The 72,089-nt window shown below is 41.9% G+C and overlaps 2 protein-coding genes across 2 annotated transcripts; one reads left to right on the forward strand and one right to left on the reverse strand.

Moving 5' to 3' along the window:
- Positions 1-376: 376 nt before the first annotated feature.
- Positions 377-43,166, reverse strand: arhgap17a (Rho GTPase activating protein 17a). Its single transcript, XM_052478069.1, is given in 21 exon segments — positions 377-2,207; positions 3,691-4,080; positions 4,083-4,235; positions 4,791-4,954; positions 5,678-5,944; positions 8,285-8,426; positions 8,636-8,727; positions 8,825-8,938; positions 9,067-9,147; positions 9,299-9,380; positions 9,493-9,604; positions 10,788-10,915; positions 14,727-14,808; positions 14,955-15,023; positions 16,283-16,400; positions 16,679-16,755; positions 16,928-17,039; positions 19,954-20,030; positions 22,075-22,179; positions 33,340-33,379; positions 42,624-43,166. Coding segments are annotated over 21 exon segments (2,601 nt in total). The 5' UTR covers positions 42,677-43,166; the 3' UTR covers positions 377-2,064.
- A 6,567-nt stretch (positions 43,167-49,733) lies between these two features.
- On the forward strand, positions 49,734-55,563 carry lcmt1 (leucine carboxyl methyltransferase 1). The gene is made up of 11 exons (XM_035801356.2): positions 49,734-50,172; positions 50,492-50,583; positions 50,684-50,805; positions 50,909-50,985; positions 51,220-51,281; positions 51,392-51,494; positions 52,260-52,380; positions 52,489-52,590; positions 53,054-53,145; positions 54,617-54,714; positions 54,846-55,563. Exons 1-11 carry the CDS (start codon positions 50,087-50,089, stop codon positions 54,866-54,868), a joined length of 978 nt encoding a protein of 325 aa, XP_035657249.1. The 5' UTR covers positions 49,734-50,086; the 3' UTR covers positions 54,869-55,563.
- The last annotated feature ends 16,526 nt before the right edge of the window (positions 55,564-72,089 follow it).

A 72,089-nucleotide genomic window follows, 5' to 3' on the forward strand; every position in this document is an offset into this window, starting at 1 on the left:
TAGCTGTTCAGTGTGTGTTGTGCTATAGGTAAGCTGTTCAGTGCGTGTTGTGCTATAGGTAAGCTGTTCAGTGTATGCGTGTGTTACAGGGTAGCAGTTCAGGCCAGGATGCTCAGGAGCCAGCTTTACTGTTAGAGGATACAGTAATCTACACCTTAGTCTTGAATCAGAAGTGTTTTAAACAATTATTCGGTTTTTAGAAATTCGGTTTTTAGAAATTGTTTGTCCGACACACCAGACTTCACTGGTAGCCGGAGATTGAAGAAATGATTACTAGACAATCATACTCCATCAATAAGACCAAATGAATCATTTTCTTACTCATGTTGTGTGTTCATGTGTGAGCATGTGAGTGATAAAGCCATGACTCACAACCTTTTCACATTTTTCTTCATATACTTTATTCAGAAAGGGAGTATAACCAAGCAGTCATTTTACATTTGATTTATTTCTTGTTTCAGCTCAGTCTGCATACAAAACTAGCTGAGCTCAAAACGCAGCTTTAACATTTGTAGTTTAATGGCATTTGTTCATCTTTCAGAGCCCCGAAACAAGGTACTCTTTCTGCAGAAGGATAAGGCAGCAAGTTAAAGGAAAATATGAGATAGAGGGGAATCTCAGCAAGACTACATGGATGATGGTCTCTGAAAAGCAGTACAAATACTGAACATGTTTTCAGTGCAACTAAAGCATCCAGAAATGTGCCCTTTAGTTGATACCATTCAGGGTCTCTTCTCTAGGAGCACAACCCTGCATTATACTCAAGGAAAAAGCAACGTGTATAAAAATAAAAGATAATTAAGCTTTTCTGGTCTAGTGTATCCAACACCACCTCACTACTAGGTTGTTACATTGGTTTGTGTGTAAAACCCAGCTCAGTGGGAAAGGTAGAGCAGAATGATCTTCCATATAGAAACATGTTCACTGGAAAGCAAGCGCTTGTGAGGTTTAGACTTGGTTCAATATCAGCTGTTGAAGTGATTCACTAGTCAGATGACAAGGTAGCTACAGTATAAGCGCTTTAAAACAGTCCTTTCCTATATTCACTTATACAGGAACTGTCACTTTAATGCCCCAGCAACATTGACGTAAACACAGAAGATTAGGAAGGCACCTACAAGCCAAGAGGATCAGCATGTACACTGAAAGTATATAGACCTATCCCTGCTACGAGTTATGGAACCAGTAAGGCCTGCTTCAGAAAACTGCATGATTATTACCTCAAGCTACAGGGAATGTGTTTTAGGAAATAAATACAGAGAGCAAAGGATGGGTTTCATACAAAAACAGGGATAAAAAAAAGGTATAATTGTGAGATAGACTGGAAACCTGCTACACTTCAGCAACAGTTATTATTTTGGCGGGATTCTACTTTTACCCACGTTTACTGTGCTTCACATTTACAAATAGTATTTTTCATTTCTTGAACTAAGGCCATCATCAAGAACAACACACCAATATCAAAGAAGTCTGTCGGTCCACTGTTAACAACCCACTCTACTAGCAGTTCCTTAAGCATCCTTAAGCATCATAAAACAATTCCGTATGTTAGCTTAGAAACCCAGCCCCGGGCCCTTAAAACTCATTAAGGTGCAACATCCCATGCAAATGCATACCGTTTTCATTCCAAACCTCATCATCCCCCCAAAATCTACAAAGCTTTATCGAAGCTTCATCAGTGCTACAGTTACGATTTCCTGGTGGGGAGGGGCCAGGGGAGGCCTGTTCTGTAGTTCCACTGGGGTGGTTGAGTTGACTGTATGGAGTTGGAGTTGTAACAGGCCTGCAGTAGAGCAAACCAAGGGGGTGGTGAAGGGAAAGTTAGTGTGTGGAGGACACCGGGAGTTGGAGTTGAGAGAGAGCAGCAGATGTGTGGTGATCTGAAGGGAGCTTGAGGTAGAAGTTGACAGTAACCACAAGTCTAGGACCAGATCACCCTACCCCTAGACCTAAAGTTAACCATTAGGGGATGACACTAATATCTGACCCTGGACCTGTGGTTAGGGTCAACTTCTAACCACACCTGGAGAGGAGATGGAGAGGGGACAAGGCCAGTCCTCTTCCTTATAGAACGGTACTCTCTGTGTCCAGGTCTGAGTCTTTGGGCTGGGGCACGGACGTCATGGAGGGGGCGGTCACTGGCTGCTGGTCCACAGCAAACTCAGGGATAAAGGCTCGGGTCAAGCCTTTGAGAGACAGGGCTGGGTCTGGACAGGACAGAGACAGTGAAATGTTAGTGCTGCAGCTGACTGAAGAGTTCATGTTAAAAGTCTGCTAAGCTGTTGTTTGTTAAGAGACTGTATAAAATCACTCACTTATTTTTAGCTAAATATTGTGGATTAACTAAGTAAAAAATACTAAGAATTCAATAAATAAAAATGCCTAAAGGAGAAAACAAAAGTGGATTTTAAAATCAAATGTTGACTTGTGTTCAATGTTAGTTTGTTTTGGCAAGGATGGTTGACATGCTTAAAAAAGACAAGCATAATGCAAATTGAACCTGCAGTACAGACAATCACTCCCCCCATGCTACTACCTTCAGGGTCATCATCTGAAGGATCTGACATCAAAACAGTGGTTTCAACCGATGCAATCTATGACCATTTTCCATTGGCTTAAATATAAAAATAGCAGTGCACCAATCAAGTAGCGTTAAATGCCAGCCACACTATGTAGCATATCAGAGATGATGCTGAGACAGATTTATTCTTAAACAGAGTCATGCTAATGCTATCCACATTCCATCATAAAGGCAAATAATGTAGCCCTCTTTATTGAAAACCACATCACAGCCATCATCAGCACAGAGTTAAAGAGAGCTTCAAAATGCATCCAAGGCTTGCACCTTAAGTACAATCCTGTTCCATGCATACCAGAACACTAAAACCTGATGCGGTTGGGTTGCCAAACTAAAACACACCTAAGTCAAGTTAGGCATTAGGCATGCAATGTGTTAAGCTAAAGTGAATATGTATGAAAGGCTATGATCATATGCTTAATATTCGGATGTACAATAGTATAGGCCAAAACAAGGAGCAGGCCATTATGGGGACAAGTCTTCCAATCAAGATGACAACGTCTTAACAAAAAACATTTCCAGAGGGCGAAAAATGCAATTTAAGGCTTTGCAAAAGACATCCTGACACAATCTATCAAATTCAAAAAGTGTATATTCTGCCAATTCCATGAATCAAATAGTTTTTTTAGTTTCCGGTATGCTTTCATCATTTACAGACCAACCATTAGAGATGTCCTTTGCAAATTCCACATCAAAATGTTACTGATATTTAAATGGTTTAATAATGAAGGTTGAAAGTCATGATGATTCACAACCAATGGGAACAATTGTAAAAGCAGGCACAAGTGGCATGTTTCTAAAAGTATGATGTGGTAATGGAGTAATGCCAAAACGGATGGAGTGCAGGAGCTGCAAAATGCAAGTATCACCTGACAAACCTTTCATAAATGCTCCTGAACCTGTGGACACAGGACTTTTAGATAAAACATTGTCAATATACTGTCAACACTAGAGGAAAAGAAGGTACTGAATACTGAACCAATACTATAAACTGAAAGAATGTCGTGATGTTGTGATGTCTGTTTATAGACTGTTGTGAATATATGTATGTGGCGTGTTGCCAAATGAATCTCCCTTCATGGGACAATAACACGTCATTTGACTGGACTTACCCATGATTTTGTAGGCTGTGCTGCAGATCCCGTTGGTATCGTTTCCCTGTGTGGGGGGCTGAGGGGGCGGAGGGATGTTGGGCCTGTTTCTGGGTTTGGGGACGGGGCGCGGCCGGGGGAGGGAGCCTGACTGAAAGGGAGGGGGGCCAGGATGGGCACCGGGTATGTCCAGGAGGGTGGTGGAGGGTGGAGGGGTGTCAGGCGGGGTGGGGGTGTCTGGAGGAGACTGGTCTGCCCCCGGGTAGTCTCCTGCGGGCTGGCTGAGGGCCCTAGGGTGGGGCGGGGGACTGACCTGTGAGGGTGTGGGGGGCTGTGGGGGCGGGTGGTTGGGGGCCTGGATGGGGGGCTGGTTGCTGGATTGGCGGCGGGGGGTGGTAGAGGGCTGGGAGATGGGGAGGTAGGGGAGTGGCTTGAGGAGGAGAGGGGTCTGGGAGAGGGGCTGAGGGACTGGCCCTGGCCTGAAGGGTGGTGGTTGGTTGGGTTACTGGACTGGCCTGAAGGGGGATTGAGCGGCTTGGGAGGGGCAGGGGCCGGCTTCTTTGTACCTGGATAGTGGAGAGGGGTGGGCTTCAGAAAGAATCTTATGTCTACATATACTTTATTTTAGGCTACTTGAAATTGTAGGTCTACGTCTAACAGGGGAGCTACACTGGGGAGTCACAAAAACAGTGGGTTTTCAGCTGCTACACTGGACTGGTTAACTATAGCCAGGCTGAGCAGAGCCCAAGCCACTTTCTGTAGTGTTCTCTGGCATGAGGCGCGCGTTCAATTGCTACAAATAGAACCAGAGCGCCATTTTACACTAAGCAGCACAGGCTCTAAAAGATCTGCGTTGCTTACACAGGTTTCATTGAAATGAATAGGAGTGTCTTACACTCTGCAACAGTTACACATCCAGTGTAGCATGCTTGTAAATCTATGTCAAATGTAACAATATAACTGCTAGTGGAAATTACCTTGTAATAAGAGGCTTACTAATGAAAAAGAAAATAATAGGTTCTTGATAAAAATGTCCTCATGATACCATTATGCATATAGCTCCAAATAAATGTCAAACAACCTAATAAAGCTAAGCTGAATTGCTTTAAAGAGTGTCTCACCTCTGCGCATCATGTGTGGACTGGGCCCCATGGATCCAGCCCCAGGGCCTCCCACTCCCAGCTGTCCCCCAGCTCCCCCTCCTCCGGCTGTGCCCGGGTGGCCCCCACCGGAACCGTTCCTCTGGTGGAGGGTCGGGGTGGAACTGGGTTCACGCTTTGGGTTGCTTAACAGACAGACAGAGGTCCTAATTTTAAGTACAAGACTCAGAATTTAGCGTAGTGCTATGAAAATGTCCATCAAATTGAAGGCCTGTTCTGTGAGCTTTTTGTCCTTAACTGCACTGGCCGGTGTCTTCGGTTTACCTTCTATATTCTGTCCAATGGATCAATAGAACAGTCAAAATGAGATTGAATGGAAACCTTTCATAAACGGATTCAAACTCATCCTTCAAAAACTACATAAGCTCAATGAGAAACGGAAATGGACCTAATGGTCAAACAACATCTCTGCTGATTCATGTGTTCTAGCCTGAGAGCAGAGGCATGGGGAGGGCCCTCTGAGGACAGCTGGCTCACACCAACCATTGTTGTAGAGCCAGTGGTCTGAACTGAGATGTACCCACAGTGTTATTATAATGATTACTTGTTAATTGTTTGAGGAAAATGCAGTTAGACAGCGAGAGGAAAAACTCTAGGAAAATAATACATAAGAAACCCATGCGATCACTTCAACATTTTCTATGCTCTGTAGTCATTTTCCATTCAAAAATGATTCAAATTACCATGAAACATTTATATTTGTAGAAGAGCAGTGACATCACCATAAACAGTGCACACATACTTATCAGCAAATGATCATCAAAAGGTTGCAGGCAAAAGGGTATTTCCTTCCCATGCAGTGGAGTGGCATGCGTGTCTGCGCTCCCCAGTGCACCACACACCCTTACCTGAGTTCCTCAGCGGTAGTAGCGAGAAGCTGCTGCGCTGCCACCAGGGCAGCCATACTCAGTGCCAGGCTAGGCTGGCAGCCCTCCAACGCCATGGCCCCCGGTGGGGCCTGGAGCTCAGCCACGCACCCTGTGAACTGCCCAGGCCCTGGGGCCTCTACCGGGGGTAAGGGGGGCTGGAAGGCGGGTGAAGCATGCTGCTTTCTACCTAAGGTGTTGCTGCCTCTACGGGGGACGGTGTTATGGTCCGACAGTTTGTTAGCAAAACTACAGAGAGGAGAGAGGACAGACAGACGGCAGAGCCACGTTGAGAAAGAAACCCGGGCGACAGGACAGAATCACCAAGTCCCAGAGTAGAGAGCGTGAGAGAGTGGAGAGAAAGAGAGCGAGAGATACTCCACACCAAATAGTCAAAGGGATGTTATGTAGATTTGTATTCTAAAGTCACAAAGATAAACTAGAAGCAACTAGAAGCCTATAGCACTTAAGACATCCAAAAATACACTTCAAAAAGACCCCCATGTAAGTATGATCATCAGAGCTACCAATCAAACCAAACATTCAAAGTGTAATTTAATATATTATTGGTTGATTTATACAAGTGAAAATCCTTTAGATTTAAATAGCATATCGTCAGCTCAGAGCACTGGCAGGTATAGGATCAGTCTTTGACCTTTCACCCCATGGCAGTTCAAAGTAGAGGGATGGAGCTAGTTAATTGACCATTAATTAACACATTTAGCATCTCCTGGCTTCCACACACAGCCTACAAGCCACTGATGCAGACCTGTGGAACATCTACATTTTAAAAAGTCTAATGAATCCATGTGATATAGTCTAAACTTCACAATAAATCCATTATTTATTTTAGACCGGTCTAAAGAAACATGATATGAACAAAATGTAGTCTATTTCAGTACAAGAGAATAGCATACTCGGAGTTGTCCTTATGTTAGGTCCTGATCTGGCATTATTTTATAGTGTGAAGAATACAATGGAATAAAATATAAATTATAGTTTCTCCAAACGATCTGAGGGAGTGCGTTGAGCAGTTAAAGAAACAGGTACTCCAATATGCTTAATTTAGAGTTATTCATGTAACTTTTGTTGTGACACAAACGTTGGGCTATACATTTATACATTCCAAGGCTGCATGACACGACTAATGATGATTTGAAAAGTTGCATGAAAGGCATGAGCTCTGCTGCGTTTTTTGCGCAGGTTGTATACACTTCATCAGTCTCTCATTCCCAATTTGACAAGCACTTGATAATGCCTCGAATTGTCCGGCAGCATCCCCTTTGTGTGGTCGTAATGCCCCCTAAAAATATCCACGTCTTTTGTGGCCAGTGGCAGTTGTGCCCTTGGGCTGAATATAACAACTATAATTCACTTTCCCCTGCGTGCTGTTTACTCCAAATCACCTCACTCACACGGCTCTCCGTCACGTGATCGGCTCTTTCTCACAGGCTACAAGTGAAGACGGACATCGGGGACGCAACTGCGGGCGTTCTTATCCAATTCTGAGCTGCATATTGAAGATATTGGAAGAGGAAGAACTGTCCACATTTACTTTTTCAGCTAACAAGATGAGTAGGCCTAACAAACAGAAAAAGCACTAACCTACATCAATCTACTATCCCCCATAGTACAAAAGTTGACCTATTCTGTGAGAGAAATAAATATTCCTAACAGTCTGGGACAGTTGTGGGATGCGATAGATCCCTAATTAATACAACCACTACCAATCAAAACAAACATAACCAATGAGGCTGATGCAACAGATCAGAACATTTAGCTTAAAATATTGATAGATAAGGCTATTTCATCACAGAAGCGCAGCAATGCTCACACGGCAGGAGGTTATAAGTGTGAATGTTCCATTAACAGGAAAACACCATTATCAAAAGTGACCAGAAATGGGATTATGCATGTAATGCTATTATTTTTTTTGAAAGGTGCATTTATGGTGAAAATTAACTTACCCAACTTGAAATATGTATGCCAGCTGCAACGTGCTGCATATGTATGCCAGTTAGGCTCTTACAATCCTTATAATGCGGATAATGATAAATAAATATAGTAGCCTATAGAAAGCTGATGGGTTCCTCCTCTTTTAAGAGACCATCACTGTTTTCTCAAGCAATTGTATGGCCTATTGAAATGTTGCGCAACATGAGCTCTCATGAAGTGTTTGATTAGATTTTCAAAGACATTTGTATTGATGTCAGAGTGACTAGAGGGACAATAGAGTACCAGGCAGTTAGCCAGTTTGGTAGACTACTAATGAGCATAAAAATAAAAAATAAATTATTTAACAAGGCAAGTCAGTTAAGAACAAATTCTTATTTTCAATGACGGCCTAGGAACAGTGGCAGAAGGACAGATTTGTACCTTGTCAGCTCGGGGATTTGAACTTACAACCTTCCAGTTACTAGTCCAACGCTCTAACCACTAGGCTACCCCCATCAGCATCATCAGAGCTCGGAGAAGCCTAACTACCGTGACTAAACGGTCACGTTGAATTTGACTGCCTTCGTGACTCGTGACCGCTGGTGTGGCGGTAATACAGTCACCGTAACAGCCCTAGTTACTGTTGGTGGTTACCTGTCCTTGCGTGGGTTATCGTTCTCTGGCCCCACCATGCTACCAGGCCTCTTCCTCTCGATGGTGGAACAGTCGTACTCCATCGAGTGGTTGGAAGGAGGGGTGGGCATGGCGAACATCCCCGATACATTAAACTCCACATCTATGCAAAGGCGGAGAACAGGCAAGTAGAATTCCTTTAGGCACCATTTAAAAACAAACAGATCTATCTTTTTGAGTAGCCTGGGAATCAGATTTATACCACTGAAAGAGTAATCTGATGACATTCCCGTTTCCATTGTTCATGATCCTGTACACAGGAGACTAAGTACCTCCCTCCTGAGGACCCGGTCAAAGGTTACATATACATACCCTCAGGGAAGAACCAGTCAGCGTGCTGTATGATAGGTTCTATGATGGTCACCACATGAACAGAGGTAGCAGCAGCCATCTCAGCTAGAGTCCTGCAGGCATACAGAGGACAGCAGACATGTTATAAACAAACACTAACAAACATTTGTTTTTTTAGTTTGAAAAGTAAGTAACTCCCCCCTTTCTCACCCCTCTGTTTTGGCCCACAGCATGTTTGGTCCCAGTACAATGGCGATGTTGCTAGGGGTCATCTTGTTGACCTCACTGTCCTGAGCCAGCTTGGACAGGAACTTCACCAGATACCTACGACACAGAGACAGGCACAGGTAAGGCAAAACATTAGATGTTAAGAAATAGGGTAACATATCTTCATAATACACACATCTTTGTTGTGAAGCAAAGTTGTGTGAACCAGTCCATCTGTTACCCACCGTAGGTTGGCTTTGTTGTTCTTCGGTAGTTGATCACACACAACCCATAGGGCCTGCAGACGCTTGTCTGGCTCTGAAACGCTGGGCAGAGAGACAGAGGGACAATCACAGACCCGTTTCATGGTTGCTATAATTTCACTCCTTTTTACATTTGATTTCTCATACTTTTATTACTGCTCTACTTGGTGACACTTCCTTTCACAGCTATACGAGACGGTGTGTGGTGGCTTACTTAGACGCCTGAATCCACTCGTCATAAAGCTGGAAGCTCATCAGAGGTTCTGGCAGTTCTCTCAGGTAAGACTTCAGGGCTCCTGGAATGAAAGGACAGTTATGTGAGGAATGGTCTGACAGTCATTTCAGTTATATTACTTGAAAACTCTTGCCGAAACATGTATAAAACGTGAGTAGGGCTTAGCACCGTACCAGCGACAGCGTGGGGGTCTGAGTAAAACTCCTCCAGCTGTGAGGTGGAACAGTCCAGAGCAGCCTTGAGCTTCTTCAGTTTAGAGGCCCCTGCTGCGATCCTAAACAGGCCCTGATACAACAACACAGACACACAATCCGCAAACAATGCTTAAAATGATACATTTCCTTTTGTCATAGAAGGGTCCAGACACTTTTTTGGTAATTTCACTTGATTAAAATCAATCAATCAATCAAACAATCATCCTCGCTGTGCAGTACGGGGGCTCTGAAAGAACATGAACAAAAACACACAAATACGTCCTTTTAGAAACCGAATCACTTTCAGTATAGTGATGCAGGTCTTTAGATGTTGTACACGTGAAATTGTGTCATTTCGAACTTTATCCGCAACGTTACATTCCATTTTGTACGACTCGAGCAGTTTACCCTATACAGCTGTTCCATGGTGTAGCCTGCTGCTAGAATGGACGGAACGGTGTTGTTGAAGTCGCCAAAACATAATGTAATATAACGTTGCGGATACATTTCAGAATTACACAATTTCACGTGTACAACTAAACACTATACCCTATTGTTCATGTATTTTTCCCGAGCCCCCAAACTGACAAAGAGGATGAGGAAGTGAAATCGCTGGTTGGGTAAATAAAATAAAAATGAGTGAAATCGCAAAAACATAACATTAACTCCAAAATAGAGATTTGGTTGTAAAAGAGCTAAATTCTCCTTTAATCACTACACAGACACCCAACCCTGTATTCATTCATTCACACACACCTCCACTCTCTCTCTCCCAAACAAACAGTCCCTCTCTTCTCACCACACTGACTGTGTTGTGTTCACCCATAGAATGAACGGGAAGACAAACAATGTGTTGAGAACTAAAGACTGGGAGTAAACACACAGCTGATTTATTATGACCAACAAGATACTTTGTTGTATTCTAAAACAGCGCAAACACAAACATAGCGTCCTAATAAATCGCAATTACAGAATAATTGCTGACATTTCTAAGTGAAAAGAACTTCGAACATTGCAACAGATTTCAATGTTTTTGTCCCGTCTCTCCTCATGTTCATTTTGGTAAACATTTCAAATTGATGGGTTCAATTATTTCTAGGACCAGTTTAAGTGCATTTTGTGTTTCGTATTTGGGTCCACTTGAGAAAAAAATGTTCAATCCATTTCCTCCATCCTATTATTCCACCCATCCATAATTACATTTCATTCCTCATCTTACTATGATCCCCTCATTTCTCCCCCCCTCCAGCCAATGCTTCCCTCCATCTCCCTACCTCCTCCTTCATGCCAGTCTCCAGCAGCATCATGACGCAGGCCTCTAAGGGCAGAGCGATCTCTCTGCTACTCCTCTTCAGATGCTCCTCCAGCCCCGTCCCAAACGCTGGCTTCTCCGTCCACGAGTCTGAAGGGAGAGCGAGAGCGTGTTAGAGAGAGAATGGTAGCACTAAGCATAGTGGTAACAACACTACAGTTGTTACGGGTCTGCAGCGAGAGAGGTAGGTAGTCACCCCAGGAAGGGCAGTGTGTGGATGAGAGGTTAGGAGGCCTGGGAATGGTAGATTTCTAGGTCAACACTGTCCCCTCTTGTCAACCATCAGTCACTCCCTCCTCTAATAAAGCCAGCTGTAACGAATAACCAGTCTCCATCCATGGTATGTGTTCCCACTCTGTGGAAAGGAAAGCCCAGGTAGGTCTGACGTGAGCTGTAAATAGTGTTGGACTTTGAGTCATCATAACCTACATGCTGAGAGCAAGGCTGTCTGATTTAGACCAAATGTGTTGGGTTTACGAGATAAAAACAAGCGAACAGGACACAGCTTCACCACCACAGAGAGGGAGAAGAGGGAGGGAGGATGCCCATACTAAAAACAGAGTGGAGGCACCAACATAAAATGTCTTCCCTGTAATCCTTTTCAGTCCTACAGAAACAATAAGCACTTCTCTATATTTGACAGAGCCTGCCAGTTGCATTCAGCCATCATTGAGAATAATAAGCAATTACTTTGACTGAGAGATGGTTGATGTGGCATTTTACTTTACGTATAAGTGATTGAAATGGTCTAACAAATAACCAAGATGCTAACAGCTGTAGACAAGCCGGCAGGGGGAAATAAAGGAGACATTAAAGGAAAGACACACCAATTTTGAACGTTATATAGTTTTTGGGCATCTCTAAACAATGTTCTATCGATTCTGGGGGTCATTCCGTTTTCATGTGTATCTGAGCTCTTGCCGTTCACGCAGGCAGAAATATAGCCGGTATGGCATAGCATTTGTTTTATTTTTTATTAACTTATTTAAATCAGGGAAGACCAATTGAGACCAGGACCTCATTTTCAATGGTGTCCTGAGACCATAAAGTAAAATGCAAAAAAATATATAACAAGACACAATAAAAAAAGTACATTAGAACATCAGCCATCATAAACAAGTTATTCAAATCAATCAAAACAATTGCACAACCTCGTTGAACTCATTTATCGTCAAGGTTGTAAACTGCCTTAGTGGAACCAGGGAATCCAAATGTCATTCTTTTTGTAACTGATTCCAAACTTTTGGAGCGTGAAAACTAAAAGTGGATTTACCTAATTCCATGGAGACCCGAAGAATCTGAAGAGTTAACCAACCCTTTGAACGGCTTTGGCATGTCATTCTTTAATAAGTTCCGATTCCTTTTAGACCGCGAAAATGTATATCACACATGTCAAATTTCAATACTGGCCAATGTCAAAACCCGGGATGTTGCTCTCTCTTGAATGAGCCATTGATCATATTTTTTTGCGATATTCCTACCTCGAGAAATGTATAATTTAACAGAGGGTCCACCACATTTCTGCTATTTTTCTGCTTCTTCAGTCCAGGGTGCACAGGCATGCTGCTGTTGCGGACCACTCCACTCGGCGAGGCACACGATCTGTGGTTGAACATGGTGAGATTGTAGACCCCTAAATTGATAGTGCAGTTTGCTTAAGCGATTTTACAGACAACTAGCTACTTCATATGCTGATATTGACTTTAAAAATATTATTGTGTGTAGCTACATTTGCTAGCTAGCCAGCCAGCCCATAGAGAGAGCATTGTACTGTGGGTTTTGTAGTCGACTTGACCTGCAAAAGACATCAACATTTCACGTTGCTACCAACCTTATAACAAAATGTTCTCGCGTAGTGTTATTTTTAACACTGCAAATTATAAAGAATTGGTGCTTTTGGGTGGATGTTTCCTTTAAGACTTCAGCCTAATTTAACAATAACACCATAATATACTGGACAGAGTTCCTGTATCACGCTCAGTTAAACCTTTATGAGCCTGAAGTAGAAAAAAAGAGCCTGTGGCTCGAGGGGGGTGGGTTGGAGAGAGAAAGTGTTTTTTTGGAGGATGTGAGGATTGGTCTGTACAGTGCATTCGGAAAGTATTCTGACCCCTTTACTTTTTCCACATTTTGTTACATTGCAGCCTTATTCTAAAAAAATAGTTTTTTTCCCTCATCAATCTACACACAATACCTCATAATGACAAAGCGAAAACAGGTTAAGAAATATCTGCAAATGTATTAAAAATAAAAAACTGAAATATATTTTTTATGTACGCATTCAGACCCTTTGCTATGAGACTCAAAATTGAGCTCAGGTGCGTCCCGTTTCCATTGATCATCCTTGAGATGTTTCTACAACTTGGAGTCCACCTGTGGTAAATTCAATTGATTGGACATGATTTGGAATGGCACACCTGTTTATATAAAGTCCCACAGTTGACAGTGCAAGGCAGAGCATGTCAGAGCAAAAACCAAGCCATGAGGTCAAAGGAACTGACCGTGCCAAGACAGGATTGTGTCGATCTGGAGAAGGGTACCAAAACATTTCTGTAACATTGAAGGTCCCCAAGAACACAGTGGCATCCTTCATTCTTACATGGAAGAAGTTTGGAACCACCAAAACTCTTCCTAGAAATGGCCGCTCGGCCGAACTGAGCAATCGGGGGAGAAGGGCCTTCGTCAGGGACATGACCAAGAACCCGATGGTCACTGACAGAGCTCCAGAGTTCCTCTGTGGAGATGGGAGAACCTTCCAGAAGGACAATCATCTTTGCAGCACTCCACCAATCAGGCCTTTATGGTAGAGTCGCCAGACGGAAGCCACTCCTCAGTAAAAGGCACATGACAGGATTCTCAGACCATGAGAAACAATATTTTCTGGTCTGATGAAACCAAGATTAAACTCTTTGGCCTGAATGCCAAGCGTCACGTCTGGAGGAAACCTGGAACCATCCCTACAGTGAAGCATGGTGGTGGCAGCATCATGCTGTGGGGATGTTTTTCAGCAGCAGGGACTGGGAGACTAGTCATGATTGAGGGAAAGATAAATGGAGCAAAGTACAGAGAGATCCTTGATGAAAACCTGCTCAGGACCTCAGAGTGGGGTGAATGTTCACCTTCCAACAGGACAGCGACCCTAAGCACACAGCCAAGACAACACAGGAATGGCTTCGGGAGAAGTCTCTGAATGTCATTGAGTGGACCAGCCAGAGCCCGGACTTGAACCCGATCGAACATCTCTGAAGAGACCTGAAAATAGCTGTGCTGCAATGCTCCCAATCCATCCTGAAAGAGCTTGAGAGGATCTGCAGAGAGGAATGGGAGAAACTTCCCAAATACAGGTATGCCAAGCTTATAGCATCCTACCCAAGAAGACTCGAGGCTGTAATAACTGCCAAAGGTGCTTCAACAAAAGTACTGAGTAAAAGGTGTGAATATTGTGTAAATGTGATATCAGTTTGACATTTTTAATACAGCTGCAAAAAAGAAACGTTTTTTTGCTTTGTCATTATGGGGTATTGTCTGTAGATTGAGGGGGGGAAAACAATGTAATCCATTTTAGAATAAGTCGAGGGGTCTGAATACTTCCCAAATGCACTGTACAGACCAATCCTCACATCCTTCCAAAAAAATCTATAACCTCTCCACCCCACCCCCCTCTAGCCACAGTTCTGAATACTTTTCCGAATGGACTGTATCTTGCTGCGAGAGGTTTTGGGGGGAGTACAATGAAGTTGTCTCTAGACAAATTTGACGTAGTACTGCATTTCCTTCCATCATGGTTAAGGCTAGGATTGGAGGAAGATAACTTCTGGGCATGTTCAACCAGCACGGTGAGAGGAAGACTGTGTTGTACTGCACCTGGCTGTCGGAGGGTTTTGGGGGGGCAGGAGTGTACCTTGCTGTGCTTGGATGGTTGGCAGGACACTCTCCAGCACAGTCAGAGATTTTCTATGATAATCAGCTTGGGCCTCTAAGAGCTGGGAACACAACAGAACATTGGGGGGGGTCGAGAGAGATGGTAGAGGGAGAGTGTTAATCATCAACAATGAGGACTTAAAAATGAACTGCTCACCCAGTCAATCTACAGCTGTGAACATTCCCACACATGCACACAAACACCCACCATTACATAGTAGCGGGCATAGTCCCCTTCCTTTGAGAAGAAACTGTACATGTCTGCAGCCAGTTGGTCCTGAGAGAGGAGCAGACAATAGATCATTACAACCAGATAACAGAGGAACCAGCTCTCAGAACTTACATTTCACTTAAAACACATCCATTAATGACAAAACATCACATCAACAGTAATTGCCCTATGCCCGTTTTATTATTGACCTAAGTGGTGAGTGGCGAAGGGGTCTAAGGCACTGCATCTCAATGCAAGAGGCGTCACTACAGTCCCTGGTTCCAATCCAGGCTGCATCACATCCGGCCGTGGTTGTGAGTCCCATCGGGCGGCGCACAATTGGCCCAGCGTCGTCCGGGTTTGGCCATCATTGTATATAAGAATTTGTTCTACACTGACTTGCCTATTTAAATAAAAGGTAAAATATATATATATTTTATCCACCTCTCTGGTCTCCATTATATCAACATCCAATCAATGTATTTCAGGTGGCAGCTCTGTTAGTGTTAGCGGTGGGTATGGCCATTGGGCCTTCCACCGTCAATCAAATCTGTCTGCTGTTAACAGGGCCTGGGTAGAGCTGTAGGGTTCGTAGGGCTAAACAGGCATGGAGAGTAGAGGAAGGAAAACACACAGGCATGTCGTTTCCTGGACAGATGAACTGACACACACCACTCCATACAAACGCAATACACTGAGTCAGCAACATACACAGAGGGGCCACATGTGCACACAAACAGCTGACTGGGAATTCTTCCTAAAGCAAGCAGCCACGACGTCACTGAGGTTGGAATGTCCACTTCTGCTCTCATGTACAGTACCAGTCAGAAGTTTGGACACATCTTACTCATTCTAGGGTTTTTCTTTATTTTTTTTACTATGTTCTACATTGTAGAATAATAGTGAAGACAACAAAACTATGAAAAACACACATATGGAATCATGTAGTAACCAAAAGTGTTACTATGTGTTAGTGTTACTAATGCAATGTATTTTTGAGATTCTTCAAAGTAGCCACCCTTTGAGTGTACAAAGCTGTCATCAATATGAAATATATTCTGACTTGTTCAACACTTTTTTTGGTTACCAGATGATTCCATAGGTGTTATTTAATAGATTTGATGTCTTCACTATTATTCTACAATGTAGAAAATTGTCAAATAAAAACCCTTGAATGAGTAGCTGTGCCCAAACTATTGATTTGACAGAAAAACTGTACCAATCATTCCATATTCCAACTTCCTCTTCTGCAAGCAGTTAACATTCTGGACTGGGGTCTGTGATTTATCCTAATTCATACAGCGGACTGGACGTCCGACACTTACCTTGCAGAGTTCCATTTTGTTCATAGCTTCATCCACCTCTTCTTTCAGCAGGTCTGCCTTGGCCGTCAGTGCCTGCGTGTTTGTTCCTGAGATTATTGACTTGGTTGCCTGCAACCACCTGGAAGGGGTAGACCCCACACACTCCAGGTTAGAAACTTGTTACAAACTTCAGAAAACATGTAATAAGCACAATATAACATGAATAAAGGTCATACATCTAAATAAAGGTGATACAGGTGATACAGTTGAGGTCGGAAGTTTATATACACTTAGGTTGGAGTCCTTAACTGGGGAATTTTTACTAGGATTAAATGTCGGGAATTGTGAAAAACTGAGTTTAAATGTATTTGGTTAAGGTGTATCTAAACTTCCGACTTCAACTGTACATAGGCTCACCTCGCTCTGGCAGAATCGTAGTCCAGCACTAGCCTGGCTAGCTGCTTCCTCTGTTTCAAGATGTTGGGAATGTCCACCTGAGAATATGGACAGATCACATTCATATTAAGAATGTATGGTACTTTTCCAAGTACATATTGACTCAATGATTCTTTGATGCTGTGTTGGAATAAGAATTGACATATATATTGGCTACTCTTGAGACCGGTTTGGATGAAATAAGGCACTAGCTAGATGTCTCCTTCTCACCTCTGCTAGTTGGTTGAGTGGGTCTAGGACATCCTTCTCTATCTGGACCTCATGCTGCAGCAGCTCTGACGCCAGCCTGTTCTCTGCCTCCCCACACACCTCCATCATCTTCCTGTCAGGAGGAGACCCCATACACACAGGTCATTCAGACGCCACAGGAAGAGCCACCGGATCAGCATTTAATTACTTTCCTTCAAATAATATAAATAAGGACTGATAACGGCAGAGAGGGCCATCTACATGTCGCATTCGTCACTAGTCTTCGTTGGGACCACCTTTCAAATTCCTCATCCACACATACTGTACATCATGCACAAATGAGAGATTGACCTCCTCCTAAAAGCAGACAGTAGATCGGTTTCCATCCAATTGGTGACAGTGTTTCATTCTAAAATCTGCATAAAAACAATATAGGCAATTTCCCACCAGAGATGTGTTTCCATCTAATTGACTTGTTGTGTATAAAAGCCTGTGTGTGATGACGTACTGCATATAAAGATACCTTTTGCGGTTAAATTCCCACGTACCGAATAAAAAATACAAGTTAGTTTCCATCGCATTTAACTCTACTGATGGTGTTCTCACCAAAATAAAATGGGTGTTATATAGCGAGTGTGCCCACTCTGGTATTGGCACGTGTGCTCTAGCCAACAGCTCACAGATACAGTGCGGGTATAGCCTACTAGATGATGAGATTATTAGGGACATAAAAGCAAGATCATTTTTATTTGTCAAATGGCAGCCAAGCATCGATGATCATGTAACCAGAATAAGACACTCAATATTTATTGGAAAGGCGAATCAATCTCATCACCTTACACTTTCACCACCCTGTGAAGTACATCGTCATTTATTTCATCTGTAGCTGAACAAACTGCATGCTTTCCCAAGTCGTAGTGGGAGGACTAGAGGTCACCCGATTAATCGACATGGCCGATTGATTAGGCCCGAATTCTAGTTATAACAATCGGTAATCTGCATTTTTGCACGGCAATTACATTGCAATCCATGTGGAGACTGAGTAGCAGGCTGACCACCTGTTACGCAAGTGCAGCAAGGAAGCAATGTAAGTTGCTTGCTAGCATTAAACTTATAAAAAACAATCAATCTTAACATAATCACTAGTTAAACTAGTAATATCGTCAACCATGTGTAGTTATCTAGCTTGTCCTGCGTTGCATATAATCAATGCGGTGCCTGTTAATTTATCATCGAATCACAGCCTACTTCGCCAAACGGGTGATTTAACAAAAGCGCATTTGCGAAAAAAGCACAATCATTGCACCAATGTACCTAACCATAAACATCAATGCCTTTCTTAAAATCAATACACAAGTATATTTTTTTACCTGCATATTTAGTTAAGATAACATGAATTTATCAGGCAATATTAACTAGGGAAATTGTGTCACTTCTCTTGCATTCTGTGCAAGCAGAGTCAGGGTATATGCAGCAGTTTGGGCCGCCTGCGAACTGTGTGAAGACCATTTCTTCCTAACAAAGACTAATTAATTTGCCAGAATTTTACATAATTATGACATAACATTGAAGGTTGTGCAATATTTAGATTTAGGGATGCCACCCGTTCAATAAAATACGGAACGGTTCCGTATTTGACTGAAAGAATAAAAGTTTTGTTTCGAAATGATAGTTTCCGGATTTGACCATATTAATGACCAAAGGCTCATAGTGTGTTTTATTATATTATAATTAAGTCTACGATTTAAAATTTGATAGAGCAGTCTGTCTGAGCGGTGGTAGGCAGCAGCAGGCTCGTAAGCTTTCATTCAAACTTTACTGTGTTTGCCAGCTGCTCTTAGCAATGCTTGAGGCACCGCGCTGTTTGTGACTTCAAGCCTCTCAACTCCCGAGATTAGGCTGCCAATACTATAGTGCCTATAAGAACATCCAATTGTCAAAGGTATATGAAAAACAAAATGGTAGAGAGAAATAGTCCTATAATTACATACCTTTCATATGTTCTCATGTTCTGAGCAAGGAACATAAACATTAGCTTTTTTACATGGCACATATTGCACTTTTACTTTCTTCTTCAACATTGTGTTTTTGCATTATTTAAACCAAATTGAACATGTTTCATTATTTATTTGAGACTAAATTGATTTTTATTTATGTATTATATTAAGTTAAAAATGTAAACGTGTTCATTGTTCATTCTGTATTGTTGTACTTGTCATTATTACAATAATATATATATATATATATAAAATCGGTATCGGCTTTTTTTGGGCCTCCAATAATCAGTATCGGCATTGAAAAATCATAATCGGTCGACCTCTAGGGAGGACCACACAACTTGTCATCGCCTGACTCAAAGTTTTCTTCGATATGATAGTTCTTATAGAAATATTTATGCATAAAAGCATTTCAACTGACATTTCTCACAATGAATTTTACCTACACAAAAAGATCCCACCCTGTCTAGGGGTATTTTGTTTTGATGACATTTGGAAAGTTAATGACAAATGTTCAGTTTCAATCAGGCCTGTCAAGACATTTTTTATCCAACATGTACTTTACTCTCATAAAAAGGTCAGATGAACACTTTGGTAGTAACAGTAAAATCGATGGGTAGCTTCCAGTCACAGTTTCTAGATCCTCTTGTTTGAGTGCCTGTCTATTTCTGCCACTATCTTACCATGCGAACAAGGCAAGCTAGTGTTGTTACATGGAGGAACTGTCTGGCACACATCCTCATTATGTGGATACACACAACCACACTAATCACTTTCTGATCCTCCACGAAAACAAAAATTTACAAAATTTGAGCAAGGCAGTTAACCCACTGTTCCCCGAGTGCCAAAGACGTGGATGTCAATTTAAGGCAGCCCCCCACCTCTCTGATTAAGAGGGGTTGGGTTAAATGCAGAAGACACATTTCAGTTGAAGGCATTCACTTGTACAACTGACTAGGTATCCCCCTTTCCCCCTCTCTAAGGTTCATCTGTTCCATATAACCAATGTCAGACAAATGCTTGGTTGTCTAACCTGTCACCCTCACTCACCCAATCAGAGACTCCTCTCCCAGCTGACTGCCACCGTCCACCATGGCTTGAGACAGCGCCGTCAGAGGAAGCTTTTTCTGTGAGGTGTGTGTGTGTGTGTGTAGAGAAAGAGGGAAGAGAGAGATGTATATATTTATTAGATACCATCTGAGGCACCAACAATTTACTCATTCTAATAATGTCAACAAAATGTTTATGCTTAGTTTTTTAGGGTTTATCAGTGGAAAGTCATTTTCCAATGTCATGAAGTTGGACAATAAAGAATAGTAGAAATAATGAGGATGTTACTGTTATTGCTGTGTTAATAGCTACAGTACTTTGACATACTGTAAAAACTAGATACAGTATGATGCCTTTTCATTCCTTTCTATTCTCAAAGCTGGAATGAAAAGCATGGGAGGAGGGATGAGCAGAGCTGGAAATGTAGCTATGAGAAAAGTAAAATGTGTGTTTTTACCTGACCATTTCCTGTGTAAAGGCGTGGTACGGACTGGCATTGACACAATTGTACATGTTGGAGCATGAGAAGTAAACAAAAAAAACAAACAAACAAATTGCTGATATAGAACATTATTTTCAAGGGGGTGAGATAATCTAGTGTTAAATCGGGATAAGTGAAGACTCAGTGGTATATACAGTACCAGTAAAATGTTTGGACACACCTACTCATTCAAGGGTTTTTCTGTATTTGTCCATTGTAGAATAATAGTGAATACATCGAAAATATGAAATAACACATGGAATCATGTAGTAACCCAAAAAAAGTTAAACAAAAACAAAATAGATTTTATTTTCTTCAAAGTAGCCACCCTTTGCCTTGATGACATCTTTGCACACTCTTGTCATTCTCTCAACCAGCCTCATGAGATAGTCACCTGGAATGCAGTTCAATTAACAGGTGTGCCTGAATTTCTTTCCTTCTTAATGTGTTCAGTTGTGTTGTGACAAGGTAGGGGTGGTATACAGAAGACAGACATATTTGGTAAAAGTCCATATTATGGAAATAACAACTCAAATAAGCAAATAGAAACAACAGTCCATCGTTACTTAAAGACATGAAGGTCAGTCAATCCAGAAAGTTTCTTCAAGTGCAGTCACACTGGCTCTCATGAGGACATCCACAGCAAAGGAAGACCCAGTCACCTCTGCTGCAGGGGATAAGTTCATTAGAGTCACCAGCCTCAGAAATTGCAGCCCAAATAAATGCTTCACAGAGTTCAAGTAACAGACACCTCAACACAAGTATTCAGAGGAGACTCTGAATCAGGCCTTCATGGTTGAATTGCTGCTAAGAAACCACTACTAAAGGACACCAATAACAAGAACAGACTTGCTTGGGCCAAGAAACACGAGCAATGGATATTAGACCAGTGGAAATCTTGAGATATTGGTTCCAACCGCTGTGTCTTTGTGAGACGCAGAGTAGGTGAACGGATGATCTCTGCATGTGTGGTTCCCATCGTGAAGCATGGAGGTGGTGTGATGGTGCTGGTGACACTGTGGGTGATTTATTTAGAAATCAAGGCACACTTAACCAGCATGGCTACCACAGCATTCTGCAGCGATACACCTTCCCATCTGGTTTGCACATAGTGGGACTATCATTTGTTTTTCAACAGGACAATGACCCAACACACCTCCAGGCTGTGTATTTGACCAAGGAGAGTGATTGAGTGCTGCATCAGATGACCTGGCCTCCAAAATCACCCGACCTCAACCCAATTGAGATGGTTTGGGATGTGTTGAACCGCAGAGTGAAGGAAAAGCAGCCAACAAGTGCTCAGCAAATGTGGGAACTTCTTCAAGACTGTTGGAAAAGCATTCCAGGTGAAGCTGGTTGAGAGAATGCCAAGATTGTGCAAAGCTGCCATCAAGGAAAAGGGTGGCTACTTTGAAGAATATAAAATATATTTCGATTTTTAACATTTATTTGGGTTACTACACGATTCATTGTGTATTTCATAGTTTTGATGTCTTCACTATTTAAAAAAAGAAAAACCCTTGAATGAGTAGGTGTGTCCAAACTTTTGACTGGTACTGTAAATCATAAATATAAGTTAATATTTGATCTAGTAATTCAGACAATTTGGCCAGGAATAATGTTAATAATATGTGTCTTACATGTCTCTTCTCTGCGTCGGTGCCAATGTGGCCCTGCAGACACGTGACCATCCTCTTGTGTGTATTGTGGGACACCACGCGCACCATCTCCATGCGCCGCTCAATCTATGCACGAGAACAGAGAAACACACATGACCACTTACATACAGACAGACCTTTACTGTGAAGTAGCATGCAACTACAGCCTATAGACATGGGGAACTAGTTTCATCGAGGCAGTGTGTTGAATAAGTAAACCCCTGTCAATGCATTGTTTTGTTGTTCATTGTGTAAAAAAGTTATGAATTCCATATGTTCCGCACTGCTGTCACAGGCAATGTTAACTCAACGCGTTGTTTATTTAAAAAAATAATGTTGGTGGAGGAACTTTGTAATGCAGACAAAAGTTCCCGGGGTTAGGGACAATGAGTTGAAAGGTTATGCTTGTAGTTTATAAGTACACTGAGCCATCTTTCCCAGCCCTTTTGGTCCTCTGATAACTGTCTGTAGAATGAATGGTGTTGACGTCTTTCCACAGGTTACTATATTCCTCTAATCGCCATCATTCCTGCCTGTTGACTGCTGTCTCATGGAAGTCCATTCAGATACATGGTCTGTTTTGATTAGTGGCCGGATGTCAAAGGTCAGGCACGATTGATACCGGCCGCTCCCAGCGGGGCGACACAGGAATGTTCTCTATGAAACGGATGACTCATCCGAAGCGTCTCCATGGAGACCGTAGCTGGGCTGTGACTGCTGTTTGGAGAGTGAAAGGGCAGATTAATGCTCTCCCCTTGGAAGTTGTGATTTCAAGGCACTCTGAAGACAGGGCAGAAAACAACGTCATACTAGGCCATAAAAGACAGCCAGCCTTGTCGATCTCCCAAATGAAGAGCTGATATACAGTGCATTCGGAAAGTATTCAGACCCCATGACTTTTCTCATTTTGTTACATTACAGCCTTGCTCTAAAATGTATAAAAACAAATGTAAAAAATGTTTGTCAATCAACCCACAATAACCTGCTTTTGCTTTGTCATTATGGGTTAAGAAATATGTGCAAATGTATAAAAGTAAAAAAAACAGAAATACCTTATTTACATAAGTATTCAGACCATTTGCTATGAGACTCGAAATTGAGCTCCGGTGCGTCCTGTTTCCATTGATCATCCTTGAGATGTTTCTACAACTTGGAGTCCACCTGTGGTAAATTCAATTGATTGGACATGATTTGGAAAGGCATACACCCATCTATATAAAAGGGTTCCACAGTTGAAAGTGCATGTCAGAGCAAAAACCAAGCCATGAAGTCGAAGGAATTGTCCGTAGAGCTCCGAGACAGATCTGCACCAAAAAATGTTCTGCAGCATTGGAAGTCCAAGAACACAGTGGCCTTCCTAGAGCTGGCCGCCGCCAGCCAAACTGCACAATCAGGGGAGGGGCCTTGGTCAGGGAAGTGACCAAGAACCCAATGGTCATTCTGACAGAGCTCCTCTGTGGAGATGGGAGAACCTTCCAGAAGGACAAGCATTTTCTGCAGCATTCCACCAACCGGGCCTTTATGGTAGAGTGGCCAGAAGGATGCCACTCCTCAGTAAAAGGTGGCAGCATCATAATGTGGAGATGTTTTTCAGTGGCAGGGACTGGGAGACCAGTCAGGATCAAGGTAAAGATAAACGGAGCAAAGTACAGAGAGATCCTTGATGAAAACCTGATCCAGAGCACTCAGGACCTCAGACTGGGGCAGAGGTTCACCTTCCAACAGGACAATCCCAAGCACACAGCCAAGAAAACGCAGGAGTGGCATCAGGACAAGTCTCTGAATGTCCCAGCCAGAACCCGGACTTGAACCCGATCAAACATCCCTGGAAATACCTGAAAATAGTTGTGCAGAGACGTGCCCCATCCAACCTGACAGAACTTGAAAGGATCTGCAGAGAATGGAGAAATACAGGTGTGCCAAGCTTGTAGCGTCATACCAAAGAAGACTCTAGGATGTAATCACTGCCAAAGGTGCTTCACAAAATACAGAGTAAAGGGTCTGAATACTTTAAAAAAAGTGGTATTGGATGTAGATTGTGGAGAGAATTTTTTTTTAAATTAATTTTAGAATAAGGCTGTAACAACAAAATGTGGAAAAAGTCAAGGGGTCTGAATACGTTCCGACTGCACAGTAAATGGTGAAACAATGTTATTTCCAACGCTTCTTTAGAGCATTGTTATGCCATTTATTGTCAGTTCAAAACTAGTGTCGGTTGTACCAACTTAGGTACAGAACATGTGCAGTATGGAACATGGGGTGTGTCGGTTTTTAAAAAGGTGTGTGGGGGGGGACAGAACAATGCGTTGGGAACAGGGCAGAGACGGAGCAGCCAGGGGACAGACCGACAGTGTCAGAATAGATAAACAGAAACCATGGCAATTGTGTTCTAAAAACAGAACTCTGGAATTCCACTGGCTGGAAGAGGACAGAGGAGATCGGTGTGCAGAGACTCTTTCCACCTCTCTCTCACACGTCTTTCCCGACTCAAGGAGGCCCCTATAGCATTCCCAAAGCAGCCGTTATGACAGAAACTGTGAGGAGGGCGTCTCCTGCCTCTTCCAAAAGCCCATGGCTTAAGGGGGAAAGTCATGTGTTCAAACTGGGCCCTGCTAGTACCTGGCACAGGAAAGGGAGATTCCTCTTACTGGAGTGGGAGATCCTGGGAATGTGTGTGTGTGTTTTGATTACATGGAGCTAGGGGTGCCACTATGTCCCCCCAAATTAGGCACAGAGAAAAGACTTCCCACACACAGCAAATGTTCCAGTGTTGAATCAACACTGAGGGTTAAAATTAAAATTGTTCCTGTGTCTATAGCGACCCACACGTTTGTGTTAATTTAACACTGCTTAGTGCTGACGCTGTCACTCTTCACTTTCTCAGTGTAAGAAATTAACACCTGTAGTGTTAGTGTTTTAACACCGCATGATGTAAAGCCTCATTTACATATTTCTGTGGGATCCTGCCTTGCATTATCGAGTGAATTGTGGAGTTACCAACCATGACTGTATTTGTTAGTGACAGACCTAGCTGTTGAATTCATTCCTTTTAAGTCCTGTGGACTTCACCAAGTGAGTTCCTAGGCAAATGTTAAAGATTTTACTCTGACAATAGAATTACACACACTGAGTGTACAAAACAATTGGAACACCTTAATATTGAGCTGCACCCAGGGTTTCCGTTAGGAAAATGTGGCGCTGGACATTTGACAGGCAAAATTTGAATTTTACAGACGTTTTAGAAATGTACCGGACCCATATGCATTGGGTGAGTAACCCGATTAGGGCGTCCACCCACGGTGCTCATTGGGCGAGTAACCCGATTAGGGCGTCCACCCACGGTGCTCATTGGGCGAGTAACCCGATTAGGGCGTCCACCCACGGTGCTCATTGGGCGAGTAACCCGATTAGGGCGTCCACCCACGGTGCTCATTGGGCGAGTAACCCGATTAGGGCGTCCACCCACGGTGCTCATTGGGCGAGTAACCCGATTAGGGCGTCCACCCACGGTGCTCATTGGGCGAGTAACCCGATTAGGGCGTCCACCCACGGTGCTCATTGGGCGAGTAACCCGATTAGGGCGTCCACCCACGGTGCTCATTGGGTGAGTAACCTGATTAGGGCGTCCACCCACGGTGCTCATTGGGCGAGTAACCCGATTAGGGCGTCCACCCACGGTGCTCATTGGGCGAGTAACCCGATTAGGGCGTCCACCCACGGTGCTCATTGGGCGAGTAACCCGATTAGGGCGTCCACCCACGGTGCTCATTGGGCGAGTAACCCGATTAGGGCGTCCACCCACGGTGCTCATTGGGCGAGTAACCCGATTAGGGCGCCCACCCACGGTGCTCATTGGGCGAGTAACCCGATTAGGGCGCCCACCCACGGTGCTCATTGGGCGAGTAACCCGATTAGGGCGTCCACCCACGGTGCTCATTGGGCGAGTAACCCGATTAGGGCGTCCACCCACGGTGCTCATTGGGCGAGTAACCCGATTAGGGCGTCCACCCACGGTGCTCATTGGGCGAGTAACCCGATTAGGGCGTCCACCCACGGTGCTCATTGGGCGAGTAACCTGATTAGGGCGTCCACCCACGGTGCTCATTGGGCGAGTAACCTGATTAGGGCGTCCACCCACGGTGCTCATTGGGCGAGTAACCTGATTAGGGTGTCCACCCACGGTGCTCATGACAGAAATAATAGTTCAATTATGGCAATTCATATTAAAAGAACATGGAAGTTGATTAATTCTCATGTGCACTTTGAACATGTTGGAATAACTGTCCAAATGTACTTTTCCTCAGCCAACAAGATGAGTAACGAACAGCACAATCACAAGCCTATGTCAAGCTTCTATAGTAGAAAAGTTTAGGCTATTCTATAGATCTGCTTGTCAAGAAAGAAATAGCCTATTCCAAACCCGACTCTGGGACAGTTGTGGGACGATAGATCCCAAATTCATACAACCAGTAGGCCTAGGCGACATTAAAAAAAAGTTCAAAGCAATGAGTTTGATGCAACAGATCAGAACGTTTAGCTTAAAATGTTGATAACCTATTATTTCTTCACATTATAAGCGCAGCAATGCACACAAGGCAATAAGACCAGCGTGAATGTTTGTTCCATAAAGCAATTTGCGGGAAAACAGAGTTGTTAAAAAGGGCACTGCACATGCAAGTGGTTTCATGTGACAGAGACGAAAATATCCATTAGAAATGTATGAAGAGAGGAGATCTAATACGCTACTTGAAGAAAGGTAAGACATGCCTCATAGTATCTATTAAAATGTTCAGGTTTCAAACAATTAAGTACACAGTACTAGTCAAAACTTAACACACTTACTCATAAAATACAAGTGATACAAGTGGTATAGAGAATAGAGGTCGACCGATAGAGAGAAATAGTCCTATAAATTCTATATTAACTACAACCTAAAACCTCTTACCTTGGAATATTGAACTCATGTTAAAAGGAACCACCAACTTTCATATGTTCTCATGTTCTGAGCAAGGAACTCAAACGTTAGCTTTTTTTACATGGCACATATTGCACTTTTTACATGGCACATATTGCACTTTTACTTCTCCAACACTATTTTTGCATTATTTAAACCAAATTGAGCATGTTTCATTATTTATTTGAGACCAAATATATTTTTATGTATTATATTAAGTTAAAATAAGTATTTATTCAGTATTGTTGTAATTGTCATTACACACACACACACACACACACACACACACACACACACACAGGAATTTGATCAATATCGGCTCTTTTTGGTCCTCTAATAATCGGTATTGGCGTTAAAATCATTAGCGGTCGACCTCTACTCTGCAGTGACGCCTCTAGCACTGAGATGCAGTGGCTTAGACCGCTGCGCCACTCCGGAGCCCCGAGATTAAGCATGTGGCATAGGAGTGGGATTCTGTGTTTTCACATGCAAAAGGGATTGCTTTTGATGCTTTATCTGCCTTCCAAATGAAAACTAGTTAGACAATTAAATACACGAAAGTATGTGGAGACCCCTTCCAATTAGTGGATTCGGCTAGGTCAGCTGACAGGTATATAAAATCGAGCACACTGCCATGCAATCTCCATAGACAAACATTGGCAGTAGAATGACCTTGCTGAAGAGCTCAGTGACTTACAATGTGGCACCGTCATAGGATGCCACCTTTCCAACAAGTCAGTTGGTCAAATTTCTGCCCTGTTAGAGCTGCCCCAGTCAACTGTAAATGCTTTTATTGTGAAGTGGAAACGTCTAGGAGCAACAACGGCTCTGACGCAAAGTGTTAGGTCACACAAGCTCACAGAAAGGGACCGCCAAGTTCTGAAGCGCGTAGTGCGTAAAAATCGTCTGATCTGTTGCAACACTCACTATCGAGGTCCAAACTGCCTCTGGAAGCAACGTCAGCACAATAACTGTTTGTCGTGGCGCAGAACAAGCCTAAGATGACCATGCGCAATGCCAAGCGTCAGCTGGAGTGGTGTATAGCTCACCACCATTGGATTCTGGAGCAGTGGAAATGCGTTCTCTGGAGTGATGAATCATGCTTCACCATCTGGCAGTCCGACGGATGAATGAGTGTTTGGCGGATGCCACGAGAATGCTACCTGCCTCAATGTATAGTGCCATCTGTAAAGTTTGGTGGAGGAGGAATAATGTTCTGTGGCTGTTTCATGGTTTAGGCACCTTAGTTCCAGTGAAGGGAACTCTTAACGCTACATTATACAATGACATTCTAGACAATTCTGTGCTTCCAACTTTGTGGCAACAGTTTGGGGAAGGCCCTTTCCTGTTTCAGCATGACAATACCCCCGTGCACAAAGCGAGAACTTGACTGGCCTCACAGAACCCTGACCTCAACCCCATCGAACACTTTGTGATGAATTGAAACGCTGACTGCGAGCCAGGCCTAATTGCCCAACATCAGTGACCGACCTCACTAATGCTCTTGTGGCTGAATGAAAGCAAGTCCCAACATCTAGTGGAAAGCCTTCCCAGGAGAGTAAGACTCTGTTATAGCAGCAAGGGGGGGACTAACTCCAAATTAATGCCACTGAGTTTGGAATGAGATGTTCGAAGAGCAGGTGTCCACATACACTTCATGACCAAAGGTATGTTTTATGGAAAATATATGTTTTATGTTTCTGGACAATGCACAATACTGCCTTGTTGACAACATGACTGAGCAGTGCAGATTACTGTTCTGTTTTAAGAAGGGCACTCTTCCCTCACCACGTTTGCCCGTTCATGTCACGGGCCATAGACCGGTACATCACGGCTCAGGTTAATAGAACTCCCTCAGTGACTCGGATAATCCTACAGTAGTATCAGTGTTGTCCATGGCAACTGTAACAGTCAGCTGACCTTCTGTGTGCTGTGCTTAAGCGCCATGCTGAGGGTATTGATCAACTATTTAAGCTCAGCCAGTGTTTTCTCCTCTCCCTTTAAATTAATCTAATCTGTCTGACCCTCACTATGGTGACTATTAATAGCCCTGGGCCCGTGGGTAAATGGAAGACAGACAAGCTAAGGCCTGGTCTGGCCCTGGGAAAGTGGACCAGAAGAACCCCTTACCCATGTCTCTTAACAAAAAAACGTATCAAATGTTATGCGTCACATGCTTCATAAACAGGTGTACACTAACAGTGAAATGCTTTCTTGCGGGTCTGTTTCCAACAACGCAGAATTAAAGATGAATAAATATAAAGTGACATGAGCAATAAATACACAGTGAATAACAAAACCTAGTAAAAATAACATGGCTATATACCGGTGAGTACGAAGTAATTGAGGTAGCTGTTAGAGGTTGACCGATTTAATTAGGGCCGATTTCAAGTTTTTCATAATCGGGTAATCAGCCTTTTTGTACGCCGATTATGGCCGATTACATTGCAATCCACAAGGAAACAGCATGGCAGGCTGTGACCACCTGTTACGTGAGTGAGCCTGCCACGTGACTGCAGGGTCAAAAGGACCTTGTGGATGCAAGGAGCCAAGGTGGGTTGCTAGCTAGCATTAAACTTATTAAAAATAAATAAATCTTCACATAATCACTAGTTAACCTAGTAATATCATCAACCATGTGTAGTTAACTAGCTTGTCCTGCGTTGCATATAATCAATGCGGTGCCTGTTAATTTATCATCGAATCACAACCTACTTCAACTTCGCCAAACGGGTGATGATTTAACAAAAGCGCATTGCCGAAAAAAGCACAATCTTTGCACAAATGTACCTAACCATAAACATCAATGCCTTAAAATCAGTACACAGAAGTATATATTTAAACCTGCATATTTAGTTAAAAGAAATCCATGTTATCAGGCAATTTTAACGAGGGAAATTGTGTCACTTCTCTTGCGTTCAGTGCAAGCAGAGGCAGGGTATATACAGTACCTTGCGAAAGTATTCGGCCCCCTTGAACTTTGCGACCTTTTGCCACATTTCAGGCTTCAAACATAAAGATATAAAACTGTAGTTTTTTGTGAAGAATCAACAACAAGTGGGACACAATCATGAAGTGGAACAACATTTATTGGATATTTCAAACTTTTTTAACAAATCAAACTGAAAAATTGGGCTTTCATATGTTCTGAGCAAGGAACTTAAACATCAGCTTTTTTACATGGCACATATTGCACTTTTACTTTCTTCTCCAACACCGTTTTTGCATTATTAAAACCAAATTGAACATGTTTCATTATTTATTTGAGACTAAATCTATTTTATGTATTATATTAAGTTAAAATAAGTGTTCATTGTTCATTCTGTATTGTTGTAAATGTCATTATTACAAACTAATATATATATATTTAAAAAAAAATCTTTTAAAATAGATAAAACCCGGCCGATTAATCGGTATCGGCTTTTTTTTGGGACATCCAATAATAGGTATCGGCATTGAAAAATCATAATCGGCGACCTCTAGTATGTACCTTATTTCAGTCCACTTATCAGTCTACTCTGGCCTACTTGGAGTAGGCTAGGGGAAAGGGGGATACCTAGTCAGTTGTACAACTGAATGGATTCAACTGAAATGTGTCTTCTGCATTTAACCCAACCCCTCGGAATCAGAGAGGTGTGGGGGACTGTCATAATTGACATCCACATCTTCGGCGCCTGGGGAACAGTGGGTTAACTGTCTTGCTCAGGGGCAGAACGACAGATTTTTACCTTGTCAGCTCAGGATTCAATCCAGCAATCTTTCGGTTACTGCCCCAACAACACAAGTGAGAGCGTGCGTAATTATACATGCCACATCGGGCAGCAGGTGAGCTAGTGTCGGACAATGTGGTGATGCGGCTTGTAGAACCTTGTGTTGGCAAGGGGAGACATTTCTTCACTTCACTGTCATCGCCAAACAAGTTTCTTGCAAAGAAAACAAGTCTGGATGGCACCATGAACAAAATGAGACTGGAGCTCCCTCCCTCTGCGCAAACAAGGCACCTGCACAGCCGTTGTATGCCTTCTAAACATTCCATCTCTGAGATCTACAGACAGTTCCTTGGACTTCACGCTATAGTTTCTGCTCTGACATGCACTGTCAACTGTGGGACATTATATAGACAGGTGTGCTTCCTTCTAAATCATGTCCAAACAATTGAATTGGCCACAAGTGGACTCCAATCAAGTTGTACTGATGTCTCAAGGATGATTAAAGGAAATTGGATGCACCTGAGCTCAATTTGGAGTGTCATAGCAAAGAGGTGTGAATACTTCTGTAAATTAGATTTCTGCATGTCATTTTCAATACATTTGCAAAAATATGTTTTCACTGTCATTACTGTGTGTAAATGGGTGACAAAATAAACATCTATTGAATCAATTTTGAATTCAGGCTGTAACAAAATGTGTAATAAGTCAAGGGGTATGAATACCTTCTGAAGGCACAACAACAAGCAGACTAGGTAAATAGATCAACTTTTCTACTATGGGTTGTCTGACTTTTATATTCATTACTCAGCTTGCAGAGGTAAAGTAAATGTGGACTGTCCTAGCATCATTAAAGTGCACCTATTTTTACATGTTCCATATTTTTATGCCGTGGCGTAGCGCCACAGCTAAATGACTGCAGCGGAAACACTGACTAAACAAACAAACAAACAAACCAGAAGGATGTGAAAGAGCCAGACAGAAGTTGTTGTACTAACTGTGATCAGCTCAGAGCCTAGTTAGGTCTATGACGCATCCACTGAGCTGGGAATCGCCACTGTAATGTGACTGAGGAGTGTGTGTGCCAGGACTGATGAGAACACGTCCAGACAAGCACACAGCGCACAACACACTTAGCCAAAGAAGGGTGTGAGAGCTTGTCTGTGTCCAAACAAAAACAGCAGTAGCCTAAACCAGGGGTTCCCAAACTTTATCACGTCGGCTCCACTCTCGGCATTGGGGAACACCCCTCCCCCAGCATTTGGGAACATCCCTCCCCCCAGTCTATTTCTATGGGCACAAGCACAGTTCATGACCAACTGTTCACACCCCTCATTTGTGGAGAGAACATTGAAGGTTTAAAGCTTTTTCCTGCAGTTCTATACATTATGTCATGGGATGCAGAGCAAAGTTTACAGTTTTAAAGTGCATATCCTGCAATTCTACACATCCAGCTCTACTAGAGGTCTCATCTGTTTGGGCTGTTGACCACTCTTTAGCCTACTCATGTCATCTCATGCATGCCATACATTTACAGCAGGCAAAACCAGAGCCAGCATGGATGCCAAACCCACTAACCCAGAGCATGCACGTATGGAATGACAAACACCGCAGAGAGGAGTTGGCTGAAGCAGAAACCCGATCAGTGGTGATCAAGCACCAGACACTCCAGTGCTTCTAGGGACACGAGAAAGATCCAACAGTGTGTTCTCAGACTAACATGGTAGCGTGAGAGACGTGACATGTGGAATACAGAGGAGTCTGAGTCACAGTGGGCCATGGAAGGTTGTTAGAGGAAGGTCGCACACAAAACGCCTTGGAGGGAAAACAGAGTCAACTGTCAGATACGATAAAGTGTCCCCACCTCAGTAGTAGCTATTCATAACTGCTGTTGGACAGACACTTACTCCTTCCATGACAACGCCTCATACTGCTTCTAAATAGGACACTGTCATGCTAGTTGTCACTCAAATGCTGTGTGTTTGGGTCCCATGACGTTTTCATTCCAGTATACTTCTCTCCAGTCAAACGCATGCTATTTATCTAACGTGACTGAAAGAGAACAAGGCTTGAAGCAACAGCAGGAGCCTGTCTTTTCAACAGCGTCGTTTCTGTACACGCCCTCTCTGACTTTAAATGGGGTGGAGAAAACCAAAAGAACAATAACATTCCGGAATGACAGAAATAAAGTGTTGAGTGTATGGAATGTCTTCACTGAGCAACAGGAATTCTGAAGGACTCCACCTGCTGTCTCTAGACTCAATGGGAATTTCCATGGGAACCAGACTACACACAGCACCTGAGGAGACCCAGAGCATCAAACTAAATTGAACTGAAATTAAATTAATAGAATATACACACACACATTGTCTTTACTTTGCACTACTAGTACCAAAGATTGCCAGGAAATTTGACAGAGTTACATTTTCTCACCAACATGAGGAAGAATGACATCTGTAACTCAGCTAAGAGCCTCTTGTATTCACATATGCTGAGTCCGCAGTTCCATTGACTTACTGTACAGCACGTAATGGGAGAGTTGGTAGAGTAAATGCAAAAATGTAGCCTAGGTAATGATTTATTTACCTGTAGAAGGTCATCGCTGAGGACTTCTGTTTTCTCTGCTCTGTGGATGAGAAAACACAACAGGAGATAGATTAGGTTTGACAGCTACTGATTAGAGACACTTTGTATATGCAAACACTGTCAATACAATGAGGCCTTTCCAGACAGACTAGATTCCACACAGTGCAGAAGAACAGGGTCAGGTATTATGGGCAGTGATCATGTGAACCACTGCACTAGCCTGGGTACCAACCACACTGTTTGAAATGTATTATACAACACAACTATGGTACATTGTTGCCTCGGTGAGACAGAAGCAGACTGGCACCCAGTATAGAAAACCACATGAAAGCCTGAGCACTATCGGTTTACATGGTGGGGTTTAGAGCCCGACCGATAAACAGGTTGACCGATATTGTCGGCTGATAGCCTTTCACAGAAATATTTGTATCAGTCTTTATTTCACATATAAAGAACAGATATTATATACAGTACCAGTCAAAAGTTTGGACACACCCACTCATTCAAGGGTTTTTCTTAATTTATTACTATTTTCTACATTGTAGGATAATAGTGAAGACGTCAAAACTATGAAATAACAGATGGAATCATGTTGTAACCCAAAAAGTGTTAAATCAAAATTAGAGGTCATCGGACAAGTTTTATATATTCGTTTGTAATAATAACGACAATTACAACAATACTGAATGAATAATTAACACTTATTTTAACTTAATATAACACATCAATAAAATCTATTTAGTCTCAAATAAATAATGAAACATGTTCAATTTGGTTTAAATAATGCAAAAACAAAGTGTTGGAGAAGAACGTAATAGTGAATTATGTGCCATGTAAAAAAGCTAACGTTTATGTTCCTTGCTCAGAATACGAGAACATATGAAAGCTGGTGGTTCCTTTCAACATGAGTCTTCAATATTCCCAGGTAAGAAGTTTTAGGTTGTAGTTAGAATAGGACTATTTCGCTCTATACTAGAGGTCGACCGATTAATTTGAATGGGCGATTAATTAGGGACGATTTCAAGTTTCATAATCATCGGAAATCGGTATTTTTGGGCGCCGATTTGCTGATTTTTTAAAAATACCTTTATTTAACTAGGCAAGTCAGTTAAGATCACATTCTTATTTTCAATGATGGCCTAGGAACGGTGGGTTAACTGCCTTGTTCAGGGGCAGAACGACAGATTTTCACCTTGTCAACTCGGGGGATCCAATCTTGCAACCTTACAGTTAACTAGTCCAATGCAACAACGACCTGCCTGTCTCTCATTGCACTCCACAAGGAGACTGCCTGTTACGCGAATGCAGTAAGCCATGGTAAGTTGCTAGCTAGCATTAAACGTACCTTAGAAAAAACAATCAATCATAATCCCTAGTTAACTACACATGGTTGATATTACTAGATATTATCTAGCGTGTCCTGCGTTACATATAATCTGACTGAGCATACAAGCATACAAGTATCTAAGTATCTGATTGAGTGGTGGTAGGCAGAAGCAGGCGCGTAAACATTCATTCAAACAGCCCTTTTGTGCATTTTGCCAGCAGCTCTTCGTTGTGCGTCAAGCATTACGCTGTTTATGACTTCAAGCCTATCAACTCCCGAGATGAGGCTGGTGTAACCGAAGTGAAATGGCTAGCAAGTTAGCGCGCGCTAACTAGAGGGACGGAAGCTATACTGTTACACTGGCAATACTATAGTGCCTATAAGAACATCCAATAGTCAAAGGTTAATGAAATACAAATGGTATAGATGGAAATAGTCCGATAATAACTACAACCCAAAACTTCTTACCTGGGAATATTGAAGACTCATGTTAAAAAAGGAACCACCAGCTTTCATATGTTCTCATGTTCTGAGCAAGGAACTGAAACGTTAGCTTTCTTACATGGCACATATTGCACTTTTACTTTCTTCTCCAACACTTTGTTTTTGCATTATTTAAACAAAATTGAACATGTTTCATTATTTACTTGAGGCTAAATTGATTTTATTGATGTATTATATCAAGTTAAAATAAGTGTTCATTCAGTATTGTTGTAATTGTCATTATTACAAATAAATAAATATATATATTTTTTTAAATCAGCCGATTAATCGGTATCGGCTTTTTTGGTCCTCCAATAATTGGTATCGGCGTTGAAAAATCATAATTGGTCGACCTCTACTCCATACCATTTGTATTTCATATACCTTTGACTATTGGATGTTCTAATAGGCACTTCAGTATTGCCAGCCTAATATCGGGAGTTGATAGGCTTGAAGTCATAAACAGCACTGTGCCTCAAGCATTGCGAAGAGCTGCGGGCAAACACAGTAAAGTTTGAATGAATGCTTACGAGCCTGCTGCTGCCTACCACCGCTCAGACAGACTGCTCTATCAAATAGACTTAATTATACTATAATAACACAGAAATATGAGCCTTTGGTCATTAATATGGTCAAATCCGGAAACTATCATTTCAAAAACATAACGTTTATTCTTTCAGTGAAATACGGAACCGTTCCCTATTTTATCTAACGGGTGTCAACCCTAAGTCTAAATATTGCTGTTACATTGCACAACCTTCAATGTTATGTCATAATTATGTCAAATTCTGGCAAATTAGCTCGCAGCAAGCCAGGCGGCCCAAACTGCATATACCCCGACTCTGCGTGCAATGAACGCAAGAGAAGTGACACAATTTCCCTAGTTAATATTGCCTGCTACCATTAATTTATTTCAACTAAATAGGAGGTTTTAAAAAATCTACTTCTGTGTGTTAATTTGCAGAAATGCATTAATATTTATGGTTAGGTACATCCGTGCAACGATTGTGCTTTTGTTAAATCATCACCAGTTTGGCAAAGTAGGCTGTGATTCGATGATAAATTAACAGGCACCACATTGATTATATGCAACGCAGGACAAGCTAGTTAACCTAGTAATATCAACCATGTGTAGTTAACTAGTGATTGTTAAGATTTGTTTTTTATAAGATAAGTTTAATGCTAGCTAGCAACTTACCATGGCTCCTTTCTGTACTCCCGTAACAGGTGGTCAGCCTGCCACGCAGTTCCTCGTGAGGTGCAATGTAATCGGCATCCAAAAATGCTGATTACCCATTGTTGTGAAAATTTGAAAAATCGGCCCTTATTAATTCAGCCATGGCGATTAATCGGTCTACCTCTACTACAGACCTTGGTTCGATTCCAGGCTGCATTCATATAGGAACCGGGCTGCTTCCCGGGCATTAGCCAGGTTCCCCATTCAAAGCCAATGGTGAAGTGAAATTTCGTCTCAAAAGAAAATTGACATAACCTAGCTAGATTAAGCACGTGGAATAATGAGTAGGATTCTTTCATTTCATACCTCAGCAAAGAGACGGTGTAATATTGCATGTGACCAACATGTTGAAAATGGTGCTTTCACACAAGACTCCATAGTCCATTCCCTCTCTCCCCCTCCCCCATGCCTTTCTATTCCTCCTACAAGTCAAGTAACCCGTTTTGTAGCTTGTAACGTTTCCCCTTGCCAACTGGTCCTAGTATAGTTTCACTGTTAAGGTCCCACTGCTTAGGTTTAGGCTGATGTACAGCGAAAAGTTCTCAGGTCAGATGTTAAACAGCAGACAGTCAGTAACTGGAGCCCTAAACTCAGCGGAGTCCCTCCTCTCCTCCAAAAACTGGGCTCTGTGCACTATAGTAACCTTGTGACAGTGGTGGACAGCTGCTTCCAATTACAACCCAGAGAGAGGCATGGTAAGTGAGCGAGAGAGAGAAAAAAAAAAGAGAAAGAGATGGAGGCTAAGAGAGAAAGATGGAGGCAGAAAGAGAAGGAGAACGAGAGAAAGGGGCTGCGAACCAAGCCCCAAAACCAAATCCAGCGACGATTCAAGTCAAAGTTTTCTGGAGAAGTGCCTGAAGCCAAGCAGCTTGGTGGGGTCACATGGTGTGTGGACATTCAACCTCAGAAACCAGAAGACATGGGGCTGCGTTCCAAATGGCAAAAGTAGTGCACTAATAGGGGGCCATTTGGGACAAACATGGTTCGAGCAGCAGCAGGCAGCCAGGGCCAGAGGGGACATATGAGACTCACATCACTCACCACATCTACAGCACTCCAGAGAGAAACACACTTTAAAACATATTACTAAACCACAGGTCAGAATCCCTCTAGCTGTCTCCCATTTATTGCCTCTGTGTTATATAACAGTTCAGAGTACATGGAATGAGTCTGCATGGAATTATTGACTAAGAGCACCAATCAATTATATTTGCATGGTTATTTGGTGTATAAACAAATGAGTAGCAGTAGCCTATATCTAACAACATAAAAGCCACACTCGCTCATCCAGACAAACTAAACTGCGTCACTAAAAACAAAAATAGACCTAGTATAATGTCCCAGCCCAGGAGCAACAAAACAATTGTTTAGCATCTCTCAGCTGACCTGGGCTATCAAAGTGAATGGAGCTGAGTGACTACACCAGGCTCTGTAGAACTGTTACACTCACCACGAGGTATCTTTGTTACCTAGCTAGCTATAGCAACAACAGTCACTTGGATCACTGAACAACATAACAGTTAGGCTGCACCCTGCCACCTAAGAATTATCCCCATGGCAACGTGCTGGAGATGGTAAATGAATACTCTATCCGGTTTCTACAATAGAGGGGCTGTTGCTGGCCTTTTCACCACAATCAGTTTGGAGAAGAGGTTGAGTTTGTCATATTAGCAACAGTTGGCAGCTCAGGGCTCACAACATAATGGATATTGGACAGATGAAATTATAGGACTTGTGCACAACTGAATACTTACAGGTGTGAAATAGCATGCTGTTGCTGTCCGGTTTCATAGCCACGGGAAAGTGTGGGGTGGTGCGATTTTTTTTCCGGCACCGGGGGGCGCTAATACAGGACTAGAACAGGCCCAGAGCACTACTCTTGTGAAGATTTTATTTGTAAAGGTTTTATTATTTATTTGTATTATTCTGATTTTGCAAGGGGTGCTGCAGTATCTTCAGCACCCTTACTGTGTCCAGTTTTACAAGGAGATGTTGTGCCACTGAGCACACTTCTGACCAGTCAATTTCAGTGTTGCATGGACCTACCACCTAGACACCCAACCCTTTGAGAACTAGGGAACTGAAGAATGTCTTGTGGTTTTAAACAACTTACTGTGCTGAGATGTGCAACCTGTCTGCCTGTGACAAACTGTGCCTATATTCTTTCCTTAATCCTTCTACCACTCTGCTGGAACAGGCTCAGTCTTATCACCAGATCAAATCACACTAGATTCAGCAGTTACCTCACCAGGTCCATCAGAACTTGGGGAGTTGAGTTGAAATCAAGAAACAAGAGTAGGCAAGGATTCACATCCTCTTCTACACAGGTACTTCTGTAGTGTTCGTCACACCAGTGTTTTTCACTCATTTTCTCTTCTTAGAAACAGCACTTCTCTGGCAGGCCATTTCCTGTTTGGAGAATAATAAGGAGAGATTTCCTCTGAGTGGCTGACTGCTGAACGCAGTGTTCTGCTCCGGCACAATCACAGGAACCCAGGGACAGGCTAAAGGCCCTTCTCTATCACACACAACAAGCACACACACACATTCATGCTCACATGCACGCTCGTAGCTCGCACATGCGCTCACATGTATACTTGTACTCACACACTCCCACAGGTCTGCTTTCCACATCACACACACTCCTGATTCAATGTTAGTTAAATACAGTGAGGAAATGATTAGTATTCCAGCAGTCCTGTCTGTTCACCCTGAGCCAGTGGCACAGCGCTGAAGGTACATTAAGGGGATACTCTGAGCACTCAGGATACGGTTACACTCAAACACGCCAGGATTATCTGGGTATGGCAACTTGGATGTCTCTCTATGCTAACTACACTGTCATTCAAAAGATGCCAATTGGAAAGATGTACAGAGTAGCTTAGCCTTGCAGATCTTTTCTAGAATTAGAGCTAGGCCCTGAACATTGTTTCTCCCCATAGAATTAGAGTTTGTAGAACGGATGGACATTCCAATTCAACACTATGTTCCATTCCACAATCCACATGTGGCATTCTAGGTGACTTTTGATCCTTAGACCAGAGCAGAGCAAGATTCCCCAGTCTGAGATGTTATCTTGGTTGTGTCTCAAAACTCTGCAATTGCTTCCTTTCCAAGTCACCTTTTCTCCATCAGCACTGAAAGGACTGGATAGGTTTCCAACTTGTTCTTTCACCTATCATTATGTTCTGCCAGATCAGAGATCATGGCAGTAGGAACATGAAGCTAGTTAAAACTATTAGAGCCACAACCGTTGCATGTTGTACAATGTGTATCATCTCTGGTCATGTGTTCACTCAGAGAAGCCAAGGAGACCTTCCGTACCATCCTGTGCTGGGCTCTCCCCAAGCCCATAGCTAAATGTTATATTCATACTCCCACGCAGTACCCCTCACACTTCAGCCCCATGTAATGATAACAGGCCAGGGCCCGGTTTCCCAATAGAGATGGAATTTAGGTGTTTTAAGGATGCAACGGCCGAAGATGTAACATGCATTTCCCAAAACACCATGCAGAGAGAAAGGTAGCTAATTGCGTCGTTAGAGAATATGTCGGTACTGATAGGATCGAAAGAGAGTGCTGCTCTCGGATCAGCTTTCGCGATTCAAATCTTTACTTAACATTAGAATTATTTTACCACCTATAGCTGCAAATATTGAGGCGGCTTATTCCAATAAAAATTCTACGAATCACAGATTTGGCACATCATTGTGCACATGAAAGGCTACACATGAAATACCGAGACAAATTAGATAGTGGTCTACAAGTAGCTAAATAAAACACAAATGAACATTAAAATGTATTTCAATATGATTAATATAGGCCTATAGCCTACTGTTTTAATTTCATGCATATTTTTTAAACAATGCTTGTTTATACCATTGCAAAGACATTGGCAACATTGTATTTGTGGTCAACTTTGTTCTGAAGCTATCAGCGGTCAGAGAGAGACAAATAACTCATGTGATTCTACGTTTAGCGGAGATCTTGTGTATAAAGTGACGCGGGAGAGCAAAAAAAAGCATCTTACGACACACTTTGCTGTTCTACAAGTGGTCGGAGGCAGGCGTTAGATTACGAGTGTTTTCAAGTTCAACATTAATAACGATGGTTTTGGGAAACCACTCAGATATTAAACGATGCTCCTACGAAGGTTCTAAAGATGAATTTAGCCTCAAGATTATTTTGGTAAACCTGGACCTGGCCAGACAACAACACTGGCTGTGTATTCTACTAGCTACTGTCTGCAAGGCAGGGCAGTCCTCCTTTTCAAGGATACTGTTACAGGGAGGTTCTATATCTCTCTCCATGGATAAAAGACTACGGAATTAGTGATCCGTTGCCAAGATATTCCCAAAGATTACACTTATTCAAAAGGGCTGCTCTCTCAAGGGTAGATCCATTACTGGTGATTAGGCCAGGGGCCCTAGACTATGGGTGAGAGTGAGAAGAGACATTGAGGCACTATCCTGCCATACTTATCTCAGGCATTAGACACTATCTTGTTTAATGCATTACATCTTGCTGACTGTGTGTAGTTTTGCATGCCAAATGCAACTCGACTGTTTGAATCGGCAGTTTCAGTTTAAGTCTGAGTGAAAGTGGAATGGAAGAGCATGGTGTGGCTCCATTATTTGATCGTTTAGTGTCCCCCCCCTCCCCATAAGTACTAGAGGTGAAACTGTTCCGGGGGCCTTCTACCGCAAGCACACCTGTGCTCTTTTGAGCCACACAAGGGTAAACAAGGATGTTATCTCTTGGTTAGCATCAGTTAATATGAACTTGATCACTCATCCTGGCTACCTCAGCAGATTAGGCTGACATGGCATTGAAGTGACATGGCCAGCCAACAGAGCTGGAGGACTGGTGACTCACTGATGGACTGGCATCCCAAAACATTGCTTGAATATCTTCACTAGGTAGGAATCCATCCAATTTCAGACAGATTTTCATGTGAATATTCTAAAACCTTCATAAAACAATGAGCATTTTCCCACCAGAGACGTTTCCATCGAACTACATTTTTGTGGATAAATGCCTGTGCGTTAAATTGGTTTCCATCGCATTTTCAACTCTGCTGACATTTGACACAAAAACTTGCGTTATATCCAGTAGCAAATGTGCCCACTCTGGCCTTGGTATATGAGCTCTAGCCAACAGCTAGCAGATACAGTGCGGGTAGACTACCAACCTACAGTATGAGATTATTATGGATAACATTGATCATCATGTCACCAGAATAAGACCCTCGATATTTATTGGAAATGAGCATCAACCTCATCACCTTGCACATTCACCACCCTGTGAAGTTCACCATTTACTTCATCTGTAGCCTAATAACCTACATGCTTTCCGGAGTCATAGTGGGAGGACCACACAACATATAGCGTGACTCCCAAGTCTACTTCGATATGATGATTATCAATATTTGGCATGAAGGCGTTTCCACTGCCCTTTCTCGCATGATACATTTTACCGACACAAAAATATCCCACCATGTCGAATGAACAAATTGCATTAATACAATTGTTCCGGCACCTCACCTTTCCATCAGCCCGGACGTGATTGTTTTCATGCGTCAGGTAACGTTCATGTATTCGTGTAACAGTATAATGCTTAGTTAGCGGTGTGCGCTAAATAGCGTTTCAATCGGTTACGTTCGCAAGAAATTTTTGGATGAATAACCAGCCAGGTTAATGTCAGTTAAATTGGGGACAAAAACTGTTGCAGGGCATGCACTTTTTGTACCATTTCCAGCGTAAGCCATTTGTGGCTCGGCCACGTGAAGTAGGTCGTCACAGTCCTTGGATAACAGCTGTCAACTGTCTTTAAGCTCAGCAGTAGATGATGTGCAAATCTGGCCGTTACCGATGTAAATGTGCGATATGCATGCTGGCGAAGAGATGTTTCATGGTGAATTTGGCATCACATGTTTAGACTTCCAGCCATGACACAACCCGTTCATAGCAAGCAACAGATGTGAACTGTTTAGGAAACCTCACCACTTTTCCTCGATTAACAAAGCTCCAAATTAAGTGGGACAACATTCACGTTAGCTCTAGCCTTGACATGACCAGTTATTGATAGAAAACATGTATTTTCTAGACAACTGAACTGACAATACGGCATACGAACGCCATAGAAAATCAGGGCAACATCCCTACCCCCAACGCCGCAAAAAAGACAAAACTAGCTAACGTTAGCTAGCTAAATTTAACAACAGCCAACATTACTTGCCTGCCAACTGTTTGGTTGGCGAGTTGTTTCATCCGATTGAACTGTTTCTTCATTTTGCGTCCTTCTCCAGTGGAGTCTTGCGACGTTTTAGAGCTGGAAAAGTAACTCCTGCGATGTGCTTCATCAGACGAGGTTGGTCATGAAGTTCACAATAGCCAGCTAGCTTTTTGTCGAAGATTAGCTTGCAGCTAGCTAAGCTATGAACCAATTAAAATAGCTAACTTACTGTGGCTAGTCACTTTTTAGATAGTTTAGTCTAGCCTTCAAGTAGTTGTTTCATAAAAAAGCTATTCGCTCGCAAGCTGACGACATGGTTAAAGCTATGTATATGATCAAAAAGCTATCCAGAGTTCCACTGACTGGTTGCAGCCTTTACATTGCTGAATATCTGGCTGACTACTCAACGTCGACCGCTTTTCCCAACCAGCTTGCAGCACACCTCTCCCCTCTTTGCCAGCACAAGCTGAGGGCGTTGAATGGGTGGCAGGAAGTATACGTAGCAAAAGCATCCATCCGTCTAACACCATCCCCAGCACTGCTAAATGTGCAGACTGTGTAATTTGGGCTAGTTTACGAAAGTAATCTTTCTCGCTCCCGTGATACAATACAGTACTGCAATAATTTGCACTGACCTCACAACCTCACTAGAATTGTAATCATTAAGACATTGAACATGCCTACAGAATTATACAGTAACATTTAACCATACCTATTAAAACAGTCAGTTGAGTTGAAATATCAAACTGTTATTCAATGACATACAGTACCAGTCAAAAGTTTGGACACATCTTACTCATTCAATGGTTTTTCTTTATTGTTTTACTATTTTCTACATTGTAGAATAATATTGAAGACATCAACACTATGAAATAACACACATGGAATCATGTAGTAACCAAAAAAAGTGTTAAACAAATCAAAATATATTTTGTAAGAAGCCACCGTTTGCCTTGATGACAGCTTTGCACACGCTTGGCGTTCTCTCAACCAGCTTCACGAGGTAGTCACCTGGAATGCATTTCAATTAACAGGTGTGCCTTGTTAATAGTTCATTTGTGGAATATATTTCCTTCGTAATGTGTTTGAGCCAAACGTTGTGTTGTGACAAGGTAGGGCTGGTATACAGAAGACAGACCAAGTCCATATTATGGCAAGAATAACTCAAATAAGCAAATAAAAATGACAGTCCATAATGACTTTAAAACATGAAGTTCAGTCAATGTGGAAAATGTCAAGAATTTAAAAAAAAAATTCAAGTGCAGTCGCAAAAACTATCAAGCACTATGATGAACTGGCTTTCATGAGGACCGTCACAGGAAAGAAAGTTCATTAGAGTTACCAGCCTCAGAAATTGCAGCCCAAATAAATGCTTCACAGAGTTCAAGTAACAGACACATCTCAACATCAACTGTTCAGAGGAGACTGCGTGAATCAGGCCTTCATGGTCGAATTGCTGCGAAGAAATCACGACTAAAGGACACCAATAAGAATAAGAGACTTGCTTGGGCCAAAAAACACAAGGAATTGACATTAGACCGGTGGAAATCTGTCCTTTGGTTTGATGAGTCCACATTTTAAATGTTTGGTTCCAACGGCTGTCTTTGTAAATACAGCAGCCAATGGAACTCACCGGTAGTTTGAAGAAAGAGTGAACGCGAGATGGGGGATAGGTTATAGCAGTTATTTATTCCGACCCATAACCATTCAATCAATCTTTGTGAAGAGAAGTCAAAGCATTCTGCATCTAATTCTAGTCCTGTATTATTCAAGGGTGTCATTAGAATGATGAAGATATGGACAAGGGAACGTATTTAATTTAACTGTTTAAAGCGGGGAAGGGCTGAAGCAACAATAAAAGAAAGAATAGGTAGGCTAATAACATTAGGGGAAATATATATGCATCAGCCTACTAATTATACAAATAGGCCGTATTATATTTAAAAAATGAAATAAAATTCGTTAGCCTATACTTGTAACTTTGTAGGCCGCATGTGTTGCAGCAGAATCGCATGTTCTCTTCTGCTTTATCATGGTTTGAACTATGTGCGTAATTCCAGTCCATACAATACTGTATAATACAGTACAGTAATACAGTTCATACTCAAAAAGATTAGCCTACTGATTCAATTATTTACCCAAGAGAGCATATAGCTAGTTACATCTATGGGCTTTCATGTTTTTCTGTCGTGCGTAATGCGCAGTAGCCTATATCATATAGGCTATGTATTGGATAACAGCACAATCATTTGGCCTTTTTTGGGCTTGGGCTCATTAACATTAAATGTTGTTTATGTAGGGCTCGTAAAATGTATTTAATATATGGCTCATCAGGCTCAGGTAGTATCAGGTTTGAATTTTCATGCTGATCAAAGCTTTAATCAAATCCAGACATATTTAAATACTTTATAATGCTTTTGAATGGCACTTCCGGTTTTGGCGGGAAATATTGGGTTCCCCGGGAGAAAAGTTCAGCCCTAATCAGGAAAATATTCAGCCCTAAAGAACATGTGGTGTCATCTGATTCCTCAGGAAAAATGTAAAACAATTCCATTCATTAAAATAATCTTGAATGAGAGAAAAGAAGATAAGAAAAACAGAGGAGGGAGACAGGTTTTACTGATAAAGTTGCCATGGCCACGGGGAGTATGGATCATTTATTAGTATGGCTGCCATTCTTTATTGATCCAATTCCATTTAGATTGGCACCACTTGCATAGCCTGGCTGACGCAAATCATGAGTTAGGTGTCAACCAGATTTTCACTTGCCCTCAAGGCCGAGCTCACCAAGCCTGGCATTAAACTAAATGTCATTATTACATGCACAAAACTAGATGTCTTTAATTGAAGTCAACATGATCAAAACCCCTGTCAAATGTTATTTCTATAACTGACCCATACTTAATACCATAGAGATAAAATATACGTGTAACATCATAACAATCCCAATGAAATTTGATGCATCTAAAATGACAATCCCAGATCTGTTGAGAGGTTATCTGATGTCATTATAATGCATTTCATTTATTGGTTGTGGCGGCTAGAGAGTAGGGCAATGAAAACATTAGAAAATGAATACAGCGTTGCATTGTGGGACACATACACTGTAGCCCAAGTTCCAAAGAAGCAAGACTGTGGATGGTGGTTGGAAGAGCGCGCTTGTTTGAAATGGAAAATGCTTTGCGGTAGCTTTTGATAGAGAAGAACATCAAGACGAGGCGGCTGCTTTACAAGTGGGATGTACTGTTGAGCGCTACATCCCGAGGGGTTTGTGCTGATTGTACGGAGATTGTGACAACTGGTTAAATGGAGTCCAAATGGAGGCAAAAACAAGATGCTTGTCAGGAGAAGTGCAGTATTATCATAAGGAGATGTATACTTGGAATACGGAGAAGGAATGGAGGGAAAAAGAGAGGCAGAGGAGGTCTGAGAGGGAGGGAGGAAGAGGGTGGGCTTGAGTTGGTTAAAAATGTCTGAAAAAAGGGAGATGGAAAGGGAGATTTGTTAAAGAAGAATGGTAGAAAGTGTAAGCAGAGTGAGCTGAAGACAGGATGAGAAATGGAAGTGAATGAGGTTGAAGTATTGGAGGTGGTGTGGTGAAGTTCTCGGAGCCTGAGGCTTGCACCGAGGTTCAGGATAAAGATGAGTCTGTGGCAGTAGGAGTGAAGTTTTTGGAAAAAGTGGTCCCTTGCCTTTAGGTTGATCTATTTGTGGTTTCAGGGTGGGTGCTGTGGAATCGGTGAGGGTAACCAGAAGTGGTCTTGTGTTTCTCCTGGTCAGAGGGAGAAGGAGCTCCGCGTTAAACGAATAAGGGCAAGAAATGTGAATTGTTTTGCTCTCAAGAAAAGGGCGCCATTGAAAGGAGTGATTACTGGGGTAGCAGTAAATGTCAAAGTTGACCAACTGAAGGGGAAGATGCTCGCCATTTGGTGCGACGCAGACATGGTGGCGTGAGTGGTGAAACAGAAGAGTCATTGTCTGTTCTTTTTGAGTTTTGATGTTGAGTCTTTGCCCAACAAAGTGATGATAGGATATATAAGTTATCCTGTACGAGCTTTTGTGCCGGATACATTACGTTGTTAGCGGTGCCAAGCTTATGGGCATGTGGCAGCAGTGTGTAGGAGGGAGGTCCCTAGGTGTGAGAAGTGTACAGAAGGGCATAAGACAAAGGAATGTGTAGCATTGGAGAAAGTAGTGGTATGTGTTAATTGTAGGGGTGCCCATGGGGCTGGAGATCAGAAATGTCCCATGTGAAAGAGGCAGGTTAAGGTTTCCAGAGTTAGAGGAGTGCAGAAGTTGTCATATGCTGAGGCAGTGAAGAAAGTAGAGGAAGATGGGTCAAGGGGGAGGGATCCTGAGAGGAGTGTTGTGAGTAGTAGATCTGTATCAGTACAGAGAGAGGGATCCTGAGAGGAGGGGTGTGAGTAGTAGATCTGTACCAGGACAGAGGGAGGGATCCTGAGAGGAGTGGTGTGAGTAGTAGATCTGTACCAGTACAGAGAGAGGGATCCTGAGAGGAGTGTTGTGAGTAGTAGATCTGTACCAGTACAGAGAGAGGGATCCTGAGAGGAGGGGTGTGAGTAGTAGATCTGTACCAGTACAGAGAGAGGGATCCTGAGAGGAGGGGTGTGAGTAGTAGATCTGTACCTGTACAGAGAGAGGGATCCTGAGAGGAGTGGTGTGAGTAGTAGATCTGATAGCAATGGTTATCAACTGTACTGCAGGGATGGAACGTAAGTCGCAGAATATTGAGGTTGTGGTGGCAGCTGCATGGAGGTATTTGGGTGTGCGAGACTTGACATCAGAAGAGTTCAATTAAATCAAATCAAATAAATGTGTATTTGTCACATGCGCCTAAGACAAAAGGTAGACCTTACAGTGAAATGCTTACTTACAAGCCCTTAACAAACAATGCAGTTTTAAGAAAATACCCCCCAAAATAAATAAGAGGATAAGAATAACAAATAATTAAAGAGCAGCAGTAAATAACAATAGTAGGGCTATATACTGGGGGTACCAGTACAGAGTCAATGTGCAGGGGTACCGGTGTCAAGGTAATTGAGGTAATATGTACATGTACGTAGAGTTATTAAAGTGACTATGCATAGATAATAACCGAGAGCAGCATCAGCATAGAAAGGGGGGGGTACAAGTCTGGGTAGCCATTTGATTAGATGTTCAGGAGTCTTATGGCTTGGGGTTAGAAACTGTTTAGAAGCCTCTTGAACCATGACTTGGTGCTCCAATACAACAGTCTAGAACAGTCTATTACTAGGGTGGCTGGAGTCTTTGACAATTTTTAGGGCCTTCTTCTGACACTGCCTGGTATAGAGGTCCTGGATGGCAAGAAGCCTGGCCCCAGTGGTGTACTGGGCCGTACGCACTACCCTCTGTGGTGCCTTGCGGTCGGAGGCCGAGCAGTTGCCATACCAGTCAGTGATGCAACCTGTCAGGATGCTCTCGATGGTGCAGCTGTAAAACCTTTTGAGGATCTGAGGACCCATGCCAAATCTTTTCAGTCTCCTGAGGGGAATAGGTTTTGTCATGCCCTCTTCACGACTGTCTTGGTGTGCTTGGACCATGTTAGTTTGTTGGTGATTTGGACGCGAAGGAACTTGAAGCTCTCAACCTGCTCCACTACAGCCCCGTCGATGAGAATGGGGGTGTGCTCGGTCCTCCTTTTCCTGTAGTCCACAATCATCTCCTCTGTCTTGATCACGTTGAGGGCGAGGTTGTTGTCCTTGCATCACACGGTCAGGTCTCTGATCACCTCCCTATAGGCTGTCTCATTGTTGTCGGTGACCAGGCCTAACACTGTTGTGTCATCGGCAAACTTAGTGATGGTGTTGGAGTCATCCCTGGCCGTGCAGTCATGAGTGAACAGGGAGTACAGGAGGGGACTGAGCACACACCCCTGAGGATCAGGATCCTGTGTTGAGGATCAGTGTGGCGGATGTGTCGCTACCTGCCCTTATCATCTGGGGGCGGCCCGTTGGGAAGTCCAGGATCCATTTGCAGAGGGAGGTATTTAGTCCCAGGGTCCTTAGCTTAGCGATGAGATTGGTGTTGAACTCTGAGCTGTAGTCAATGAATAGCATTCTTACATAGGTGTTCCTTTTATCTTGGTGTGGAAGGGCAGTGTGGAGTGCAATAGAAATTGCATCATCTGTTGGGGTGGTATGCAATTTTGGAGTGGGTGTAGGGTTTCTGGAATAATAGTGTTGGTGTGAGTCATGACCAGCCATTCAAAGCATTTCATGGCTGCAGACGTGAGTGCTTCGGGTTGTAGTCGTTTAGGCAGGTTACCTTAGTGTTCTTGAGCATAAAGTTATTTGGCTCATCTGGTAGGCTCATGTCACTGGGCAGCTCTTGGCTGTGCTTCTCTTTGTAGTCTAATAGGAGCCAGTGTAGTACGATTCAATCTTAGTCCTGTATTGACGCTTTGCCTGCTTGATAGTTCGTCGGAGGGCATAGCAGGATTTCTTATAAGCTTCCGGGTAAGAGTCCCGCTCCTTGAAAGCGGCAGCTCTACCCTTTAACTCAGTGCGAGTGCTGCATGTAATCCATGGCTTCTGGTTGGGGTATGTACGTACAGTCACTGTGGGGACGACGTCATCGATGCACTTATTGATGAAGCCAGTTACTGGTGTGGTGTACTCCTCAGTGCCATCGGAGGAGTCCAGGAACATATTCATGTCTGTGCTTGCCAAACAGTCCTGGAGCTTAGCATCTGCTTCATCTGACCACTTTTTTGTAGACCGAGTCACTTGTGCTTCCTGCTTTAATTTTTAGCTTGAATCAGGAATCAGGACTATAGTATTATGGTCAGATTTGGAGTGCCCTCCAAATGGAGGGCAAGGGAAAGCTTTGGGGGAGGTTAAGTGGTGGTGTCACATCATTTCAGGTTGTTGGCCTGAAGTAGGACTAAATATATTTAAATAGTGGATTAGGGTGGTGTTATTTGTTATTATTTGTGTGTGTGTAGTGTTACATGGTAGGGTATTTATTTATTTCATTTCAAGCGAGGGAGGTATAAGGGAGTTGTACTCCAGTCTAGTAGGTGGCGGTAATGCAACATTTATAGGATGCCAACCGCTCTGAAACCTCATCGAAGAAGAAGACATACATTGTAGGCACCGGATGTTGAAGGCTGGCAAGCTCCTTCAGCTGAGCAGTGGTAGCTAAATAATGCCAATTTAACAGAATTTCTTGCACATGTTATGTGACGGTAGTTAAATTATTTAACTGCTTCTTATATCAATTCGTCCATCAACTATAGAGTTTCACCAACCGGCTGGTCAAGTTGTTTTGCCTGGCTTCAAAGCTACGGTCAATGTTATACAGTGTTAGCAACTAGCTAACGTTAGCCACATTGGAACAGCTAATGCATTTGGTGTTGCAGAGAATACCGTTTTCTTTTTAAATATCAACAACAGGGACTTTTGTATGAGGTGTGAAACTGTTAGATGGCTGCCCGACAACCCTTCACAGATTTAGACACTGCCGACGAAGCAGTGAGGTCGACTTGTGACGATGCAACGACATGTAAAAGGTAGCTAGCTAGCTAGATTCATAACATGTACAAGCTGCTGCTTAGCTAGGTGATCAGAATTGCAACATGGTTGCTGTGCGTTTGCAACACGTCAATTGCCTCCCCCAGTTGTAGCCACCTGCTTACCAGCAACATGAAAAGTGTATCTATTGAACCATATAGTGGTGGAATAAATAATCAGCTTGCCATTAGTATTTATTCAGATTCTACCCAGTAAATGACACAACCATATTCAATAAGACTTATTTCATAAATGGGAGTGTAGTTTTTTTTATACTGCATTTGTACATGCAATACTTACCATTTGTTTGATTTTCAGATATGCAACCAGTAAAGGCTACTGGACGGACCCCTATGTCCAGTATTTTGTGAGGTCGGTAGGGGAACGAAAAGCTCCAGAAATTAACCGAGGCAAGTCAATGTTGGCCAGAGACAAAAACACATTATTTTTTGGGGCGTGAAGAAGGCTTGCTTAATACTGTATTACTAAATCTTTGTTGTCCTCTGTTAGGTTACTATGCCCGCGTGCAGGGAATGAACCACCTCCTGGATGCCTTCCTCAGGAAAACAAAGTGTGACTGTCAGATAGTGAACCTGGGGGCAGGGCTGGACACCACTTTCTGGAGGCTAAAGGTACAGTCTAATAATCCCATTAAAGAAATGCATTAATCTTAGAGTACAATTCATGCTTGGTCTTGGTTTTTACTTGCATTGTCTTTCATTTGTATGTTTTTAGGATGAAAACCTCATGCCTAGAAAATACTTTGAAGTTGACTTTCCAATGATTGCTGCCAGGAAAATACACAACATAAAGTAAGACGTTCTACTTTTTCTCTTTATAATAATTCATATGCATCAGTTTTTGGTTTAATTTGTTTTGTGTCACTGTGGTCTCTGTAATGTCAGAAATTGACCTGTAGAGGGAAGCAGAGCCTGTCTATAAACACTTTTGGAAATAGTCTGTCCAGCTACACTTGTAGTGTGCTAATCTGTTAAAAATAAACACAATTTAGTGTGTACTTATAATGTTGTGAACCTTCTCTTCAGGACAAAACCACCACTGTCAAAACCTCTCATTGAGACCCACTCCACAGACTCACTATTACTAGGTAATGAAGTAAAAGACAATGGCTGATACAAATCAACATAATACTTGTATGTAGTTGTCTCTTATGGTAACATTTCACCTAGTCATTTGTATTGTCTGTGTCTGTTTCAGATGGCCACAGCCTAGACTCAGACAGGTACTGCATCATCGGTGCTGACCTCAGGGACATCCCAGGCCTAGATGACAAACTGAAGAAGTTCCACCTCAACCCAGAGTCAGTGAAAATAAAATTATATTGAATATGTTTGGCCTAGAATTCACCGTTGCACTATTTTTATTTAATTTTGTTGGACAGCTTTGCAAGAGTCTAGCCATTTTTGAGGTAGCAGTATCCAACCATATCAGTGGATCACCAGTTTTGCTGTAGCGCTACAGTAGGATGTTTGGCAGACTATTGATGTCTTGGGCTGACAGTGTTCTTTCCCTGTACCTAACTCGTATTTATGGTCTTGGCCAGACGTGGCTGAGTGTTTGGCAGTCAGTTCCTGATAACAACGATCATACACTTGGGTGCTCTTTGATTTTCCATCCTTTCCACCTGTGCTTTCAAAGAGACCCATCTCCTTTGATCTCAGCCTATGAGACTTGGAAAAGCCACCATAGCCACTGGCCCAGTGTCAACCAAGGGTTCTGCTTTTCTTAGAGCTTATTGTTTTAGTGCATATATTAACTTCTTCCTGTGAGGTCTGGTCTACCAGCCAAGCCTCAATGACGTTAGAATACGTTTTTTTTTTTGTGGATTCAAGTGTCTACTAAAATGTCTGCCACTTGTGTCAAAGGCTCTGTGGATGTGGTGTTTTATGTCACAGATTCTGACATTCAAGGGAGAAATTAAGCAGATTGCAAATAAATGTTGTCTATTTCACCTTTGTTACATGTAGGATGCATCCCAGACATAAAATGTATACCTTTTTTTACATGCAGAACTGATTAGGAATTCTCTGGCTTTTTCGAACTTGGGGATGTTTTGTTCTCCTAGGTTGCCTACGTTGTTCCTGTCAGAGTGTGTGCTGGTCTACATGACTCCAGATCAGTCATCCAAGCTGGTGAACTGGGCCTCAGTCACTTTCCACACAGCCATGTTTGTCAACTATGAGCAGGTAAAGGATGAACAAGATCAGACTCTGAACTATGGCGAGATAGAATGCCTCTGCTGAGTCCATCTATATTGCTGAGCATCTATGCTAATTGTTTCTCTCTCTTTCTAGGTGAACATGCTGGATCGTTTTGGCCAGGTGATGATTGAGAATCTTCAGCGTCGTCAGTGTAATCTGGCTGGAGTGGAGGTGTGTCAGTCACTGGAAACGCAGGTACATCACCCTCAACCGTACAGCAAATTTACAACAACACTTTTGTATTAGATCAGAAGTGACGTTACAGAATTAGCTAAATAAATCTGAAGGCAGCAGTGATTATGCAGCACAGTTAGATAAGGTTCACTTTGTGACACAAACACGGTGTATACATGCTGAGTGGGTGTGATTAGAAGACTACAATTCTGTATGTACAGCAGCTGTGTCAGTCTCCAGATCTCTGTCTGTGGAACCAAACTTAAGGTCTCAGGGCTGAAGACTTATGAGGTCACTTGGTCCTTTTGAAAGTTTCACAGTCATTATGACTTAAATCCTTTGCTTGTAAATATTCTGTATTGAAACTTGATCAAATGTCACCCCAAACATATATATGTACTCAATCATGACAATTAAACAACAAATCCCAAGTGTTGATTTTATGCAAGACATGTCCTGAAGTGAAACATGCTTGCATTTGTAGAAAGAGCGCTTCCTAAAGACGGGCTGGGAGAATGCAGATGCTCTGGACATGATGACTGTGTACAGTGTTATACCTCAGGACGACGTGGCAAGGTAAGACACTTAAGTGTTAATGCTAGAGAAGCCAGTGTTTGGAGGATATATTGGCACGGGTGTTGTTAGTCGAGGGCCTGCAAACCGTGCCGGTATATCCTCCAAACACTGGCTTCAAGGGCATTATTCCTTTTATACAACATATTCAAATAATTATATTTTCAATCTAAACGTTATTTTGATAAATTGATTCATACAATTTCATCCTTCCACAAGAATCACTTTTATAATGTTTACATATTTTGCATTACTCATCTCGTGTATATACTGTATTCTATTCTACTGTATTTTAGCCTGCCGCTCCCACATTACTCGTCCAAATATTGATATATTCTTAATTCCATTCCTTTAGATTTGTGTGTATTGTGAAATTGTTAGATATTACTGCAGTGTTGGAGCTAGAAACAAGCATTTTGCTACAACCGCAATAACATCTGCTAAACATGTGTATGTGACCAATAAAATGTTATTTTATTTATATAGTCCTGAAACAAATATAGGGTTGCTTCCCAATCTGACTGGTCGTTCGTTCTATTGGTTCGGTTGCCAGAGACGCCCAGTCGTTCAGTCTTTTCGTTCTGTATTTCTAGACACGACCCCGTCGTTCGTTCTAAATGTTCCATTGCTATACCTGCTGGCAACTTTCTTATCCCTTTCTGGTTAACTTAGTCACGTCCAACAGTGCAGACAGAATAACAACAGTAGCTGCATTTGTTTAAGCTGTTTTCTAGTGACATTTATTTGGATACATCCATAACAATGAGCTAATGAGGCGTGCTTTTACCTGGCATAGAAAATGTGCTCTCTTGTCAGGACACTGTTCAGAGGACACAGCTCACACAACTTCAAACTGAAGCAGGAAAGACTACAAACTAGCTGCACTTCGTTTCATTTGACCTTTTTTCGATTGTATATTCTTTGTATATATATATTTATATATATATATTTATATATATATATATTTATATATATGCCAGCTGATTAATGCTTTAGACTGTCTGAGAAACACTGCCTGCCTCTCTCGTCCCGACCCCTACACATTCATTACAATGGGACAGTGGGGAATCTAAATTAGAACATTTCGGAGAGACCGACAGCAAGGTTTATACAAATCTCCGCTGTTGAAAACTAAATGTTAGTCTAAAAGAAATGTGAGATAATGTGTACATTTTTATAGTGGAGATCAAGTTTCTAACTTCCCTGGCTGGGATGATGAGACAGTCGATTGTGCAGTCAGATAGAACAGAGTAAATAGGCATTTTAACGTCAAAGATTCAGCCGGCGGTAACTTGTGGAATAGACACCGGCTGGAATGCGCTTTTAACCAATCAGCATTCAGGATTAGACCCACCTGTTGTATAAAGTCTTTTCAATACATTAGGCATCATGTTATTTCTCCGTTGTCAGTTTCACATTGTTTAGCTCAAGTTTTTAATTTTTAATTTAGTTTCTCCATCTTTTTTTAATACAGAATAGAGCGTCTGGAATTTCTGGATGAGAAGGAACTTCTGCAGCAGCTCCTCCAACATTACAGTATCTGCTGGGCCACCAAGGACAAGCTCAAGCTAGGTACATATGGGTTAGAGAACTGCCACAAAGTTTATTTTTAAGTCTTTACATTTGGATACAGAACGTTGTTTTTAATTTACATCACTGTTCTTTATAAGATCACCAATGACACTATCGTCTGCTTGTTCCAGGACTCTCACAAGTTGCTTTCTGAACCTGGACTGTGGACCGACTGTCTTAAGCCTGTTTCTCTGTGATCAACACCACCATGCAAGGAAGAAGGAACCCGTTAACATCAGACTCCAGTCCTGTTTGTCTTTGCTTCAAATAAAGTGTGGGAAACTTCTGGCATCAGCAGAATTCTACTTAATGTGTTTCCTTTGCATCCCATAAGTGCACCCACTGCCTCCCAGCATGGTTTTGGGAAAGAAAAGAGAAGTGTGATATGGATGACAAGACTTTGGAAAGGACAGTATCCCTAGACTTCATTTCATTGTTTCTAATGTACCTTCAGACAACATTGAGAAGGTTTGCTGGATGTTGGAGAAAGTACAAGCCAGGTACCGGTCAAGTTTTTAATGTGCCATTGTGTTGTGAACTAAAAAAGTGTATGTATTATTAAGACTCTAAAAATGTATTGCCAAGACCGATAGTGTCTTACGAATAGAAATGTGAAGTTAATACATTGAATGCACTTAAAGATTTCTTTGATTCAATTAGGAAATTGCTGGATTTAAGGTAGCAATAGATACATTTGCATGTAACAAGGATTCTAGTCAAAGAAATAGGAGTGGCATTTTCAATCAGAGCAAACTCATTTCAAGTTCTTGCAGGTGATACAACAGTACCAATGCCACGACAATGCAGGTCTAGAGGTTGAATAAAGCTGTTAATATTTGTGTTTGAAAACCTGACTTCCATTTCATTACCTATGGTCAACAGACTGCATTAGATGCCATGAAAGTCGATGTCATTTCCACATGGAAGACACATTGAATAGTTTGTCACCCTCTGAGACCCTTATGTCCTTCTGGTCAGATCCTGTGTTTTACAGAGAAACATTAACCCAATATGACCTTGTGTACAGTGTGGTATGGATACAGATAGCAGCACTAGAGCACTGAAGACAGTGATAGAAGAGAGATGTTTATAACACATATACAGTGTCTAGTTAGTCTACACACCCCTTGCACAGTCTTCACATTTTGCTGCCTTAAAACTTAATCCCAAAAATGGATTCAATTACTTTTTTCCCTACCAATGTACTCAACCTACAAATTATAGAACATTTTCCAAATTACTTGTAAATAAATAAAAAGTAGTGTGACATATAGTGGGGTTTGAACATTTTTACACCCTTCATAGAGATGAGCAATAATCACTGTATAAAATATTTCAAATATTGAGCTTTATTGAATGTTCATAAAATTGGGAAATTGTTTTATACTAATATAATTGCTCAGCGAAAGAGATTTTGTTTGACGAGTTATATATTTTTCCTCAAAGGTAGGGGGTCAAAAGGATTGACACCCCTAAAGAGTCTTATAAAGTAGTTATAGTTCACTATTTGGTCCCATATTCCTATCACACAACGACTACAAGCTTGTGACTCTACAAACTTGGATGCATTTGCAGTTATGGTTTTTCATCTTATTTTGTGCCCAATATAAATAAATGTTGTCATTTGTGTCACTTTTATAAATAAGAATAGAATATGTTTCTAAACACATTGATGTGGATGCTACCGTGATTACGAATAATCCTGAAAAATCGTAAATAATGATGAGTAAGAAAGAGGTCAAAGATCATATCCCCAAGACATGCTAAACTCTCACAATTACCAATAACGGGAGGTTAGCATGGGGGTATGATCTTTGAACTCTGAAACACAACCAAAACTAACTGCAAATGCATCCAACAAGCTTAGTGTCACAAGTTTGTATTTATTGCATGCAACGAATATGGGACCTAATACGTTATTTATAAAAATCTTTAGGGATGTCAATCATTTGAACCCCTACCTCTTCGGGAGAAAAAATATATTACTTGAGCAATTGTATTAGTATAACATCATATAATTTCACAAATTTGTTATCATACAATATCTCAGTATTTGAATTATTTATTTTATTGAGTCATTATTGCTCATCTTTATCAAGGGTGTTAATAATTTCGGACCCCACTATATTCATTGTTTTTGTCAAAATTGCTCAAGCTCAGCAAATTGTGTTGGTCATTGAAGGACAGCAATATTAAAATCTTGTCTTTGATTCGCACACCGATTTATGTCAGGACAGAGACTGGAACATTCAGGAACACAACACCTATTGGAAAGCCATCTGGTGTGTCTTTGGCATTCAACTTTGTGTAATTGTCCTGCAAAAATAAATTCAGGAGGCAGGGTTTCTTCAAACGTTTTATCTGGGCTTTGCTACTTTCATATTTATTTTGATCTTGACAAACTCCATAGTCCCTGCCAATGGCAAACATACCCATAACATGATGCTGCCATCACAATACAGGAATATGGTGCAATGGCATGTTGTACATGGTCCCTGACAACAACAAAAAATTGTCCCTCTGGTGCCAGAGTCATGAATTAGCCACAACTGTCATTGGCAGGATACTGCCTGCGGCTGACGTTGATGACTCACCACTCAGGCAATCAAAGTATTTTAAATTGCAAGGCAATGGCTACCACGGTGGAGCAGGAGCGGAGCCCATTAAGGATCCGTAGGCAGGGGCAGGCTGGGCCCAGAGAGGAGGTCAGGAAGTTTCCCAGGTGCAAGGGACAGAGCGTATTTTAGTGCAGGAGGAGGGCAGCCACCCAGAGGAAACAGCAGGCCCCCTGGGTCAGGAAACAGTGGGTCCCCCAGGTCAAGGGGCTGATAGAGATAGAGGGCCTAGAACTAGGGCAGGAGGTTTAGCGTGTAGCTGACTGCTTGCTGACTGAGGCTGGAGGCAGCTGACCAACTAAAGGCAGAGAGTGCAGACCTAGTGGGGCAGAGAACCTAAAGCCTGGCGGAGCAGCGGACTAGGGGCTGAGTAAAGCTGGAGACAGCGAAACTAGAATGGCTGAAGGGTGGGAACCTACTGTCGTGCTGAAAACTTTTGACCTAACAGGGAAACTCTCTGGGCTAGGAGAGTGGGAAAGCTCTGGGCCTACTTGGAGAAACTGGAAGCTCAAACACTAGGGTGACAGCTGTGATTAGGATCCCGATTACTGATTTTTAAAATTCTGTTAAGTGAGTGTGGAAGAGGTGAAAAAAGTATTGACAAGCCACCTGGGTCAACGTCAATGACAAGCCACCTGGGTCTGACAACTTGGACAGAAAATTACTGAGGATAATAGCAGACGATATTACCATCCTATTTGCCATATCTTCAATTTAAGCTTACTTAGAAAGTGTGTGCCCTCGGGGCTGGAGGGAAGCAAAAGTAATTCCGCTTCCTAAGAATAGTAAAGCCCACTTTACTGGTTCAAATAGCCGACAATAAGCCTGTTACCAACCCTTAGTAAAACTGTGTTTGACCAGACACAATGCTATTTTACAGTAAACAAATTGACAACAGACTTTTAGCATGCTTATAGGGAAGGACATTCAATATGCACAGCACTTACACAAATGACTGATGATTGGCTGAGAGAAATTGATGGGGGGCTGTTTTGTCAGACTTCAGTGCAGCTTTTGACATTATCGGTCATGATCTGCTGCTGGGAAAATGTATGTGTTTTGGCTTTACATCCCCTGCTATATTGTGGATGAAGAGTTACGTGTCTAACAGAACACAGAGGGTGTTCTTAAATGGAAGCCTCTCCAACATAATCCAGGTAGAATCAGGAATTCCCCTGGGCTAGGCCCTTTACTTTTTTCAATCTTTACTAACGACATGCTACTTGCTTTCAGTAAAGCCAGTGGCTATGTAAGCCGATGACCCTACACTATACACGTCAGCTATTACCAGGGTTGGGTAGGTTACTTTCTAAATGTAATCTGTTACAGTTACTAGTTACCTGTCCATAATTGTAATCAATAACATAACTTTTGGATTACACAAACTCGGTAACGTAATCTGAGTACATTCAGCTACTTTTAAATTACTTTCCCCTTAAGAGGCATTAGAAGAAGATAAAAATGTATGCTACCAATTGAATGACATCTGTTGCAGGATAAATCAATGTTAAAGTTTACATAACTGGCCATATATGGATGTAAAATGTTACTTTATGGATTGGTTATGTAGGCTTCTTCTAACCTATCGCTTTCTACTCCATATAATATGACTAAATTATATCTTTACATTAAAAACCAAAGTCTATCAGAATTCCAGTCATTCCAATAAAATGTTATACACCTTGATCTTCAAGACTAGGACTTGGAAATATGGAAGTATAGATTAGCCAAATTGTTTTATATGAGCATAACCCCAAAACTATAGACTTATTAGCCAGTCCTACTCTGTTGTTTATGATTTTGTTGTCATAGAGGATTTATAAACATTTGGAATCACGTAGTAACCAAAAATATATTTTATATTTGAGATTCTTCAAAGTAGCCACCTGCTGCAATGATAACAGCTTTGCACACTCTTGGCATTCTCTCAACCAGCTTCACGAGTTAGACACCTGGAATGCATTTCAATTAACAGGTGTGCCTTGTAAAAGTTAATTTGTGGAATTTCTTTCCTTCTTAATGCGTTTGAGCCAGTCACTTGTGTTGTGACAAGGTAGGGGTGGTAAAAGACCAAGTCCATATTTTTATGTATTTACCTAGGCAAGTCAGTTAAGAACAAATTCTTATTTACAATGACAGCCTACCAAAAGGCCTTTTGGTAGGGGGCTGGGATTAAAAATAAAATATAAATATAGGACAAAACATACATCATGACAAGAGAGACAACACTACATAAAGAGAGACCTAAGACAACAACATATCAAGCCATCAACACATGACAACACAGTATAGTAGCAACACAACATGACAACAACAACATGGTAGCAACACAACATGACAACAACAACATGGTAGCAACACAACATGGTAGCAGCACAAAACATGGTACAAACATTATTAGGCACAGACAACAGCACAAAGGGCAAGAAGTTAGGGACAACAATACATCACGCAAAGCAGCCACAACTGTCAGTAAGAGTGTCCATGATCGAGTCTTTGAATGAAGAGATTGAGATAAAACTGTCCAGTTTATGTGTTTGTTGCAGCTCATTCCAGTCGTTAGCTGCAGCGAACTGAAAAGACAAGCGACTCAGGGATGGATGTGTGTGCTTTGGGGACCTTTAACAGGATGTGACTGGCAGAACGGGTGTTGTATGTGGAGGATGAGGGCTGCAGTAGATATCTCAGATAGGGGGGAGTGAGGCCTAAGAGGGTTTTATAAATTAGCATCAACCAGTGGATCTTGCGACAGTATACAGAGATGACCAGTTTACATAGGAGTATACTGTAGAGTGCAGTGAGGAGTCCTATAAGGAGCATTAGTTGCAAATCTGATGGCTAAATGGTAAGGAATATCTAGCCGCTCGAGCGCACCCTTACCTGCTGATCTATAAATGATGTCTCCGTAATTTAACATGGGTAGGATGGTCATCTGAATCAGGGTTAGTTTGGTAGCTGGGGTGAAAGAGGAGCGATTACGATAGAGGAAACCAAGTCTAGATTTAACTTTAGCCTGCAGCTTTAATATGTGCTAAGAGAAGGACAGTGTACTGTCTGGCCATACTCCCAAGTACTTGTATGAGGTGACTACCTCAAGCTCTAAACCCTCAGAGGTAGTAATCACACCTGTGGGGAGAGAAGCATTCTTTTTACCAAACCATATGTCCTTTGTTTTGGAGGTGTTCACAACAAGGTTAAGGGTAGAGAAAGCTTGTTGTAGAGCATTTAACACAAAATCCAGGGAGGCCAGCTGAGTATAAGGCTGTATCATCTGCATATAAATGGATGAGAGAGCTTCCTACTGCCTGAGCTGTGTTGTTGATGTAAATCGAGAAGAGCGTGAGGCCTAGGACTGAGTCTTGGGATACTCCCTTGGTGACAGGCAGTGGCCTGTCAGAGACACCAGACACTGTCAGAGACACCCCTCAGAGACACCAATACTCCTTAGCCGGCCCACAAGAATGGAATGGTCTTCCATATCAAAATCTTTGGCCAAGTCAATAAAAATAGCAGCACAACATTGCTTAGAGTAAAGGGCAATGGTGACATCATTGTGGACCTTTAAGGTTGCAGTAACACATCCATAACCTGAGCAGAAACCAGATTGCATTCCAGAGAGAATACTACAGACATCAAGAAAGCCAGTCAGTTGATTATTGACAAGTTTTTTTCAACACTTTTGATAATCAGGGCAAAATTGAAATAGGCCTATAATAATTAGTATCAGCTTTATCCCCCCCTTTAAATAAAGGATGAATCGTGCCTGCCTTGTATGCAATGGGAACCTCCCCAGAAAGGAGAGACAGGTTAAAAAAGGTTGAAGACAGGCTTGGCGATGATAGGGGCAGTAACCTTAAAGACGAAAGGGTCTAAACCATCTGACCCAGATGTTTTTTTGGGGTCAAGTTTCAGGAGCTCCTTTAGCACCTCGGACTCAGCGACCGCCTGCAGGGAGAAATTTTGTAGCGGGGCAGGGGGAAAAAGAGGGAGGAGCATCGGGGATAGTCGCATTAGAAGGGGTGGGAGATGAGGAAATGTTGGACTGGTAAGGAGGCATGGCTGAGTCAAATAGGAATCCTGACTTAGTGAAGTGGTGATTAAAGAGCTCAGCCATCTGCTTCTTGTCAGTAACAACCAAACCATCAACTTTAAGGGACATGGGCAGCTGTGAAGAGGAGGGTTTATTCTCAAGGTCTTCAACCGTTTTCCAGAACTTCTTGGGGTTAGACCCACAGAGAGAGAACTGCTCCTTAAACTAACTAACTTTGTCCTTTCGGATAGCCTGAGTGCACTTATTTTTCCTTTGCCTGAACGGGAGCCAGTCAGCCGAGCCTTTCGCCAAATGCAATTCTTGAGGTGGAGTAACTCTGCAAGATCACGGTTGAACCAGGGGCTGAACCTGTCTTTAATTCTCATTTTCTTTATGGGGACGTGTTTGTTAACAATACCACTAAAAATATTAAAAAAGAAGGTCCACATGTCTTCGACAGAGGGGATCAAGCTGATTCTATACCATTTTACAGAGGCCAGTTCATGAAGGAAGGCTTGCTCATTCAAGTTTTTTAGCAAGCGCCTATGACAAATCAGTAGTCGTTTCACTGAGCAGCCATTACGAAAACAGGCTGTAAAACAGTGATCACTAAGGTCATTACAGAAAATTCCAGACTGATACCTAATCAAGATTATTTGTGAGGATAACATCAAGAAAAGTAGCCTTTTCTGAGTGTTAGGGAGTCCCATTGCTTTAGGACTTGGTCAGGTGATTTAAGCATGTCCCAGTTTAGGTCACCTAGCAGGACAAATTCAGACTTAGTGTAAGGGGCCAGGAGAAAGCTTAGGGCAGGTAGAGTAGAGGCTGGTGGTGATGGAGGACGATAGCACCCAGCAACAGTCAACAAAGAGCTATTTGAAAGTTTAATACTTGAAACCAGCCAATCAAATTGTTTAAGGACAGACTTGGTGGAGACAACCGAGCACTGAAGGTGATCCTTGATAAAGATTGCCACTCCCCCAAGATCTGTCTTGCCGAAAAAGGTTATAACCAGAAAGGTTAACATCAGTATTCAAAACACTCTTCCTTAATCATGTCTCAGTAATGACCAACACATCTGAATTGGAGCTGTGAACCCACACTTTCAATTGATCCATTTTAGGAAATAAGCTTGTAGTGTTAATGTGCAGAAAACCAAGCCTTTTACGAGAGCAGAAATCAGTGAAGCAGATATCAGAGCACAAGTCAGGATGGTGGCTAACAACAGTAGGTGGGCCAGGGTGTACATGCACATTTCCAGATATCATCAACAGTAATACAGTCAAGGCACGGCAGAGGACAGGGAGAGCTCTGCACTGCTGATTTATGACATCTGAATGTGCATCAGATGGCAACAAGATCATATTATACAGCAATTTCATCAGGTAACATGAATACAAAGCCGGTGAGACGTGGTTAGAATGGGATGGGAGGCCAAAAGACTGTGTAACCAATAGAGTCCCAAGTGTGGGAACAAGCATAGTCTGTCCCACAGTTGGGAAAATAAAGTTTGTAGTCAACAAAGCATGCAGGAGTCATGAGGCAAATATCGAAATAGCAAAAATGCAGACCGGTGGAAATCTGCCCTTTGATCTGATGAGTCCAAATGTGCGATTTTTGCTTCCAATCGTCCTGGTCTTTGTGAGACGCAGAGTAGGTGAAGCGATGATCTCTGCATGAGTGGTTCCCACCATGAAGCACCGAAGAGGAGGTATAATGGTGTGGGGTTGGTTTGCTGGTGACACTGTCTGTGATTTATTTAGAATTCAAGGCACACATAACCAGCATGGCTACCGAAGCATTCTGCGACATGCCATCCCATCTGGTTTGTGCTTAGTGGGACCACCATTTTTTTTCCAACAGGACAATGACCCAACACACAACCAGGCTGTGTAAGGGCTATTTGACAAAGGAGAGTGATGGAGTGCTGCATCAGATGGCCTGGCCCTCACAATCACCTGACCTCAACCCAATTGAGATGGTTTGGGATGAGTTGGACCACAGAGTGAAGGAAAATCAGCCAACAAGTGCACAGCATATGTGGGAACTCCTTCAAGACTGTTGGAAAAGCATTCCAGGTGAAGCTGGTTGAGAGAATTCCAAGAGTGTGCAAAGCTGTCATCAAGGCAAAGGGTGGCTATTTTGAAGAATCTAAAATATATTTTGATTTGTTTAACACTTTTTTGATTACTACATGATTCCATGTGTGTAAATAAATAGTACAAAAGTAAAAATCAAGAAAAACCCTGGATGAGTAGGTGTGTCCAAACTTTTGACTGGTACTGTATATCCAGTTAAAATATAATTTAGCCGTTGTCAGAGTGTGTGCAACTGGTCGAAGGAAGTCAGGTGCAGGAGAGCAGAGATGAGTGAACAGTCACACTTTAATCAGGCAGAGGAAAACAGCCGGACGCAACTGCGTCACAACACTCCGGCCCAAGGAAAAGCGATAGCGCACAAAATCACACAAAATGGTACAAAATATCAAAACCACGGGTTACAACAATACCCGGTGCAAAACCAGCCTGTAGCGTCACACACGTAACGAACAAGCAATACCGCACACAGACATGGGGATAACAGAGGATAATATACACGTAGAGCAATGAGGGGATGTAAACCAGGTGTGCGGGAAAACAAGACAAAACAAATGGAAAATGAAAGGTGGCGTGGTGATGGCTAGAAGACCGGTGACTTCGACCGCCAAACGTCACCCGAACAAGGAGAGTGACTGACTTCGGCGGGAGTCATGACCAGCAGCGTTGCAGTTTGACACACCTGCTACCATACCTCGTTCAAAGGTACTTAAATATTTAGTCTTGCCAATTCAACCTCTGAAAGCCACACACACAATCCATGTCTCAAGGTTTGAAAAGCCTTCTTTAACCCGTCTACTCCCCTTCATCTACACTGATTGAAGTGGATTTGGTATTTTATTAGGATCTCCATTAGCTGTTGCAAAAGCAGCAGCTGCTCTTCCTGGGGTCCACACAAAACATGAAACATGACATAATACAGAACAGTAATAGACAAGAACAGCTCAAGGACAGAACTACATAAAAAAATGTTTTAAAGGGTACACGTTGCCTACATATCATACTTACAAACTATCTAGGTCAAATATGGGAGTGGCATTGTGCCGTGGGATGTTTCTTTATCTGTTTTTTTAAACCAGGTTAGTTTATTTGAGCAATATGAGATGGAACGGACTTCCATGCAGTAATATATATAATATATAATACTGTACACTTTCTTGAATTTGTACTGGATTTGGGGACTGTGAAAAGACCCCTGGTGGCATGTCTGGTGGGGTAAGTGTGTGTGTCAGAGCTGTGTGTAAGTTCACTATGCAAACAATTTGGGATTTTCAACACATTAATGTTTCTTATAAAAAGAAGAAGTGATGCAGCCCTCTGATTACAATGACGAGCAAGACGTGCCGCTCTGTTCTGGGCCAGCTGCAGCTTAAGTAGCTCTTTCCTTGCAGCACTGGACCACACAACTGGACAATAATTAAGATTAGACTAAACTTGTAAGTCGCTCTGGATAAGAGCGTCTGCTAAATGACTTAAATGTAAATGTAAATGTAAACTAGCGCCTGCAGAATTAGCTTTTTGGAGTGTGGTGTCAAAAAAGCAGAGCATCTCTTTATTACAGACACAGTGCCTTGCAAAAGTATTCATACCCCTTGGCATTTTTCCTATTTTGGATTTCATGTAATGGACAAACACAAAATAATCCAAATTGGTATAGTGAAATGAAAAAATAACTTGTTTCAAAAAATGTTAAAATACTAAACGGTGCATATGTATTCACCCCCTTTGCTATGAAGCCCCTAAATAAGATCTGGTACAACCAATTACCTTCAGAAGTCACATAATTAGTTAAATGAGTCCACCTGTGTGCCCTATAAGTGTCACATGATATGTCACACCTGTTCTGAAAGGCCCCAGAGTCTGCAACACCACTAAGCAAGGAGCACCACCAAGCAAGCAGCCCCATGAAGACCAATGAGCTCTCCAAACAGGTCAGGGACAAAGTTGTGGAGAAGTACAGATCAGGGTTGAGTTGTAAAAAAAAAGATCCCACAGAGCATCCTTAAATCCATTATTAAAAAATTGAAAGAATATGGCACCACATCAAACCTGCCAAGGGAAGGCTGCCCACCAAAACTCATGGACCAGGCAAGGAGGGCATTAATTAGAGGCAGCAAAGAGACCAAAGATAACCCTGAAGGAGCTGCAAAGCTCCACAGAGGAGATTGGAGTATCTGTCCATATGACCACTTTAAGCCATACTGTACACTCCACAGAGCTGGGCTTTACAGAAGAGTGACCAGAAAAAGGCATTGCTTAAAGAAAAATGTAAAAAACACGATTGGTGTTCGCCAAAAGACATGTGGCAGACTCCCGAACCTATGGAAGAAGGTACTTTGGTCAGATGAGACTAAAATTGGGCTTTTTGGCCTTCAAGGAAAATGCTATGTCTGGCGCAAACACAACACTTCTCATCACCCCGAGAACACCATCATGCTGTGGGGATATTTTTCCATTGGCAGGGACTGGGAAACTGGTCAGAATTGAAGGAATTATTGATGGTGCTAAATACAGGGAAATTCTTCAGGGAAACCTGTTTCAGTCTTCCAGAGATTTGGGACTGGGACGAGGGTTCACCTTCCAGCAGGACAATGACCCTAAGCATACTGCTAAAGCAACACTTAAGTGGTTTAAGGGGAAACATTTAAATGTCTTGGAATGGCCTAGTCAAAGCCCAGACCTCAAAGCCCAGAATCTGTGGTATGACTTAAAGATTGCTGTACACCAGCAGAACCCATCCAACTAGAAGAAGCTGGAGCAGTTTTGCCTTGAAGAATGGGCAAAAATCCAAGTGGCTTGATGTGCCAAGCTTATAGAGACATACGTAGCTGCAAGTCTCTTGGGGTGTAATTGCTGCAAAATGTGACTCTACAAAGTATTGACTTTGGGGGGAGAATAGTTATGCACGCTACATTTTTCTGTCTTATTTCTTGTCTGTTTCACAATAAAAAAAAATGTTTTGCATCTTCAAAGTGGTAGGCATGTTGTGTAAATCAAACGATACAAACCTCCCAAAAATACATTTTAATTCCAGGTTGTAAGGCAATAAAATAGGAAAAATGCCAAGGGGGTGAATACTTTCACAAAACACTGTACCTCTCCCCATCTTTACAACCATTGAATCTTTATGTTTTGACCATGACAGTTTACAATCTAAGTTAATACCAAGTTATTTAGTCTCCTCAACTTCAACAGCCACACCATTCATTACCAGATTCAGCTGAGGTCTAGAACTTAGGGAATGATTTGTAACAAATACAATGCTCTTCGTTTTAGAGATGTTCAGGATCAGTTTGTTACTGGCCATCCATTCCAAAAGACTGCAACTCTGTTAAGGGTTTCAGTGACTTCAATAGCTGTGGTTGCTGATGCATATATGGTTGAGTCATAAGCATACATGGACACACATGCTTTTGTAACAGTGTAACTTTTGTTCGTCCCCTCGCCGGGCTCCCTCTACACACATCAACAACTGACACCCATGAAGCATCGTTACCCAACGCTCCACAAAAGCCGCGGCCCTTGCAGAGCAAGGGGAACCACTACTTCAAGGTCTCAGAGCAAGTGACGTCACTGATTGAAACGCTATTAACGCGCACCACCGCTAACTAGCTCGCCATTTCGAGCAAAGTTGACATATTGTTTAATTTTATAGCCTGTTATAAACAATGGCCCAGGCCAGTCTGAGTAGACTGCAAGTTCGCTGTCACACTGCCTCTGAGTAACAGAGAAGAAATTGAGCACATCTTCGCGACAGGAATTGTGTTGTGACAAAATTGCACATTTTAGAGTGGCCTTTCATTGTCCCCAGCACAAGGTGCATCCATGTAATGATCATGCTGTTTTATCAGCTTCTTGATTTGCCACATCTGTCAGGTGGATTGATTATCTTGGCAAAGGAGAAATGCTCACTAAGAGGGATGTAAACCAATTTGTGCACAACATTTGAGATATATGGAAACATTCCGGGATCTTTTATTTCAACTCATGAAACATGGGAACAACACTTTACATGTTGCATTTATATTTTTGTTTAGTGTAGTTAAGAAATCATCATTTAGGGTCTATTAATCCTTTGGAGCACAATTTGTATTAAAAAAATTATGTTTTTCATTACCTCTAAAGAAAACGATATAAAATCGGCAGATACTGATACTGTACCATCTTAGTCACACAGAGAGATGGATGGCCAACAGCAGATCGCCAACCTCGTCTGAGTGTAGCCTTCAGTAGCTGGTAGGCAACAACACATCCACCATGCTGACCATAAAAACAGGGTCCCTCGGGGGTGTGTGCTTAGTCCCCATCTGTAGTCCCTGTTCAACCACGACTGCGTGGCAGTGCACGACTCCAACGCCTAGTTTGCTGGCGACAGGACAGATTCATAAAGGAAGCATCAAAGGGGAGAGGGAAGGAGGTGAAACATAAGGGATTTATTGTTTTGTTTGTTATGTATTGTGAAAACATGCCCACTAAGCCTGAGGATTTAATCAAAACTGGTTTCATTGTAGCTGTTTGTGTAGTGTATCAACACCTTACATAATGTATGGAGTTAATATGAAACAAAAAGATATGTAAAGACCCATCGCTATAGCGCGTGTTGTGGATAATACTTAAGATATTAATACATTAACATGTATGACATGGAATGTCAATGGAATTGTGCAGCCAGCAACAATTAAAGGTATTTTCTTTTTGATATAGAATAACGCCAACATCTGTTTTTGACAAAAGAAAACTCACCTATCAGTAATATAAAGTGAAAGGCTTGGGATGGGTTGACATTCTCCCTCCACCTACTCCTCAAGTATCAAATCTCATTGATGAAAAAAAGTCCCATTTAAATCTACAGAAATGATTACGACCCAAAATTGACCTTTTATAATGGTAAAAGGAGATCTGGCTCAAGAAAAAGTTACTTTACTGAATTGCTATTGCCCAAATGAAGATGATCCAAAGTTCATTAATGACCGATTCTAAAACTATCTTAATGTAACCTGGGGGGGGGAGGGGGGGGGGTTCTAACTGTGTGCGGGATGCAATTCTAGACATCATCAACTAAACTATATCGTCTTCCTATCATGTCTCAGGTCTTAAACCCCAACATCAAAGAGATGGTTCTATGTGAACTCTGGAAACATCCATCTGAAAGAGAATACTCCTATTACTCTGTCCACAACTCATATTCAAGAATTGACTTTGTCATTGTAAAAATGTTGTGTTCAATCGCCTTCCTAGAATAATTTCGGGCCACCCCCCGTTGACCTTCATCTTTAAGTTCAAACCTCCTATGCCAATAACAAAGACATGGCGATTGAACACAATGTTAATTGAAGATAAAGAGTAAACCTCATATCTCAACAAACAGACATGTTTTTGTAAATATATGTAGATATTGAAGTATGCCTAACTGTTGTATGGGAAGCTCTTAATGCAGGGTTCCCCAACTGGCAGCCAGCATGTAGTTTTATTTGCCCTTCCCAACTAAGTTTTTATTGTTGGACATAAAAGATTATAAAAACACCAGGAAATCAGCTCCAAATATTCCTATGTATTATAGAGAGACGTGATCATATACAAATGTACGCAAGGTTTGAAATGATTATGTTTTAGTCAAATTTGCAGTCTACAAATGATCTGTAGTAATTTTTCAGCACCCCGTTTATCCGTTGAAAAACAACATTGTCCCTCTGCGAATCTAGTTGATGATCCCTGTCTTAAAGCATACATGAGGGGTTATAACATGTTTTACTCTTCACATAAGAAGAAGAAGAAGACTAATAGAAAATGTGAAATACTATTAAAGAAAATCCACAACTTAGAAATAAAACAGATAGAAACGTTGACACCATTCAACAGTTGAACACTTTGAAACTTGAATATAACATAATAAACCCCTCTGCAAAGATTGCTGCCCTGAAATCCAAAGAACAATATATTTAGCAAGGTGAAAGTGCCAGGAAAAATCTTAATGGGAAAATTAAGAAAGAGGAACGTACCATCTACAGCATTAAAACCCCAGATTTTATAACAATGGATCCTCCTGAAATTAACTTAGTCTTTAAACATTTAATCAAACTGTATCAATCCAAAAACAAAAGTTCAAAGAGATAGAGAATTACCTTAATAAAGGCCAATTTTCCAGTTATAAGTGAACCAAAGAAAATGTATATGATAGAAACATTTCCCTAGGTGAGCTGGTGGAGGCCATTAAATCTACAAAATGGGAAATATTCTGGTAATGATGGATTCCCAGTGAAATTTGATATACATTTTTGTCCCAAATTTCTAGCCTAAGTTACTAATGCTCAGATGCTCTAAAAGAAAAATCCACTTCCCCAATTGCTATGGGGCGGCAGGGTAGCCTAGTGCATTGGACTAGTAGCCGAAAGGTTGCAAGTTCAAATCCCCGAGCTGACAAGGTACAAAATCTGTCGTTCTGCCCCTGAACAGGCAGTTAACCCACTGTTCCTAGGCCGTCATTGAAAATAAGAATTTGTTCTTAACTGACTTGCCTAGTAAAATAAAAAATACATGTTTGGCTACAATAACCCTACTTAAAGATAAGGATCCATTGTCATGTGGACCTTTCTGCCCAGTAACAATTTTGAATGTGGATTACAAAATCAATGCTATGGTATTGGCTTTTCACATAGAAGTAGTCATACAAATGTTGATTCACTTAGATCAAACAGGCTTCATACAGAATAGGATGTCTTCAGACAATCTCTGTTGTTTTTTCAATAGAATCCATCCTACCAGGAATTTGAAATGTAACAAAAGTGGCAGAATCATTAGATGCTGAAATTAGATGCTGAAAAAGCAAAAAGGGTGGAATGGGCATATGTGACCCATTTCAGGAAGCTAGGCATATGTCTCACGTCACTACTTCACAGGAGAGGCATTTGAACGGAAACAGTTTTTAAAAAAAAATCTAAATGCATTTAGGCAGACATGCCTTCTGGAACATGTGAAGTTTCATGTGCCTTAAAAACAAACTTGGATGCCATCTGTAAATACAAATAACAATTTTAGGAGATGGAGAAAATTCTGCAATTTGTTTGCAAATATGCAGTGGGAGTCGAAAAGAGAACACGCAGAAGTCTGTTGTATAAAACCTGTCTCCAGATTACATCTTCAAACTAAGAACAACCATGGCATCCGTGACAAAGAGAGAGAAACTTTCATCCACGTAATATGGGGAAGAGAGTCTAGCTAGCTACATTCAGATATTATACATTTTTAATTTTGTCAGAAAGTAATTTTTAATTTTTTGCTACTGTAGCTAGCTAACCTCAGCTGGCTGACTTGCTAGCTAACGTTGTGTATGATCTGTGTAGTAATATTATTTGTATCTCAGAGCCATTTGTACACAAGTTATAGCCTAATGTTAGCTAGCTAACATTGAACCTGGTTGCAGGACAGTAACGTTATGAGTTGGGATTATGGCTCATTGTTTAGCTAGTTATCCAGCTAGCTACATGTCTAAACAAACTATGCAAGTAACCATTGCCCTGTACCATTTACACCTTCTATAGCACTCACACCTTCTATATCACTCACAACCATAAGCTATTTTCTGTAATTGGCTCGCCATGAACTTATGATAAATAATGATCTTGTTGTGAGTTTATTTTCCTGTGACAATTAATACAAATGAGCAAAAGTGGAGACGTTGTCAGCTATATGATATGGTCATTATTTGAACTGACTAGCCAGCTAACTTAACATCAGCTAGCGAGCTAACAAGCTAGAAACTAACCAAAACTTTGTTTAGAAAGTTGCTTTTAGTTGCCTGGTTTTCTAGATTGGCATATAATACATTTATTTTTTTAATTGGTGTTAAAATACACCAGTTACGCTATTTTGGACCACCTGGCTGTTGATGTCATGCAGCCTGTAATTTTTGTGTTAATACTTTTTCATAATGACAACGACAAGTTTGATGTCGGACGACAATAGAATGTTCAGGTTACTGTGACAACTATCAATAGACATAGTATAAACTAGCCTTTAGTCTTGAAATCTTTGGTTGTTTAGTACATGGCCTCACATGTGCATACTTAAAGAGATGGGTGAGGCTAAGACTTAAGAGAGTGTGAACAATGCTGAATGGGTGTAGACAAAGGAGAGCTCTCCAGTAGGTGTACCAAAAACAATCAACAGACATTTTTTCAAAAGTGGGGTTACAAGTTTATCAACTTTCAAGCAGAATTACTTTCCCCATTGTTCCTCGACTGTAGTGTATGATGTAGCATTTTCTAGCTCCGAGTCTCTACTTTTATCCAATGTAAAAAAAAAAATCAAATGTTTCTATATAAGACTGCTTTCGAGCTGGTCGGTCACATATTTGGTGACTGTCATAAGAAGAGTTTTCAATAAGGAACAAATTGACAAATCTCTGAACCATTTAAGTTATCAAGAGGGACAAGACAGGGATGCCCTTTGTCCAGTTATTTATTTGCTTTAGCCACGGCTCAAGCCAGGGAATAGAGTTTGGTGTAAAACATGTGATATTGTATCCGGATGACATTTTACTGTATTTATCTGAACATTCTCTGTAATTTCTTTTGCAACTGGAAATATAGTTTATGGTGCTGTATCAGGATTCAAAGTGACTTAGGAGACAATTAG

The sequence above is a fragment of the Oncorhynchus keta genome, chromosome 24 (genome assembly GCF_023373465.1).
Source record: "Oncorhynchus keta strain PuntledgeMale-10-30-2019 chromosome 24, Oket_V2, whole genome shotgun sequence".
Lineage (NCBI taxonomy): Eukaryota > Metazoa > Chordata > Actinopteri > Salmoniformes > Salmonidae > Oncorhynchus > Oncorhynchus keta.

Coding starts and splice junctions, on each gene's coding strand:
- lcmt1 (XM_035801356.2), top strand. CDS start 50,087: ATGGCTGCCCGACAACCCTTCACAGATTTAGACACTGCCGACGAAGCA. Junction 53,146..54,616: donor CCTCAGGACGACGTGGCAAG/GTAAGACACTTA, acceptor TTTTTAATACAG/AATAGAGCGTCTGGAATTTC. Junction 54,715..54,845: donor CAAGGACAAGCTCAAGCTAG/GTACATATGGGT, acceptor TGCTTGTTCCAG/GACTCTCACAAGTTGCTTTC.